We start from the raw sequence: 60,948 nt of genomic DNA, 5'->3' as shown, positions 1-60,948 counted from the left end.
TTACTCTCTCCTTCTATCAGTCTATATCAGTGTGCCTATGCTGGGCTCATTGTAGGGACACCTGTGCCTGCTCCTCTGAGGAGGCCACTCTGGCCTGCCTGCTGAGGGTCTGCAAGTGTCCAGCCTCTGGCTGTCACAAGGGGCCTGAGCTGTGTGGACCCTGTTTTGGGGCCTGGTTCTCAGACCCTTCCCTTTCTGCTTGCTCACCGCTTGGTCCTTCACTCTTTATGCTGGATTAAGTTTGGGGAAGAGACTTTGGAGGCAAAGTCCCTACCAATGAGTTTTTCCTTCCTTCCAGGACTGGTGCAGACTTGGGCCTGCCTGCCCTCTTCCTCCCTGACACCCAGTGCTGCCCATATCCCCCCCTGCCCCCTCGGTGCCTGCTGTCCCTGGGCTCCCGGTCTGTGCCTAAGTGCCCCTGCCCGTCCCCTGCCTGCCTCTCAGTGCCCACATTCCTGCAACCCCGTGACCACAACTGGGGACATTACACCACATTCCTGGCCTGGCAGCCAATGGTGTAAAAAAGAACAGAATGTCCTAGGGCCCCGCCTAGCCCCCAGCTTCACCTGGGCCCCTCCCTGACCTGGACAAGGTGGGGGGTTATGTTGACGTGTCAGAAAGGAAGAGGATGAAATCAGGAGGGAGAGACCGAAGGGTGCTTCGTGCTGAGTATCAGGAGGTACTCCCGCTAAAATCCTCTCCATGACCTGTGGGGTGAGGCTGACCTGTGGGTGCCCTTGCCCTGCCCTTCCACGGAGGGCACCTAGCTCCTCCTGGAAGCCCACGTGGGGCTCCCTCTGCTTGCTGTCCTGTAGGGGAGGGGACAGTCCCTTTGGGGCTGGCCCCCTCCTCTTCCCCTTCCCTTCATTCTCTCCTCTGTTCACCCTCCCAGGCCTTCATTCTGTCCTCCTCCAGCTATCTCCCTTTTTCTGCCTTTCCTGTTCTCCTGGTCTCCCCACCTTAGTCTCACTCATCCTGGCTTGTCCTTTTTCCTTGTTTTGCCCTCCTGGCTTTGTGTTCAGGATCCTTCTCCCTGCTCAAGCTCTCTGGCTCTCACCTGCCATTCTGTTTCCCAGGTTCCTTGCCTGTCAGCTTCCTGTCACTCCCCCAGCCCTGACTCTTCTTGGGGCTCTCCTGCCATCCTCTCCAGTCCCAGAACTCCCAGGTCACCTGTCCTCAGGAGCCCTCCTCCTTTCGGGGAACTTTCAGCTCAGACTCCTCCTCTGACCCTCCCCCTACCCTGCTCACCTTTAATTGAGATGCTAATGAGGCTTCTGTTGCTTCCACCCCTGGCTGGCGGGCGGGCTCCCCGGCCAGCCTCCGCACCTGTCAGGTGAGGGGGAGGAGGGGTTCAGCTGCCAGATTCAACTAGAAAGGAACCAGTCCCAGTCCAGCCACAACTTGGGAGTAGGGAGCAGGTGGCAGCCAGGACTTCTGGAGCCCTGTAGTCCCTGGGGCTGAGGGAGTCAAGACACAGCCCAGGACGAGGGCCTGAGAGTGGAGGAGACAGCCCAGACTGAGAAGAGAAAAGTGGGGAAGAAGAAGAAGAGAGGCAGGATCAGGCAGCCTGGCACACAGAGGGGCCAGGCAAGGAAGAAGAGTGTCCAGAAAGAGGCCCAAGAGAAAGAAGCAGAAGGCAGAGAGAGAGAGGGAGGAAGGGTGGAGGGAGAGGGAGAGCGCGCCAAGACACAGGGATACCAAGAACGAGACTGACTACTAAGCAGAGGCTGATGGCTGTGGAGGCAAAAAGGGAGGTGCTGGGACTGAAACCAAAAGGTGACCTTATCAGAGAAGCAGAGGAGAGGCCACTCCAGGGAAGCCCAGCCCCAGCTCTGGTCCTGACTCCAGCAGGTCAGCTGGCTCCTGGGCAGGTGGAGGGAGGGCGGCGTGGGAGAAAGTGAGCTCAGGGTGGGATGTGGGCATGGCCTGGAGCAGCCTCTCTCCGGGGTCAGACTGATGGGCGAGGGCACTTGCAGCCCAGAGCTCTGCCCTGACCCTGACCCTCACCCTCACCCTCCACAACCCACTCAAGGGCTCATGAAAGAAGACAAGTGTGAGGAGCCAGGGCCGGATTCCGAACCCGAGGGGCCCCAGCAGCCCACGGAGGAGGAGGAGGCCCTGATCGAGTTCCACCGCTCCTATCGAGACCTCTTCCAGTTCTTCTGCAACAACACCACCATCCACGGCGCCATCCGCCTGGTGTGCTCCCAGCACAACCGCATGAAGACGGCCTTCTGGGCCGTGCTCTGGCTCTGCACCTTCGTCATGATGTACTGGCAGTTCGCCCTGCTGTTCGAAGAGTATTTTAGCTACCCCGTCAGCCTCAACATCAACATCAACTCTGACAAGCTTGTCTTCCCTGCTGTGACCGTCTGCACCCTCAATCCCTACAGGTCAGTTGGGCCCTCCGCCACTTTCCGGTGCCTGGAAGGGTGGCACAGAGGGTGTGGAGGTGGAGGTGCCGCTGCGCAGGCAGAGCCTCAGACCTAGGGGTGGAAGGCAATGCTGTCCCAAGGCAGGCCTTCCTTCGGGCCACATTGGGAGTTCCCCACTCTGTGGGCTGGTAGCACAGTCCGGTGGAGCCCTCCCAGTGCCCATGGCTTACCCAGAGTGTGGTTGTTGGACCAACAGTGTCTTTCTCCTCCCTTCCTCCCACAAGTGGGAGCGGGTGCTGATGAGGTCAACTGGTCACTTCCTAAAGGGCAGGGTGGAGTTCATCCCCGCCTTTTCCCAGAGTGAGAGGAGAGCAAAGAACAGAGCCTTCTTCTCCAGAGAAGAACCTATCTCAGGTGCTGTGGTGGTGGGTGGTGGCAGCTGGTAGGCACTAGACCCTGCTATGTCAGCCTTGGGTTAGAAGGGTTTTTTTTTTTTTGGAGAAAGCAAAATGAGGGACGGTGGCAAAGCCATGGGGGGCCTTGAGGCTAGGGGTGGAGGGTTACAGGACCAGAAGGAGAATGGGAGGGGGTAGCTGTTCCCCTCTTCCCTTGTCCAGCCGGCCCCCCAAAGACCCGGGTAAAAATGGGGAGGTGATCCTTGCTGGGCTGCACAGTTCACCTGCCCAGGAGCCTCACTTCCAAGTGCTCGAGTGTGTCCTGAAGTTTTGGGTTTCACCAGTGCTCTGCCAACTTTTGGTCCTGAAGCCAGAGCGGGTGTTAAACTATAGAGAAGAAAGGAGGATGGGGCTAGGTGTTTGTCTCTCCCTTGTACTTGTGGTCACTCGGTCATGCGACACCATGAGAACCCCTAGCTGCAAGCAAGACACAGTGCTAGGCACCTGGCAGATGGGCGTATTAATAGTTCATACGGTCTTCACTGAAGGCCAGGTGATTTCCCAGGTACTAGGGGAGAAAAAGTAAGACAGAAGAGCTTGGCATGTAAACAAATGCCTGCAGCACACTGTGCTAATTACAATAAAATATTGTGTGACGTACAGCCTCTGTTTTCAAGAAGTGTAAGATTTATGAGTGTATGCATCCGCGATTGTGTGAGTGTGTGTGTGGGTGAGCAAACATGTCGGGTATGCGTGCAGTGGAGGATTGGGATTGGTCACATATTAGGGGTGTAGGTCCCCCTTATATTCTCTTGTGTCCAAAGATGTGTCTTGGGCTAGGAAGTGTCGGATGTCCTGTCCTGTAGAGAAAAAATGGCCAGGCCGTCGCACTGATAGCCTGCATATAATGTCCAGGGTAAGGGACCATTTACACGCCTACAGGCCTCTATTTTCATTCTTTCGACAGACCTCCCAAGTAGGTCTATTAATGTCCCATTTTGCATGTGAGCAAACTGAGGCAAAAGAGACAAGTCACAAGGTCACAGATCTAGAGGCTGAGCTGTGACTTACCCTCTGCTTGCCTGATTGTAAACCTCTGCCTCCTCTTAATACCAAAGACACGGGATGTGGAAAAAATGAAGTTTCCTACAAGGTGTTTCCGTCTCATTTCCTGGTTCTCTTTTATTCCTCCCTTCCGCCTCCCTTCTCTTCCCTGGGTGGTCCCTGGCTTTGCTCCTCTTCTCCCTGGACCCCTGTAGCTCTCCTGCCCTAATCTCTCCCCCACTTTCCCCACCCCTCCTCCTCTCTGGCCTTAGTGGAGAGGAGGGACACTGAGCCACCCTGAGCCAGCAGGGAGGGAAGGGCTGGCAGGCAGGAGGGACAACAGGCAGGGTAGTAGATGTTCAACACACGCTGCGGTTGAAAGGTGTGGGTGAGAAATGGAGAGGGCAGGCGTGAATCTGTCGAGGCCTGCGCCTTTTCAAAGGTTCCCTGGGTGCAGGCCCTGGACAGTCCAGGAAAAAGCCGCAGAGGGTGGAAACCAGAGTGCCTGCCTCCAGGTGCCCGAAGGCTAGGAGACCGGCATCCGCATAGGAAGAATCGCTCCTGCAGGACAGGCTGCGGGCGGCACTTAGTGGAGGGTGCCCAGGAAGGGAGGGGAGTCAGGGAAAGCGCCTTAGTGTAGGGGAAGGTTATCGAACACCTACTATGAGATCGACCCTGCTCTGAGTGCTTTATAAGCACTATCTCATTGAATCCTGACAAGTCCATGGAGGTGGGCTTTTTTATTTCCAAATTGCAGGTGAGGAAATGGAGGTGAAATAATTGAGTAAGGTCACACAGCAAATAAACCAACAGCAGCATCAATAGCTAAACTTAGATAGTCTTGTTATGTGCCAGACAAATTCTACATTAATGAGATTACCTAATCCTCACAACAGACCTCTGAAGTAGGTACCAGTTTACCCCCACTTTATAGATGAGGAAACTGAGGCTCAGAGAGGTTAAGTTACTTGCCCAAGTTCACACAGGTAGCAGGTGGTTACCTTGGGGTGAAAAAACAACCTCCCATCCCCGGAAGCCGGTGCCTCCCAGATCAAGCAGCTGAGTAACACGCCAAGTGTGTTTGATTTCAAAGCCCTTTCTCCCATTGTGCTTTAAGGTGGGGCCAGGCAGAGGTGCCAGTGTTGGGGGGAGGCTGGTGAGAGCTCCTGGGGAAGAGCAGCGGTAACAGGAGGGGATATTTGTCAGGAGTACAGGAGGGAGGGGTCCAGGGCTGTTGGTCTCTGTTCAGGGAGAGAGGCAGGGGTAGGTTGCAGGTTAGTGCAGCCTGGTGGGTAGTGACCCAGGTGTGAATCATGCTGGTGGCGGGTGCCGGAGGCAGAAGTGAGATGAATGACTCCTACAGGGGAAGCAGAGAGGAGGTGGACGTCAGTGGTCGAAATAACTGGAATGAGGCAAAGTCAGACCAGGGATGCCCATTACTGGCAGCTGGGCGGGGCCAGCCCAGGGGGAGGAAGGAGAAGGTGCAGGGTTCTGGGCTGGCTGCTCTGTAACTTCAGGGATAAAGGCTAAAGACCCACCACACTAAGCAAGGAAGTTCTAAGAATCCAGTATGAAGGGTCAGCCACTGTCCCTTTCTTTCTGGCCAACAGAGGGCTTTGTTCGCCCAAGAGAGACGGCCAGTCATATTCACAGCTACAGAAAACAGCCCAAGAACATAATTTTCATCCAGTTCTGGGAAGGATTTAGGATTGACCTATGGAAGGACTTGAGGTTCTTAACAACGACGGAGGCAATGGAATCTTCCTTCCCAGAGACGGCAGAGCAGGAGGCATGGCAGCAGGATGGGGTGAGGACAGGGGCAGCTTCCCCAAGTGAGAAGCGGCAGGGAGGGAGGGGAGGGATCTGAGCTAGTTCTTCTGGTCAGTAACCCTGGTGGGGCGACCCTGAGCTTTGTGCAGGATCTGGAAACCAGGCTTTGAGGTGGCAGGCCCAGCAGGGACAGGAAACCCAGACCCTTAGAGCTGACTCCTCCCACTGTCCCCGCAGCAATGAACTCCTTTTTGTGCCAGGAACCTCACTACCTCTGGGGAGACCGCCAGTAGAAAGTTCTTCCTTCGTTAAAGCTGCAGTTGACCTCATGATAGTGTCCACCCTCTGGTCCTGGTTCTGTCTCTTTGAAGCCACCCTAAAGACCTCTCCTCCTCCAGCTCATGGCTAGCCACGTGGTGTGCCCAGGAGGGCAGTAACTGTGTTGCACCTTGCGAGGTTCGCTATCGTATTCTGATCCTCATAACCAGCTTGTTAGATAAGGAGGGAAATATCACCCCAGAGTCAGATGAGAAAGTGGAGGCTGCGAGAGCCCAAAGGCTTTGCCAAGATCACCCAGCTGGTAAGTGGAGGGGTCAGAACTGGAATCTGGTCTTGGGCTCCACTTTTGTTAAGACCAGAGTCTCACGGTAGATGAGTGGCAGGCAGGGCTCCCGTGTTTCCAAGGCTTTTTCTCCTCCAGTCACAGTAATAATAACAGTAATGAAAATAAAAACAATAGCAGCAGCTGTACAGTACCTACCCTGCCAGGCAGGTGTTTTTTGCACTCGTTTCACCCTCTTGCCAACCCAATGCAGCAGGTACTATTAATACTCCCATTTTATAGATGACAAAACAGAGGCACAGAGGATAAGTCACTTCTCCAAGATTAACTGTCTAACAAGAGGCAAGACTATGAGCCTGAGATGATGATTAGAACTTAGTTCCTGTGTCTTTCCCTGGATAAAATGATGTCTATAGCTCTTACCACCCTGACCTTCTGTCTTTTGAATAGTCATTGGTTTATGAACATCTATTGCTCTTAAAATGTCACAGCCAGGGCTGACTTCCACATGTGATCTGAGAGATCGCAACCCACTCTAGAGGGGCCGCTGTGGAGGGAGCGTGTCTCCCAGTCTGGGAGACTGGTTATCGGTGCTGAGATGTGGAGGAGAATGGAGCTGGGGAAGGGGCCAAAGAAAGGGAAGTCAAGACTTCCAGGTGGTCCTTGGAGGAGGGAGGGAGTGGGTTAAGTCCCCAGATACACACTGGCAGGGGAGGAAGCTGGTGAGTTTCCAGCGGCCAGCTCTGTTGAGTATGTCCAGAATGCTGGCTGAGGACGCTCACCCAGGGGCCTTCTGGTGGGTGGGTGTGTGGGATGAGGGTTTGGGCAAATCCCAAGGCTGCCTGGTGGCATGGGCTCTCCTGTGCGAGGAGGCCACCCAGGGGAAAGAGGGAGAAAGGAGGAGGAGACACAGATGGAGAACAGGGTATCAGTCCCCGAGTTTCCCAGTGTCCCCAACCCTGCCAGTCTGTCCTTATCAGAGAAAATGGGCTGGAGGGGAGGTGGGCAGCAGCGGGAAAAGGTTTTGTTGCCCAATCTCATGTGTTTCTGAGCCCAGAGGCAGAATGGTGAAGAAAGTTGGGGCCGTGGAGTTGGAAAAGCCTGGGTTCACATCTTGTTTCTGGTACCTCCTCGCCGAGTGACCGTGGAGGAAATTGCCAAGTTGATGGGCCTGTTCCCTCAACAATAAAACGGAGATAGTACTGCCTGCCTGATCGAACTGTGCAAGTGTTCACTCCGCCCACCCCCAATACAGGGCTTCCTGCCACAGCAGATGAGAGTGAAGGTAGTGATCGTGACCTGGGTAGGAGGTCAAGGTTAGAAGGGCTGCACTGTCTTGCTGAAGCCCCCTTGTCAGCATTCTGCCCTCTCGGCCCTGACCTCCTGTTTGCCAGAGTCCTCCTGCTTGTGGGACATGATCTGATATAGTCAGTGGGTTTTACTCATGGGCAGTTTTTTAGCTCCAGGTGTCAGCTGAAAGGGCAGGAGAGGTTTCTTCATTGAAGGGGTGACATGGGAATACTTCTTTCTGCCTCAAGCCAAAACAGGGGAGAGAAGTAGACGTTGGGGGAGTGATGGCATTCTGTATGGAGCCTGGCCTCTTCTGGGGGCTTTGTCACAGGTGGGAGTCGAGGGGGTGATCACCAAAGGCCTCTCTGGAAGAAGCAGGGGGGAGCTGAATATGAGAAAGGCCACTGAAGGGAGAGCCTGGCATAGGGACAGCCTGGGGCTCAATGGGGAAGAGAGATGTGGCTAGAGAAGCCATAGACCCCTTGGAGCTGGTGAGGAGAGTGAGGGAGGTGTAGGAGGCAGAAGAGGGGCACAGAGGGACATGAGACAGCCCAGGATGGAGTGGGGGCAGGTGAAAAGGGAGGCCCGGCTGGAGATGTGGTAGCTCATGTTGTGGAGATAACTCCAGCCAAGTTGGGGCACCCAAATTCTTACAATGTGGTTATGAGAAAGATACTTCAGTTTCTTGGGCTTCAGGGTCCTGTCTGTGTCTTCCTGATATTTGGTGGCCTCTTCACTTTGTGTCACTATTTTCTCATTTAACCCTCTGAGAGCTTCATGCACAGGCAGATCTAGTGTTGGGCCCATTTTACAGATGAGAAAATAGGTTGGATTCAGAAAGTCTACCTACCAACATCACACAGCTAGAAAGTGTTCGACCAGAACACCAGGACCCAGATCCAGCCAACTAACTCTGGTGTTCTTTCTGGGGCACCTTGCCAACTTCCTAAAATAGCCAGAGCTAGCAGAGACATGGTGGGGGGTATTGTGGTGGTTTAGAGTGCTTTCTGACCTGCTTCCTGATTGCATGGCCTTGAACAAGTCACCTGCCTCCGGATTTTTACCTGTAAGAGGGAATAGCAATAGCGATGGCTATTAGTATGCTGAATTACACTGAAGGTTAAATTAAATAATGCACATTCTAATATCACAATGTCTGGCTATAGTAAGTGCTCAGTAAATACTAGCTATTCTAGCCATTCTTTTAATTACCAGTAACAAAGAAATCTCTCAGCATATCAAACACACACCTTCCACCTGAGCGACCTTTTCTGCTATGAGAGGATGAGGGGCAGCTGGAGCTGCTGCCTGAGGCCCAGCCAGCTAGACCTTTGTGAGGGAGGGAGAGGTGGAGCCAAGGGGAGGAGGCCTGTGAGGATGTGGACTAGACAGTGTTCATAGTGGTGCAGTAGGACCCCCTGGGGCTCTTGTAAAAAAACAAACAAACAAACAAAAAAACTTATTTGGATTCCACCCCTTCCCATTAAACCTGAAAACTGAACCTCTGGTGAGTGGAGTCCTGCCTTGGTGTTTGACTTCTTTGGGGCATAACTTACATATGATAAAATGCACAGCTCTTAGGTGGTCAGTGAGGTTTGATAATTTAGATATTGGACATTTCCATTACCTGGTGTCCCTTTGCAATCAATTCTTTTCCCTCTCCACATTCATTTTCTGACTTTCATCCCATTAGCTAGTTTGATCTGTTCTTAGACTTCATATACATGGTGTAACAATGTGAATTTTCTTGTTTGTGTGTCTGGCTTATTTTGCTCAACTTAATGTGTCTGAAGTTCTCCCATGTTTTTCGCCTTATCAGTTTCTCTCTCTTTTTTCTGCTGAGTGGTATTCATGGACATTAGTGGTATTTAAAGCATTTGGCTATTATACATAAAAATGTTATGAACACTCATGTACAAGTCCTTCTGTTTTCATTGCTCTTGGGTAAATAGCTATGAGTGGAAATTGGGTAAAATATCCAGAAGAGAAATTACTGGGTCATAAGGTAGATTCATGTGTAACTTTATAAGTAACCACCAAGGGGTCCTCCAATCAGTTGTACCATTTTAGACTCCCTCCAGCAGCAATTCCACTGCTCCACATTCTCATCAACATTTGATGTTGGCAGTCTTTTAGTTTTAGCCTTTCCAATGCCTGTTAAATTGTATCTCATTATGGTTTTAATTTGCATTTCCCTGAGGACTAATTATGTTGAGCAAGTTTTCACGTGGTATGACCATTTATTTATTTTGTGGGGTTCATTTTAAACATGATTTGTCTCTTTATTTGTAAGATGTCTTTATATATTCAGGAGGAGTTCTTCCTTAGATATTTATTCCAAAAAAGTTTTGCCTACCTGAAGGTCATGAAGCTATACTCTAGGTTTTCTTTTTGTGTCTTTATGGTTCTGAATTTTATGTTTAGGTCTATGATCCTTCTTGACTTAATTTTTGTGTATGGACTGAGGTGGAGGTTGAAGTTCATTTTTTTTTTCTGGTACAGTTTCCAAATTGTTCCAGTACCATCTGTTAAAAAATTATTTTGCTCATTGAATTGAATTGGTGCTTTGGTAAAAAATCAGTTGATCATATATGTGTGAGTTTATTTCTGGACTTAATTCTGTTCTATTGATCTATTGTCTATTCTTAAGTATGATACTGTTTTGATTACTGTGGTTTTATAGAAAGTCGTAAAGTCAGGTAGAGTAAGTACTCCAACTTTGCTCTTCTTTTCTAAAATTGTTTTGGGCATTCTAAATTCTTTCCATTTCTGTATAAATCTTAGAACCAACTTGTCAATTTCTTTAAAACAATGTTTGTTGAAGTTTTGATAGAAATTGTGTTGAATCTAAAGATCAATTTGGGAGACACCTTAGCACCACTGAGTTTTTGATCCATAACCATCTATAGCTCTCCATTTATTTTGGTCTTTGATCTCACTCAGCAAGATTTTCAGTTTAGCAGTCTTGCACATCTTTTGTAAGTTTATTCCTAGTTTTTGATGTTGTTTGTTATTTAATATAATGTTCTGTGATTTCATTTCCCAATTTTTGTTGCTAGTGTGTATAAATACAATTAATTTCTGTATATTGTGATTGCATCCTGTAACCTTGTTTATTAATTAGTTCTGGGTTGTGTGCCTGTGTGTACGTTTACGTGTGTGTGTGTTTTGTTTTGGTGGGTTCTATCCTCACGGCCCTGCTACTGTGGAATTTCATGATAGAGATTGTAAGTGGACCGGTATTGAGAAGTCGGAATGTGATGATACTAGACAGTGTTTAACTTAGAGAGTTTGGGCCCCACCCAGAACTCATTAAAATGGAATCCTGGTTGGGGGGAGGGTAGTGTGCTGTATTGGTATTTTTTTTTTTTTTTTAAGTTCCACGGTAGAAGTGCGGATGAGAACCCCTGCTTTAGAAGGTGTCGGTGGCAGACAGGCCCAAAGGCCACGCTCCCCTGAGGAGATCAGAGCGGGATGACTTGCGCACTGCGGGTCCACCGCAGGTCCGTGGGAGTGTATGGGCCCAGGTCAAGGCCACCCCTTCTCCGCCTTGGGAAAGGGCACACAAGTTCCGGGTTCCCGTCTAGGCAAGGGCGAGTGGGAGGGGAGCGCCTGACTGACAGACGCCTCCTGCCTCTCCCTTTCGACAAACAGGCCACAGCACGCAATAAATGCCGTCACCGCTGGGGCTCACTGTCGCCTCCACTAACCCCCAAGAGCACACCTGTCTCCCCCTACACACAGCCCCTCCTGCCTCACCAGTTTCCAACGGGAAAACTGAGGCCCACAGGGGCCAGGCATTCGCGCGGGGCTGCCCCCTAGTCTGACCCTTTCCCCATCCACCCTTCCAGGTACACGCAAATTAAAGGGGAGCTGGAGGAACTGGACCGCATCACCGAACAGACGCTCTACGACTTGTACAAATACAAGTTCAACACCACCGGGACCCACCCCCGCGGCCGTCGCGACCTCCGCGACCTCCGGGGGCCCCTGTTGCATCCTTTGCAACGCCTGCACGACCCGGCGTCGCCCCCTGCGGCCCGCAGAGCCCGCAGCAACGCCGCCTCGAGCATGCAGGACAACAACCCGCAAGTGAACTGGAAGGACTGGAAGATCGGCTTCAAGCTGGTAAGGCCCCGCCCACTGGCCCGAGGGGCGCAGCCCCGGCCTTTCCGGTTCCGCCCACGCCCTGGACCCCTCTCTCTTTCCTGAACCTGCTCCCCGCCCCCTACCCCGCTGCGCTGCCCACTTCTGAGGCGGGGCCTCATCCGCTTGCTGGCTTGATTAATTAATTAATTGCTACAGTTTGAAAAATAAAATGAAATAACAGCTCTCTGTGCGTCAGCTTGTGGGGGTCTCTCCCCTCTGGAGGCTTCTGGGGAAGTGGTTAAGTGGCCAGGAGTCAAATCTGCGGAGAAGGCACCTTTCTGAGTCGCAGTTCCTGCTGGTGGGACACAATTGGGAATCTGCAGTGTGATGGGGAACCTGGGTCCTGCAAGCCTAAGGCAGAGAGTAAGGAGACAGTGAAGAGGGAGACCTGGTTGTTATTTTAATTAAAAAAGGGAGTAAGTGGAAGTGGGAGAGCACCAGAGGGAAGAAGAGAAGCCCTGTTTGGTGAGAGTGGGCCGTACTCCCAGGAGACCAAGAGTTCTCGCTGCGGCTCTGTTGCTGGGACAGACCTCTTGGTCCCTCCTCAGTCTTCCCATCAGTGCAATGAGAAGAATCCTTGCTCCACCCTCCCGCAGAGACTGTAGAAATGAGAGCTGATGGTCTCCTCAGCCTCCCACTTCCTTAATCCCATGCCCTCCTGGTCCACTCTGCATCCGGCTTCTGCTTCTCTGTGTCTTCTGATCTGGTCAACTTCCGGCTCCCCACCCCTGCCTATGCATCCTCAGGACCTCAGACCACTCATTCCTTGATCTTGAACCCTGCCCTGCCGCCTGCCGTTGGCCCTCTGACGTTCTGGTCCCTGTGTGCAGTGCAACCAGAACAAATCCGACTGCTTCTATCAGACCTACTCATCCGGGGTGGATGCCGTGAGGGAGTGGTACCGCTTCCACTACATCAACATTCTGTCGCGACTGCCAAACACCTTCCCATCCCTGGAGGAGGACAATAAGCTGGGCAACTTCATCTTTAGCTGCCGCTTCAACCAGGCCACCTGCAGCCAGGCGTGAGTGTGTCCTGCCTGGGTTTGGGCTCCCCACGGGGTCTCCTTCTCAGAGCCAGCCTGAGGCCCAGCAGGAGAGGCACCCTGGAAATGCTTGTTGACTAAATAAATGCTTGCACAGAGAAGGGGACACATGGAGCTCAGGTCTAGACCTCTGCCCCATGGATGATTCTGCAGGACATCTGCTGCTCCCTGCAAGGCTAGGTCTGACTGAGATAGTCTCATATGGCTGCCCTGGGAAGGTTAGGGTTGAGGTCCAGCTTTGAGAAACCAAGGGCTGGAAGCATGGTTCCCTGTCTGTCTAAGGCCTGTTTCTCACTAGGATCAAACTCAAAAGTGCCTGGAAGGTCATCTGGTTCCATGCTCCACTTTCTCAGATGAGGCGGGCAGTAGTGGGGTGGAAATAGCATGGATTGAGTGAGGGATTAAATCTGAGTTCTTGCTCTGGCTCTGTTACCTCCTGGCTGGGTAATTCTGGGCATTTCAAATCACTCTTCAGAGACTTTTTCTTTCTTTGTAAATGGGCTGAAAATGAGATTTATTCAAGTTCATTCAACAAATGTTTTTGACTGTCTAGGCTATGTGCTAGTCACTGGTCTATGCATCTGGGATACATCAAAGAAAATATGCTCTGCCCTTGCTGGTGTGGCTCAGTGGACTGAGCACCAGCCTGTGAACGAAAGGGTTGCCAGTTCAATTCCCAGTCAGGGCTCATGCCTGGGTTGCAGGCCTGGTCCCCAGTAGGGGGAGCTCAAGAGGCAACCACACACTGATGTTTCTTTCCCTTTCTCCCTCCCTTCCCCACTCTAAAAATAAATAAATAAAACCTTTTTAAAAAATATATGACCTTTTGACACTTTTACTCCAGTGATGAAGATGGTGATAACATTCATCTCCTAGTTCATGAGATGACAAATTTGAGGGTATTTTGTAAACTGCGAAGATTGAAGGGTTTTATTACTCTGTATTCAAACAGGAGAAGTGACTTGTCCTAGGCCACCAGGTCAGTCCTAGCTTAAGGGTTCTTCCTGCCAGGTATTCTTTCTGTTACGATTCCTGTTACAATGTCCTTGCAAAGAGGTCATGGCAGCTGCCAGCTCTCTGAGGGCTGGGAGAGGCTAAGAGTAAGGGAGGTTTCCTTCTGTAGCCTCTGGCCCTTCCATCCCCTCCCTGATTCTGCTCCTTGATTTTCAGGTGCCATCTCCCTGCCTCTGCCTGGCTGAGGAAGGGAGTCGAGGCAGCCTGTCCACTCTACAGGGAGCCCTTCCCTCCCATGTTGATGCTTAATGGCAGCAGGGCCAAGTGTCACCTGCTTCTGCCTCCACCCTCCACCTGGCACACACACTCTGCCCGGCACACAATTTTGTTCCCTATTCTTTGTGTTTGTTTAAGGACAGGATCTACCAGCTGGGAAGTGAGACAGTAACAACACCTGAACCCGGGTCAGCTCACACTCGCCACCAAGTCTCTGTCACCTTCCCACTGATCCTTCCATTCTGCCTGCCCTGTGCTCCTACCTCCTATCAATGGACAGTCCGTGTTCATCTCAGTCTTGATGCTTAGGTCACTTCCTTATCTCAGAGCCTCATGATTTCTCACCTGGGTTATTACTTCATCCCCCCTCTCCCGCCACCCCAAGTTGTCTTTCTGCCTCAAAATCCTCTCTTCATTCTGTAATCACAGGAAGCTTCATACTTCACTGTTCTTACTTCATGTCACTGTACTTAACTGTTCCAATTAGTTGTGTTTAATACCCTTCAACATGTCTCATGGCCTTCAGAATCAAGTTGAAGCTCTTTATCATGTCTTTCCTACCCAACTCTTTTCCCTTATGTCCAACACCATTTCCTCTTCTCTCTATAATCTTTCCTTTAAAATCAAATGTATTGAGATATAATTTATATACTGTAAAACTCATCCTTTTAATATATACTATTCAATGTTTTTTTTTTTGTATATTTACAGAATTGTACATTCATTACCACTAATTTAAGGACATTTTCCTCACTCCAGAAAGAAACCCTGTATCCATCAGCAGTCGCTTCCTAGTCCCTCCCCTCCTCCAAGCCCTGGGAATCATTAGTCTACTTTCTGTCTCTATAGGTTTTCCTGCTGGGGACATTTCCTATACATGTAGCATATAGTATGTGTGCTTTTGCATCTGGCTGCTTTCACTTAGCGCAGTGTCTTCAAGGTGCATCCACGTTGCAGCGTGTGTCAGTACTTCATTCCTTTCTGTGGCCGAATAATATTCCATTATATGGATCTACCACGTTTTGTTTATCTGTTCCTCAGTTGATGGACTTTTAGGTCCTTCTCATTTTTTGGCTAGTGTCAATAATGCTGCTATGAATATTCCTGTACAAGTTTTTGTACAGATATGGTTTTATTTCTCCTAGGTATATACCTAGAAGTGGAATTGTTGGGTCACAAGGTAACTCTACATTTAACATGCTGAGGAACTGCCAGGCTGTTTCCAAGCGGCTGTGCCATTTTTCATTCCCACCTGCAGCGTATGAGGGTTCTGAATTCTTTACATTGTCCGTTTGTTATGGTCTGTCCTTTTTACTTTAGCCATCTTAGTGAATCCCTGTAATCTTAATAGTAAACGTACAGAGCTCTTACTATGTGCTAAGCACTGTTCTAAATGTCATTTGACCCTCACAGACCCCTGTGAGGCAAGTAGTATTAGTATTCCCATTTTGCAGAGAAGGAAATTGCAATACAGAGAGGTACAGTGACTTCTTTGGTCCCACAGCTAATGCTTGTTAGGAATCAAACCCAAGTATTTTAGTTCTGGAGTCTGCTCTTCACCATCACGTCATACTGCCTCTCATATATTCTTATACTGTCCTTAGTGTGTATCTCTTTGTATCTGTTTCTGCAAAACGTGTATGTAATATAGTGTTTGTTATATATTTCATTTTACCTCTTGTGGCTTTTTTGTTTTTACTAAGCTCTCTTTTTAAGATCTATCCATGTTGCTCCACCTGCCCTAGAGCTGCTTGCTGCATAGAGTCCCTGGTCTGCATCCATCACACAGTACCTGTCCCCTCTCCCACTGAGCAGGACTCCAGGCCCTTTGGGATGTCCTCTCCTTACTTTCATTGCTTCCTCTTCGGTCCCTGCCTGAATCCAGCCTTTGCTCTGGCAATGTTGTCTTTCTAGCACTTCCCAGAATGTGCACCAATATTTCCCACCTCTGCATCTTTGTTCTCCAAGGACAATGGAATATGCCAGATCATTTAGTTCCAGTCTCCTTACTTTACAGGTAAGGAGAATAAGCTTAGAAAAAATGACTTTCTCAGAGCCATGCAACCAGAACCTTACTCATTTCTGTCCTAGAATCTAATCTTCCTCCTCTCAGCACCATGCTCACCACACATCTTACTCTCGCCTCTAACCCTGTTCCCTTCCATTTCTTTCATTCATTCATTAACAACTATTTACTGTCTCCTGTGTGCCAAGAGCTATGCAGTTAACCCAGAGATGATACAGAGATGAATGGGATGTGGCTCCAACCCTCAAAGAGATCACAATCCACATGGCGAAATGTGAGAAACAAGGGGCACTGCACGAGTCCTCATAATGCAACACAGTGACCTAAGGGAGGTCACAAGGCCCGTTAGGTCAGGTGGCCTGCTGGGAGGAACCTGGACTGGAAGGTGGATGACTTGAGATTGAGCCCCGAGTTTGTCATTGCTGTGTGTGCTCTAGCTTCCTCTTTCGTGATGGAATGATGCCTTTGCAGGCTGTTGGTTAGCACATAGTAGGTGATCAAGGAACGAAGGGTGCTGAAACTCCCTGACCTCTTACACTTTCCCCTATGACCCTTTTCTCTCTCTTGCTCCCAAATAGGAATTACTCTCACTTCCACCACCCGATATATGGAAACTGCTACACTTTCAACAGCGAGAACAACTCTAACCTCTGGATGTCTTCTATGCCCGGGATCAACAATGGTGAGCAACTCCCCATACCCTCAGCCCCTGACCTCTGCCTTAGCCCTTCCTATTGCCCCACCTGCCCACATTTACCCACCTTGAGCTCGTATCCTAGAGATGCCCTGCACCTCTGAGCCCCAGCGTAGCGTGCCTATCAGTCCCGGAAGGAGTCCTCACTGTTCTTTCTCCACTATGGGAACCACATTGTCCACTCCAGGTGTGACAGGAATCCTGTCCCAGTCCTTCCAGCCTGCCCCCAGAATCCAGCTCAGGGGTTGTTGCCACATCCATTTGTCGGTCTTCCTGTTTTGCTCTACGTGGAGCATTAGGAACTGGGCAGGGAGGGAGGGTGGGTTTCCATCTCCTAATGCTTTTCCAAGATGTTCCTCCCACTCTGCTCCCTCTACGTGTTCCAGGTCTGTCCCTGACTCTGCGCACAGAGCAGAATGACTTCATCCCGCTGCTGTCCACAGTGACTGGGGCCAGGGTAATGGTGCATGGGCAGGGCGAGCCTGCCTTCATGGATGACGGTGGCTTTAACTTGCGGCCTGGGATAGAGACCTCCATCAGCATGAGGAAGGCAAGAATGCTGCTTGGGAGGCCTGGGAGGAGAGCACTAGATTGATGAGGGGCAAGGAAGAGGGTATGGGAGACGGACCGGACAGCCAGAAGGCTTAGGACGGGGATCATGCAGTCTGGCCCTTGAGCATGTGGGGGTCTACAGGAGCAGGAATTAGGGGGGGGCAGGGAGCTGGCAGAGTGGACATCAGAAGGTGGGGACCAGAGGAGTGGACCTTGGATGAGAGTACAGAGAAGGGGTTCAGGACATGCTTAGGATTCCAGGGGATGCTGTGAGCCCAGTGTCCTTGAAGGCAGCACTGAGATGGACACTGGGGGACACTGCGAGCATGTTTGGAAGTGGGGAGGCAGACAGGAGAGGCTGGCAGGGTAGGAGATGCAACCTGAGACCGAGGGAAGACAGAGAATTCAGGAAGAGACCTGGGCCACTTTCTCTGGCCTCTGACCTCTGCCGTCTTGGTATGTGTGCGTTCACAGGAAGCTCTGGACAGACTTGGGGGCGACTATGGCGACTGCACCAAAAATGGCAGTGACGTCCAAGTCAAGAACCTTTATAATTCCAAGTACACACAGCAGGTGAGGCCAGTGTGTTTCTATGGCAACCATTTCCTAGGCCTGCACTGTTGGTCAGTCAAAATCGGAGTGAGTGTGTTTGTGTGTGTGTGTGTGTGTGTGTGTGTGTGTGTGTGTGAGTGAAGGAGTGAGGGGACCAGTGGAAAGAGGGATGGAGGTACAGTGCAGAGAATTGTTTGTCCTTCCCTTCCCTGCCTCTTCTGGGCTGTCGTGGGGGAGATCAAGCCTGAACCCCCTTCCCCTCCCCTCTCCTTTCCTCCAGGTGTGCATTCACTCTTGCTTCCAGGAGAGCATGGTCAAGGAGTGTGGCTGTGCCTACATCTTCTATCCACGGCCTGACAATGTGGAGTACTGTGACTATAGGAAGCATGCTTCCTGGGGTGAGAGTCCAGGAGGGCACCCCTGGCCTGCCCCCGGGGACCCAGGACTCCCCCAGGGACCCAGGACTCCCCCGGGAGCCCTCTCCTCTCAGCGCCCTCTGTCTGTGGGGCCGCTTCCAGCTCCCATGGCCCTGATTCATTTTCTCTGTCTCTTGTTTTCCAGTCCTTGGACTCGCCTCGCTGCAATTTCCCCTCACTATCTCTGTTCTTGCCTCACAGTTTCTCTCTTTCTGTTTTGACTTCTGTATGTCTGTAAAGGAATGGCCCCATTTAAAAATAACCCGCAGCATAAGGAAGGAAGAGCACGTGAGGCAAACCTCCCTGTTCTGTACCAGGCCTGCTGAGGTTTCAGCGCACGCACTGCCTACAGCCTCCTGGTCTCACTCCTCAAGGCCCTGGGCCAGGTGTGGGATAACTCGCTGCCTGCAAGGAGAAAATACTAGAAGTTAAATGTGTCTCTGTCATTTCCTTACACCTTCCAGTCATGTCTGTTTTATAATGTATACAATGTATCAATTCAATAGTAGCCAGTATACACTTTATAAACCAAATACATATATTAGAGTTGCTTATTTAAGAAGTTTTTACCTTCGGGAGGACACAATCAAAAAACTCTGGAGAGCCCTGGAGTGTCCTCCTTATCCTTATCCTGGTCTAGGAGTAGACAAACCCCTTTTTCTTTCCACCCCAGCTGGGTTATTCAGCAGGGAAGCTGTGCGCCAGGAAGCTGGGAGAGAGAAAATCCTAAATAAGAAACTATGGAAAACAGAAGGGTGGCCTTCCTGGTGCACATGCCCTTAAGTGTCCCAGCTGACTAGTCCTGGGAGTCTCTTCCTCCTGGTTCCCCGGGACCAGCTCCCCCCGCCCCCAGGGGGTGGGTGGCTCCCATCGCTGGGGGACACAAGCCTTCACACCTCTCAGGGGACGAGCCTCTGTCTGGGCTCTGCCTGTGCTGATCTTTCCTCCTTCTTCCTTCCCTGGGTCTGCTCGACACAGCCCTCTCCCCTGCCTGTACTTTTGCAGTCTGTGGCCTCCCTTCCTGTTTCTCTGAACTTAGAAGATCATAGTGCATCAGAGCTGCAGGGAAACGCGGAGGCCCTCTGGCCTCACCTTCTCCTTTCTCCTGTCAGATAAACAAGCTGACACCCAAAGGCGAGGTGTGACGTCCCAGGAAGCCCGGGCGTGACTCCCTGACCACTGCTCCCTCTGCCCCCAAATGATGATTTCTAAGTGGTTGTCAGTTTGAGGAAGAACCCTGAGAGAAAAAAAAAATACTGATTGTTGAGAAGCTGTGGGGATGAGAGAGAGGAACTAGGCTGAAAACTCAGTGTGCTGTTTCCCAAGGACCGCTCACCCCTCCGAGAAGAGGGCCCCGCTGCGTCCCAGCCCTGCTCACTGGAGACCCCCAGACCTGGCTGGCTGAGGAGTTTGGGTCGGGAATGAAGGAGGACTCCCGGAGTGGGTGACGGAGGGTAGCAGGAGAACAGAATGACCTTACTTAGACCTTGGCAAATGGGGCAGAGAGTGAATCTATAGGCCTCTTGTTCTTTTTTTTTTTTTTAAACAGCCTTATTGAGATAATTCAACCCATTTCAAGTGTTCAGTTCAATCTCAGTATAGTTTAGGTTTTCGTATAGTCCTGGGGTTGTACCACAATGGCCTCATGGATTTTAGAACATTACATTTGGAACATTTTATCACTCCAAACAGAAACTTTGTACCCATTAGCACTTGTCAAGTTCCCCATTCCCTGGACCTACCATCCCCTTGTCCCTCTCCCATGCCCACCCCCTACCCCCTACCCCCCTCCCACCCTCAGCCAAGCACTAGTCTCCTTTCTGTCTCTATATTTGCCTGTTCCCCCCATTTCATACAAATGGGGTCATATGACATATGGTCCTTTGTGGTTTTCAGGGTTCATCCACCTTGTAGCGTGTGTAAGAACTTCATTCCTCTTTATGCCTGAATAATGTTCCACTGTATGGAAATATCACCTTCGTGTATCCCTTCATCAATTGAGGGGCATTTGGGTTTTCCACCACTCTTGACTGTTGTGTCTGTGAATATCTGTGTACAAGTTTTTGTGTGAATGTAGGTTTTGAAGTCTCCTGGGCATATACCTAGGAGTGGAATTTCTGGGTCAGACCATAGCTCTGTGTTTAAAATTTTGAGGAACTGCCAGACTGCTCTCCCGGGTGGCCACACCATCTTACATTCTCAGCTGCGATCTGGGAGGTTCCAGTTTCTCTACAGCCACGCTTGCTATTGTCTTTTTTTTCAATTGTTGCCATCCTAAGGGTATGAAGTGTTATCTCATGGTGGTTTAATCTCAATATTTTACAGTTATTCCTGTTTTTCTTTTTGACTTTTTAATTTTTGTCCAAATTTGACACATCTTTACATAGGTGTATCCTTTCCCCTCCCCACCCCTAGGTTGGCTTAATTTCTGAAAGTTTTTGGTGCAACCACACGGTAGACATCACCGTGATCTATTTAATACTCTGGTGAAGAGGGCCCCAGGGAGCTTGAGAGACCTCTCAGCTGTGGGGTGGGGAAGGTTGAGGTGCTCCAGGAAAATGATGCCTCTCTGTGCCCACAGGCTACTGCTACTACAAGCTCCAGGACGCCTTCTCCTCCGATCGCCTGGGCTGTTTCAGCAAGTGCCGGAAGCCGTGCAGGTGAGTGTCCCCTTCCCCTGGAGCCCTGGTTGGCGGGCAGCTGGCTGCTTGCCTGGGTAGAAGGCTTAGCTGAGCCTTTGCGTGGGAAAGCCCCGCCTCCATCACTGAGTGCCTTTCTCCGCTCCCAGCGTGACCAGCTACAAGCTCTCTGCGGGTTACTCGCGATGGCCCTCGGTGACATCCCAGGTAAAGTGGGGAAAGGGAACAAAAGGGGACGTGTGTGTGACACTGTGGTCTTCTCAGGGTGTATGTGTGTGGGTGTGTTTGAACAGCCCTACAGTCTGGAGAGTATAAAGTGATGCCCTTGACACCCCAATTCTTTCCCAGGACTGGGTCTTCCGGATGCTCTCCTTGCAGAACAACTACACTATCAAAAACAAAAGGTCAGTCCTGCCCTGGCCGCAGCCCCAGGGAAGGAATCCTTGGGCGGGAAAACAGATCTGGAAAGAAAACCGATACAGTTGATTGGTGGAGGGCGTTTGTGAGTGTCGGAGAAGTTAACACTCTGCCGTTTCTTCCCATCCTCTCCCCCATGCCAAAGAAATGGAGTTGCCAAACTCAATATCTTCTTCAAGGAGCTGAACTACAAAACCAATTCTGAGTCTCCTTCTGTCACTGTACGTGCTGCCTCAGTGAGCCTGTGATTTATCTGGGGGGTGGGGCTTAAGTGGGCAGCTGTCAGGGAAAACACGGTGGTGCCTCTGGGGGGCCAGAGTGTCTGGGCCTTGAAGGTAGGGCCCGGGGAAAGGGGCAAGGAGTGAGGGCGAGGGCGAGAGGGTTGGAAGAAGGGGCGCTTGGCTGGGGGACGAAGTCTCTTGGGGTAGAGGGAAGGAAGGGTGTGTGAGGTTGGGTATGACTTGGACAGAAGGGGTCCAGGGGGACCACTGAGAGGCTGAGCGGAGTGGCCAGAGGCCTCAGGTGAGGAGGGGTGGGGCTCCTGTACCCCGGTGGTCAGTGTGCCTTTCTCCTTCCCAGATGGTCACCCTCCTGTCCAACCTGGGCAGCCAGTGGAGCCTGTGGTTCGGCTCCTCGGTGCTGTCTGTGGTGGAGATGGCCGAGTTCATCTTCGACCTCATGGTCATTACATTCCTCATGCTGCTCCGGAGGTTCAGAAGCCGATACTGGTCTCCAGGCCGAGGGGCCAGAGGTGCCCAGGAGGTGGCCTCCACTCCAGCTTCCTCCCTCCCTTCCCGTTTTCGCCCCTGTCCCTGCTCCCCCAGCTCATCCCTGCCAAGCTCTGATGCTTCCGGAACCCTGAGCGCCCCTCCACCTGCCTATGCCTCCCTGGGCCCCTGCCCAGCTCCACCCAGCTTGGCAGGGGCCAGCAACTCTGCCTTCACTGTGGAGGAGCCCTGAGAGGGAAGGCGAGTGGCAGCCCCCAAGGCAGCTTCCCCTGGTGGGTGGGGACTAGCCTCGGCAGGATGAGAGAATATTTGGGGCTTGCTCTCAGAGCTGCCCCAACTGCCTTTGGCGTGGGGGAGGGAGGCAGGACGGGTTAGGGGCTGCAGAAATGGCTGGGGACAGGGGCCACGGAGGCTGGCCAGAATTGCCTTGGCTCCTGCCCAGTACCCCGGTCCTGCCTCTGGAACACTCTGGTTTCCTCACCCAAGTGCAGATAAATCTCCTCTTCCTTGGGATCAGCCAAGTCCGACTTGGAGCTTTGACAGAGAACTTCCCTAGGAAACAGCTGACGACCAGAAAAAACATAAACAAGAGCACACAAAGGCATGCCCAGGCTTCCTGCCCAAAGATGGCTGAAGCCAGCCCCCGACTGGCCAGGCCACACTGCTGTCCAGGGACACAGACGTTTGCTTCTCTTCTTGAACTTGGGTGGGGAAGCCCACCCAAAAGCCCCTGTAGTTAGTTCTTGGGCAAGTCCCCTTCCCTGACTCCCCAGAGCAGGGGCTGGAGCAGGCCAGAGTAGAAAAGGCGGACCATTCCCAGTTGGCCTTGGGACTCTTCCAGCCTCGTCGACGCCGTGCCCCACAGAGCCCTGTGTCCTTCATACCTCTCCTGGCGGGCTCACACTGTTCCATAAACCTGGAAGCTTTCCCCGCCGTTGACTGGAGAACTCCTATGCATCCCCTAGAACCCTATTCAGACTCCACCACTTCTACGAAGGCCCCTGCCCCACCTTGTCTTCCCCAGAACTGATCACTCCCCACTCGCCTGGACTCCCGTGGCACACCACCACGTCTGTGGGAGTGCTGACTTGCACTCCACTTTCCTGTTCATTTGTGTCTGCCTCCCCAACTAGACTGTGAGCTCCTTGTGGTCAGGGACTGTTGTTCATTTATGTAACCTCAGGGTCTAGCCCAGTGTCCCACTTGGAGCAAGCAGGCAGGCACTCAATAAATATTTGTTGTGTGAAGAATGCCTGGAGAACTGGACGGGGTGTCCTGAAGAGGGTAGGGGGTGGGCGTGAGTACCTGGGTCTCTGTTCACGCTCCCAGGAGGGCCCGGGGTGGCGGTGGGAGAGGCAGACTCCTACACCCCTTGGCTTCACTGTGGAAATGACCATTCTTCAGGGACCTTAGGAAGAGACAAACTGTCCTGCTGGTTCCTCCATGGACGTAGTGCTGTGCACCTGCGGTGCGTCCGCGACCATGTTAGGGTGGCAGGGCACAGACATGGGCGCTCCCCTCAGGAGACCTACTAGGCAGTGCTAGGGATAACCTGCCCCCTACCCCTGTGCATTGTCCAAACTTCCTTTTCCTTCCCAACTTGAGTGATCATCAGTAATCCTCCACTCCATTCACTGAGCACCACCCAGCTGCTACAGAACATCCTCATCTGCCCACCCTCCCCATCAGCTGCCTGGTGGTGGTGGAGGGGGATGAAACTCAGGCCACCTTTTTCTGGGCCCTCAAAGCCTTGTATCTGGCATCACCATGGAGAGAGCAGCAGTGGGAATCCTCCCAGCTTTTCTTTAAAAATTTATTTATTTATTTATTTATTTATTTTTAGAGAGAGAGAGGAAGGGAGGGAGAAGGAGAGGGAGAGAGACATTGATGTGTGAGGTACATTGATCAGTTGCCTGTCACACGCCCCCAACTGGGGACCTGGCCCACAACTCAGATATGTGGCCTGACTGGGAATTGAACCTGCAACCTTTTGGTTCACAGGCCAGCACTCAGTCCACTGAGCCACACCAGCCAGGGCTTCTGCCAGCTTTTCATAGAGGAGAAATTGAGGGATGTCTGAGTGGAATTCCAGTTTCTGGACCCCTGGTTCCTTCCCCTACTCCAGACCTGGCACCTAGAAGTTACCCTTTCTTGTCATCTTTGGGGACATTTCCCTTGCTGCCGTGATCTAACTTCCCTCAGTTACAGTCTCCCCGTCCTGAGGAGCCAAGGGAATCGGGGAAATAGGAGGAGATGGCGGACAGAGTAGAGATATAGAAAAGGTTGTGACCGGGAGCTGATGGGGTGCTTTCTCACTTCCCTTTCCTAGACTCGAGCTGATAAGGGGAAAAGGGTGGTGTCACAACACTCTCCCCCGTCAGAGCCCTCAGGTTCAGTCTGCCCTGTGTGCTCTCTGCCGTAGCCTCAGCCTTGTCCCACCTGCCCCAGCTCCCTGTCCTCTGGCTGGGGTGGGTAGGACCTGCTGGACAGCGCTGGGTCTGTCAAAGAGGACAGCAGCCAGCTCCCCCCACCTCCCCCACCGGGAGCTCTCTTGGCCTGCTGCACTTCCACCCTGTGGGGTTTCCTTCTCTCCATCCCCTGTCTCTCTATATGCTACCTCTGGACCTTCAGGTTAGGAGTTAGAATCAAGAGTGTTAGAGAAGAAACAGTTAAGTTGCCTTCTTTTCCTTATTGACATTAGCAGGTAAAGTGATTTATTCAAGTTCATGATTCTTACAGAACCCAGCTGGAAGCTGGGTCTCCTTCTGCAACTCATGGAGTCAGGATGGCAGGGCTGGGGTTGCAACCACGTCACCTTCGCTTGCAGTCCAGTGCCCTTTTGCTCATCACTCTGTACTGCTGTGGGGGGTGTGTGTATGTGTGTGTGGGTGGGGGGGAGAGAGAGAGAGGGAGAGGTGTATTGAGGGCGAGGGGGACTCTGCTAGCGGAAGCCCCTTTCTCTCCACCTTTTGCTCCCCAGACCCTGATGGCCAACTCTTTCACCCCGTAGTTCACCCCTTTCCTATTTCCCCATCTGTCCCAGTCTCTCCCTCACCATTCTTTCTTTTCCCCCTGGAAGAAATTTCTCCATAAAACTAGTTAGCTTTTCATATTCCTAGATCTGCCTACCTCTCACCATCTTTTAAAAAAAGAACAGTTTCATCAAACAATTTAATACCACATTTCACAAAACTTTAAACTTACTGATTAATTAAGCATTTAACATGAATGATGAGATTCTCTTTGTGGATCAGGCTATGTATAATGTCTTAAACAGTTGGTACAGGCTATTAAAAATGTCTTGTAACATTAAAAATAGGACATTGATGTTGTTAATTATTAATACAAACTATTAATATTGCTACCATATATCAAATGCTTAATATATGGCAAACCCTTGCTAAACCCTTTCCATGCGTGTAATCGTCGGGGCTTATGATGTGAGGGTGCGGGCATGTTTCCCAGTTTGTAGATGAGGAGCCAGTAGCCCTCCTTGCCTCTTCACACTGGGAACTGGGCATTCTGACCCTTGCACTTTATTCCAGTGACCCTGATTTTTCAAGAGCCCTGCTTTGGGTCCACTGGGCTGGGCTTGGAGGCTCCCTGTGTGCTGGTGGAGGTGAGCTCCTCTGTGAGCCTAGCTTCAATGTCTAGTTCTTCAGAAGCTGGAGGATGGGGTGGGGTAGTCAGCCCTAGGTGGGAACAGCCAAGCTCTTTTCTCATCTATAGATGCTTTGCCCTTAGGACCGGAGAGGGGAGATGAGCAAGAGCCAGGCAGGTGGACTCTGGGGTGTGGGTGGGGGGCAGTCAGCAGCTGGAGGACCTCAGGCCCGGGCTGGGTATAGGGAAGGTCATCATGCCCATTTGAAGGACATTTGAATGAACACTTGACCCTTGCCATGTCATTCATTTGGGAGTGGCATCGAGTGCCCAGAGTCAGGGAGTGGGGTCTGAATCAAGGGGACAGGTAGAAAGGTGGCAGTGTGTCTGTTGTAGCAAAATGGGCCCCTGGATTCAAGTCAGGAGTCAGGTTTCTGCTGGGTCTGCAGGGAACATGCTCTGCGTGTCTCTGGCCCTCAGTTTTCTCAGCTGTAAAACAAGAGGGTTTGCAGTAGGTTATCTCTGAGGTCAGTTTGGGTTGAAATACAGAGTAATATTGGAGGAAAGGGTGCTGGGAATGCACTAGTAATATCCAACTCGATGTCTGTAATTCCCAAAGCATCTTCATGGATAGGATCTCATGACCTCCCTTTCCCATATTGGTGGGATTGTTCCTCTGGTTTAATAATGAGGAGCTGAGATCTAGTGGAGACTCTGCCTGAGGTCCCACTGTTGTTGGTGGCAGGGCCAGGATCAGCAGCTGTGGGACCCAGCCAGGCATGGACCGGATAAGAACCACACTGAGGGAGTGTGTGAGGGCCCCAAGCCTGGGCAGAAAGAAGACTAGGGTTCGGATTTATTCTGAGCTTTGGGTTGGAGGGGTAAGTTCCTGAGAAAGTGGGAGATGAGGGTGTCAGTGGAGGACTCTGGGGGAAAGGGGAAGTGTTAACTAAGGAACACTGAGTACTTGTCTTGTACCACTTATCTGTCCTGTTTCGATTAACAGCAGCCACATGAAATAAGTTCCCACCATTTTGCAAGTCGGAAAGCAGGCTCCGAGAGTTTGGGTTGTTTGCCCAGGACCCCCCAGCTAAAAAGTAGAGGCTTCTGAACTGGAACCCAGCGAATTTCGTGCCAAAGTCCTAGGTTTCTCTTTTTTCAGTTATTGATTTTAGAGAGAGAAAGGACGTGAGAGGGAGACATCGATTTGTTGTTCCACTTATTTATGTATTCGTTGGTTGAGATCAATACTCGCATGTGCCCTGATCCAACCGCAGCCACAACCTTGGCGCATGGTGTTGGATGACGCTCTAACCAACTGAGACACCTAGCCAGGGCCCTGGGTCCTTCTATTGCTGTTTAGTTGGGAAAAGCCTGTTGATGGGGGTGAGGAGGGAGGGGGCTCACTGCACAGCGGTGTTTGGTTGGAAGTGGCCGGGTTGTTGGATCCAGGTCTCCAGCACCGCTGACTGCACTACAAAGAGTTAAAAGAAAAATTGCCCTCTCCTCCCGCCTCTTCCCGCCTCCTCCCGCCTCCTCCCCCAAGCTCTTCCTGTCTTGTCGTTGCAACACCCAACTGCTTTACTCCCTTCCCCTCCCACCTCTTCTTTAATTTTCTTCGCCGGGCTCAGGCCCCGGTTCTGGCCTTCGGGGTCTGAGACCCCATGGGACCAGGGTGTGGTCTTTATCTGAGTCTCAACCCTTAAGTCCCCTACCCAAGGCCTGGGCTCCTCTTGGGACCTCCTGACCCACTCGTCCCGGACTCTGTCGCTGCTACTCCACCTGCTGCCTCTGCCTGAGCCCTGATGGGGGAGTGAGAGGCCTCAGCTGGCCGGACATGGGCCACCCCACCGTGCCTGGCCTGCTGCTGCCACTGGTGAGACCAGGGACAAGGGTGGAGTGGAAAGTGGGTGAAGGGTGACGCCGGCAGGCTGGACTGGGCCCTCGCTGGGAGAGGGCTGTGGTCTGACCACAAACTCTGCCAGAAGCCCAGCTTTCCCTGTTTATCTGCTTGCCCTGACTCAGGGGCAAGGGAGAAGTCTGAAAGGTGGGGGGTTAAAAGCAGCTCTGGCCCCTGACAGCCAAGGAAGTTTGTTGGGGCTAGGGGCCGCCTGAAAACATGCGGGCAGCTGATAGCAGCGGCTGCGGGGCAGTGGGGGTGGACTGAGCGCCGATTTGGTAGGGAAAGGAAAGGAGTGGGAGAAGGAAGTCGGTCCTCTCAGATTCCAGATGATTCAGAACATTGTCCCTCTGGTCAGCTGGCTGGCCTCAGCATGTGTTGAGTTGTGGAGAGGTGGGGCTGCCCGTGGGCCCTGGCTGAGCAAACCCTGCTAGGGGGCAGGAGTAGGACGGTGACAAAGTGGAGAAATGGAACTGGGAGGGGAGATAGGTTGGCGGAGTGAGTTTGGGAGGCCATGTGGTGGGAGCCATTTGGGAATGGAGTGGGGACGGGATAGGGGCAGGGCAGCCCCGTGGAGGGCATCTGCAGTGCTCTCTCCGGGCCCGGGCCTCCCCCGTGGGGGCTTGCTTTCTTTCTTTTCGAGATGCCACATTTATGTTTGTACAGTAAGTCTAGTGTTAATGGGGCATTCTTCAACCTCTGCCTCAGTTTCTAGGCAGGTTGTCTCTGTTGGGTTGACCCTCTCTAGGTAGCCACCACCTCCTCCACCTGGACTCTGCCCCTCGGCCTGCCCGCCAGCCCCTCCCCACAGCCCTAGACAACAATTCCTTGGTTTCTTCTTCTACAGTGAGTTTGAGGAAGTTGGAAGAAAATTGCTTTCGTCACTGGAAAATGTCCCTTTATTTTGCTTCAGCCTTATGTCGAGGCATCCGCGATGACCCTCCAGGTCCTGGAGTCATCCTGTCTGATACCCTGAGTGCCGCACCCCCCAACCCCCCCCACCGCCCGCTCTCCCGGCTCGCCAATTTCTTCTGAGTCCGTGGCCCACCCGTGGCTCCACACCTCTCCTTCCTCAGGGTGTTATATTTTCTCTCCCAGACATTCCTTGCTTTTCTGTCAGTCTCGCTGAAAGTCTCCTCAGACTTCTCAAAGGGTTTTGAAACCCTTTCTCCCTAGTTTCCTCCCTCTCCCTCTTTTCTCCGCATTTCTAGACCTTACTTCCCTGTGCTACCTCTCTCTGTCCTGGTCTCACTAATCTTCTGGTTGTCCCACCTCCTGTCTCCCCAGCCCCATCTCTTCCCTTCTTTCAAGGCTACCCTCCCAGGACTCCCCATATCCTGCCCCCCCCCCCTGCCCCCTACAATCCACCTGCCCTGCTATCTTACTTCTCTCTTTGAAAGTAGATACCTGGATTCAGTTCTGGCTCCCTCACATCCTGGATGCCTGAACTTGAGCAGGTTATATAACCTTTCCATGCCATAGATTTTTTTAATCTCTAAAATGAACATAACAGTCACTACCTCATAATGTTGTTTTGAAGGTTAAATAGATTGATTCAATTTGTTAAGTGCTTGCATTATGCTAGACCCTGTTTTAGGTGCTGGGATTACAGTAGTATACAAAATCACTGTCCTCATGGACTCTACATTCTGGTAGAGGAATAGGGTATAGCAAATAGAAAGCCCTCAATAAATGTTAGCTTGCATATTGTTAGTGTTAGTAGTAATTACTTGGTGGCTACTCTGTTTGGAAAACAGGATACAGAGGCCCAAACAGACAATTGCCTTGAAGGCAGGGGCTGACCCAGCCCAGGTGAAGGTATGACTGTTGAGAGACACAAGCTCAGCCTGGTGCTAGAAGGAAAGCAGGAGGTATGCAAGGTCTAGATAAGTCTGTCCATGAACTTACCAATTGCTCACCATTCGATGGGCAATTCAGAGTACACTGTGTATGTGTGTGTGGGGGTAGTAGGGAAGAATACAGGAGAGCGTGACAAAACAAACAAGACTTGGCTACTCTCAAAGAGCTTCTAGTTTAGAAGCTAAGACAGCTTTCAGCAAAAATGATTTCAGAACAGCCTGGAGGAAAATCTTCACAAAAGTATTGCGATATGGTGCTCTGAACACCAAAGGGAGCCAGAGCCGGGAGGGGAAGGAGGTTCACTCAGCTGCCTTTTCTTGCTTAGTAGATGTCAATTCTAGTGTCCGTGCTCCCGGAGCACACCCTGCACAAATCGCAGAGCCTACCGTGGACTGCGACCCATGGAGAACTCTGGAGAGCATGAGCAGTACATTCCATCTTGCCTCCCTGGCCGTCTGGTGGGACCTGGCTCATAGATTGGTTGCTCCTTAGCTATTTCTTGAATGAATAAAGGAACTAAAGATTGGTCTGATGGGATGAGGGAGGGAAAGCCTTGCTGAAAAGTGGATTTGAAGTCACTGACTGGCAGGGTGGCTAGAAAAAAGGGAGACCGGTTGAGGAGAATTAGAGAAAGGGAGAGAGGGGGTTTTGTGTTGCAGGTGGTGGTGGCAGGAAACTGAACACTTTGGCTGGAGTGGAAAGACCATACTGAGGAACAAGAAATGGGGATGAGATAGTTGGAAGGAGTATAGGAAGGGATGAAGAGAGAATCTTGAGCCGTGGTTCCAGGTAGAGGAGCTCATTCATTCATTCATTCTGAAAGGGTTCCCTGAGGGCCCACTGTGTCCAGGAATGTGCTCAGAACAGCAGTGAGGTACCTCTGCAAGGTCTCATTCAGGATAACAGCGACCTGTGGAAACAATGTCCTGGAGAGTAAGATTTTCACATATGCAGGTACAAGTTGAAGCATGAATGTGGACAAGAAAGTCTGTAGGATGGGTTGGAGCAGGAAAGGGGCCCGGCAGTTGGCTGGGAGACAGTTGTAAGGATCCAGGTGTGAGACAACCCTGGACGCGGAAAAGACTGGGAGATCGGTCACAGAGGAGGGACTGGCAAGAGGAATGACGGCAGGGGTGGGGAGGGCCCTGAGCAGAAAAAAGTGGTGGAAGTCTCGGCATTGGTGCCGAGAACCTGGTGGTGTGACGATTCTGTGGGCCAGGAGATACCTGATGAGTTTAACTTGGGGCTTGTTAAGGGTCCAAGGAACAGCCAGGTGAAGTACATGTCTTAACAGGGCAGAGCGGAGGTTCTCGAACTCTTATCGGTCTTTGTATCATCATTCGTAGGTGCTGCTTTTACTCACCCGTGACTCTCAAAGGGAGAGGAAAGGAACACTTACCACAATCTCCAGTGAGGGTGTGCGTGTGTGGGGGACGGAGTGGGGCAATCTCCCCTGGAGATAAATACGGGGCCGGCACAAATAATGCCCCTTTTTATTACAAAATCATGAGTGTGTAATTGGGTATCATAACAATGTCACACTCAAGCACACCATATGCCGTTTTGGGTGAAACATTCAAATCAAAACTATAAATTACACCCATATTATTATCCTTTCAACCACACTCAAGCAGGCCTTACTTCTGCCGGACCCTGTACGTTCCTAAGGGGCTGGGGGGTGACTCTGACTCCCTTCTTCCCTCTTTGGAAATCACCGGCTTCGCCTGGAGTGGAAGACAGATCAGCCATTGGATCAACCATGTTTCTTTTGCTCCCCCAGTTCTGGGTGCTGAGACGATACGGAGGGAGATAGGACACTATCTCTGACCAAGATACTCTTTCTGGTCTCGTAGAGAGTTTATGGTCTACTGGGGAGATCCTATCTACTCACCCAAGATAATTATGATAGGAGCCAAGAATACATATAGTTAATGCATGTTATTAAAGTTCCCAGGGGGCTGCACATCTAATGAGCTTGGGTAGGGGAAGCGTCATCAATGGAGGGCCTCAGGGCAGGGAGGTGGGATTGCAACTGGACCTTTGGAGACTCGATCACGAGCTCTCCAGAGATTTTTGACATTAAATGAATTTTTTACTTTAGTGGACAACTTCTTACGGGGTTAAGGGAACAGCTGCTGATGAGGTGGCTGGGTCAGAGTAGACCACAGGGTCGCTTTCCACCCCACGCTGCAGCCCCGGTGCAGGAAGTCACACTTTAAAGCCTCCTCAGGCGGAAGTTGTGGGGGAGTTGGAGGGGTGCCGCCGGGCCACCCACTCAACTGTCTCTCCACAGGCACCCCCAGCTTCCTGCTCTTCTCCTGCTCCAGGTGACAGGCACTCAGGCTGGGGTCTGGCTGCTCCGAGCTCACCTGTTCCTGCTGTTTTGCTGCAAAGATGCAGCCTCTAAGGATGGTGCTCACGGGAGCCAACCAGCACTAACAAAGGATGCCGCTGTGGGGGCGGGGAGAGCAGGAAAGACCTGGGCAGTAGTGCCGATTGTCTGGCCTCTCTTTTTGTTTGCTCCCTCAGGCCTAGAAGTGGGTGTCCAGAGCTCTGGAGCTTTACCTGTGCTGCCAGCGGGTTTGGGGAGGGGCTGAGGAGAAAGAACTGGCCTTATTTCCTAAGGATTGTCTGGGATCCCAGAGAGGTCCCCAAACTCAACCTCACTGGCCAGAACCAGCCAGGCTGTGGGAATGCGGTGAACCCGGGTGGAGGAGGGCAGCCTTGGTTGGCCTCCTTCTGGACCCGAGGAGTGTCAGGGGTCTGGGGGAGAAGCCAGGGATGCCGGATCTGTGGAGGGGACTGGTTGGACCGGGAGGAGGAGCCAGGATGGGGCCTAGACTAAAGGAAGGATGCTGAGGAGCGGGAAGGAATTAAGTGGCCCTCAGGGAGGGGTGAGTATTGACTCACTGGGAGGAAGCCAAGGGTCGAGAGAGACTTCCCTTTGGGATGGAATGGGAGAGGGAGCCATTTCCTGAAATGTAGGAGCCCAGTGGGACAAGGGTCCATTGCCTAGCTCTTTTGTGAAGGAGGGGAGGAACAGAGGCTCTGAGGGGGGATTGGAGAGGGAGACTGGCCCACAGGAGGAAGGGATCAGATGGGACCGACTGCTGGCTGGTCTCTCAGTCTTTATGCTGACTCATGACCCCTGAGGAGCTGGAGGAGCTGCTGGTTCCCTCTCCCCTCCCCCAGATCCTCTCCCTCCCTCTGGCCTGAGTCACTGGGCGGAGCTTCTGGGAAAAGATTTCCCTTTCCCGGATCTCATTTAACCCCCAAAGTGCTGTAGAGGTGGGGACACGTGGCCTGAGAAAGCTTCCCTCTCTCCTGCCTTCCTGGGAAGTTTATTCCTCACAGGCCAGAGGTCCCTAAAAAGCTACCCCCCACCCCCACCACAGCTGTCCAGGAACTGGAGCCCCTCAGTTCTTCCTGACTCTATCTCTGCTCCTTGGCTTTGCTCTCAGCCTCCCTGGATGGAATGCCAAATGCCCATGACCTTAGATTCTGTGAGCTCTGCTTCGGGGAAAGCTCTTCTTTCAGGATCGGGAAGTTCTTCCCATTAACCACCCCACACTCTTCCTGTTGCCCTGGAAGCCCCAGTCCTGTTCTCAGGGGAGGTGGCACAGTGCTGGAGCGGGCCAGGGAAGGCTGCTTGCTGCCCTCTGAGTAGCGGGGTGTGCCCCTTTGGTGGCTGCTGTGATTTTGAGTTGGCTTCCTCTGCGCCTGAGGCCCGGGCTGCTGGGTTGCTGCAGCATCTCCCAATGGGTGACTCAGGGTGTGAGCTGCTTACCCGCCCGTTGAGATACAGAGCCACCAAAGCTGAGGGCTGTTAGGCCCTCCTGTCCTGGGCTGAGGTTTCTATGATCTGATTAGTGTGTTACTCTGCATTGTTTAATATACTTTGAGGACATCCTATTATCTTTGCATAAAGCCACTCTTACAGCAGAGAAGAAAAAAAAAATGAGGCCCAGGGAAAGCCAGCAAGAGGCTGAAAAAAGCAAAGCAAAGTCTGGGTTGGAGCTCAACACTGGCTCCTGGCTTTGCTGTCCAGGCACCTAAGCCAGAAATAGGCAGGTGATTCAGCTGCTGTGGGCTTGGCCTGAGGCTGTAAAGCATGCCTTCCAGAAGGACTTGGGAGCAAAGAGCTTCTAGATTCCCTGGCACACCCTTAGCTCTTGGCTGACTTGACGGTCACTCGAGCTGGATCACCAGCCTCCGGCCAGCTCTGGTTGCATGTAACCTACATGCCTTTGCCCACTCTTGCCCCCACCGAAACATCATCACCCACCTACCTATCCTTGACCATGAACTTTCCCTTTCACTCCCCTCTCCATTTGCCCTGGCCAACCTGGAGTATTTGTGCAGATTTAGTGGTGGAAGGGGATGCAGCATGGAGTCTGAGGGTGGGATCCTGAGTGAGGTTTTGATGCAGACTTATAAAGAAATTCTTCCTTTTACTTCTGCACACCGCCCACGAACGGTGCCCATAGGGGCATCACTGACCTCCTCCACTCCTGTTTGATTTTGAAAAGCACCTTCTTACTGGTATAGCCTAATACAGAAAAGTGCACAGTTGCCAACCGTTCACCTCCGTGCACGTTCACTTGGTGGGAACGCAGCACTCAGAGAAACACCACCTCAGTATTTGACACTGCTTCATGTGAAGCAAGGGCCAGAATTGAAGTAAGCTACCAGTTCCCAATAAAAAAACAAACAGTTCTTCAACATCTGCCCCCAGTCCAACACCATTAGCTGCTATGGGGAAATAAGGATAAAATAGAGCTGGGCTGGGGTCTCCCAGCCTTGAGTTGGGGGGGACACAGGACATTAGCACACAGGATGACTAGAGAACAATTCAACACTAGATTGCATGGTGCCAACTGTCTGTGCTTAGATCCTGATGGGATCTCCTCTATCGGTTCTTCCCTAGGTGCTCCTGATTCTGGTGGCAGAAATAAACTCCTCATGGGTTAGTGCACTGGTCCCTCACTCCAGGGACCGGGAGAAGAGAGAAAGCCAGTGTCCTCAGGGAAAATACCCCCACTCTCAAAATAATTCCATTTGCTGTACGAAGTGCCATAAAGGTAGGAGCAAGTGGTAACGGTGAATCTCCTCAGTTATGGGGCCCTGCTGCTTTCTTTGCTTTTTCCAGATGTTCTAGAACCTGGGGTCTCTGTTCTAGCAGCTTCTCTTGGGCTGGGATTTTCTTCCTCCTTTCTTCTCCTAAAGACCTTGGAGAGGTGGCCCAGGCTGTTCCCCACTAGCATGGGGCTTCTTTCTTGAGCTCTCTGCTGCAGCCTAATAGACATCTCAATCACAGGGACCTACCGGTACAATGACTGTCCAGGCCCAGGGCTGGACACGGACTGCAGGGAGTGTGAAAACGGCACCTATACTGCTTTGGAGAACCACCTCAGGCAATGCCTCAGCTGTACAATATGCCGAAAAGGTGAGTTTCAGGAGAGGGCAAGGGCTGTACATAGGATGGGCCTGTTGGGCATCGAGAGGGGTGTGCGTGCCTGTCCACCTGTGAGGGCGTGCAACTCTGTGCTCCTGGCTGTGGAAAGGGATTCCTGACAGAGTACATGGGTGTGAGTGTGTGCTACAGAGAGAGGTTCACACCCCGTCTCTTTCCCTCACCAGAAATGGACCAGGTGGAGATTTCTTCTTGCGCAGTGGACCGGGACACTGTGTGTGGCTGCAGGAAGGAACAGTACCGGAAATACTGGAGTGACACTCATTTCCAGTGCATAAACTGCAGCCCCTGCCTCAATGGCACGGTGCGAGTCTCCTGTGAGCGCACCCCGCTGACCCCACCCCTGTCCTCACCGCAAGGGTGGGCCCTGTCTCGGGGAGGGTCTCCACCTTTCTGAACCCTTGCTCCAAAAGGCAGCACTTTCTATCCTTCCTACTCCCGTGGTCTGTGGGAATATCTCTACTCTGGCCATCTACCCCAGCCCCTCCTGGCTCTCCCTCTGGTCCTCCAGGCGCAGGGCAGTCCTCCTTTATCTGTACTGCCCCTCTCCCCACAGGTAGTGAAAACCAGGATACCATATGCTCCTGCAACGCAGGGTTCTTTGTAAAAGACAACAAGTGCATATCCTGTGCTTAGTGAGTATCTCTGCCAGCTGCTGGGCACTGGGTGAGGGGACACTGGGTGGGATGGAGTGGCTGTGGCAAGAGCCACCAGCAGGACAAGGGAGACACCCCAGGGTGCTCTGGCTCTTACTAGCTGTTTGAGTGAGAGACACTTTATGTCAAGACGCCAGATAGTCCTCCTTTCCCCCAACTTTGGGGACAGAGGCTCACACACCAGGGACTTGCAGTTCTAACTTGGACATTCTTTTTTTTGACATTGAAATTCTTAGGCAACAGGGTCTACCATTGAGTCATATCTCTGCAATCAGACTGTGTCTTACAACAGTTGATGATGTATCATGGTTTAATTGGCAGCTCTGTGTGTGTTATGCAAATAATGGTGTCTCTTATTGATTGCATCTTAGGTTTGACACAGTGTGATATTTCCTCCCCAGTGCCTTTGACTAGGCCTCCTTACTCCTGGCTTCCCAGAGGCTATTCTTGCATACTCGCTGCAAAGTGGAAACTCTGAGGGCTCTGAAGTTGAACTGACCTGGGTTTAAATCTCAGCCTAGCCACTTATTGGCTGTGCAACTTTGGGCATGTGACTTAACATCTCCGAACCTTAGTTTTCTTACGTTTAAAGAAAGGGTAATGACATCCACTTGGCGAAGTTGTAAGAACCACCAAAAATAGCCCTGGCTGATGTGGTTCAGTGGATTGAGCACCAACCTGTGAATCAAGGGGTCACTGGTTTGATTCCCAGTCAGGGCACAGGCCTGGGTTGCCGGCCAGGTCCCCAGTGGGGGGCATGTGAGAGGTAAGCACACACTAATGTTTCTCTCCTTCTCTTTCTCCCTCCCTTCCCCTCTCTCTAAAAATAAATACAATCTTTAAAAAAAAAAAAGGGCCACCAAAAATAGCTACGAAGTGTCTGTCAAGAAACTATTATCTTTTCCCACTAAGCTTTGTCTCTTCTCCTTGAAAGAGCTTTTCTACCCATCCTGTGTTGTTCTCATCATGAGCTTGTAAGGTGGGCAGAAGTGCCTCTTCTTGGTTTCCGACTGTGGCTGAGAACCCACCTTCTCAAGGCCCTTCGGGGCCCCCCATGTAGGTCTCCTCACTCCTCTTCACTCCGCACTGCCCAGCCACAGCTTCCGACATGGGGAGACGTGCTTGTAATATTGCCCCCAGCAATATGCATTTTAAACTTTTTTTTAGATGTTTATTTATTTATTATTTTTAGAGAGGGGAAGGGAGGGGGAAAGAGAGAGAGAAATACCAACATGTGGTGGCCTCTCCCGTGGCCCCCACTGGGGACCGAGCTCGCAACCCAGCCATGTGCCCTGACTGGCAATCGAACTGGCAACCCTTTGGGCATTTTAAACTTTTTCACATGCATGTTTGACCCTTCTCTCAAAGTCAGGTATGGTCCGTGGCAGTGCCATCTCGAAAAAAAGCTCTTGTACCTCCCTTTGTCCCAGAATTCTCTTTAGCAGAACCACGATAAAATAACAACAATTCAGGGGGAGCTACCATTTGCCAAGCACTTACTGTGTGTCGAGCAGAATTCTCTCACTCAGTCCTTGGTCCTGACAGGCAGGTAGGGTCCCTGTGTCCCTGAGAAGGAAGCTGAAGCGTACAGGCTCCATGACTTGCTTAGAGTCACACTGCTAGCCAGGGACTGGGCTGGAAATTAAACCCTGAGCCTGCCTGCTTTTAATTTTTCTATACCGCCTCTTCCAGATCGATTCCAATTCTAAATCAAGTGATTTTGTGATCAAGTTGTTTCATTCCTTTGCATCAATTTCCAAGATAGTTTTAATTTCCACGATATAGTGAGATAGCTAAAATATTGTAAAGCAGAGAATTTCTAACACTGTTTTTTTTTTCTTAAACCCGTATTCCTCCTATGATACAGCCTCTGTTCACCTGTGCTCTCTCTTCTTTCAGCTGCAAGGAAGACACGGAGTGCACGAACTTGTGCCCCATGACTGGTGGACTCATTCAGGCGCCTCCGGACCCAGGTGAAGAGGACTAACCCGGTGCCCGCGCTCACCTGCCCTCTCCTAAGCTTGCCCCTGCACACAGCCGCCCAGCCCCGCTCCCTTCCGCTCCCTCCCGCAGCCCCTCTCCCCTGATCACAATGTGCTTTGTCTCCAGCCACCACAGTGCTGTTGTCCCTGGTGATCGTCTTTGGTGTTTGCCTTTTATTCGTCTTCTTCATGGCTTTAATATGCCGATCCCCACGCTGGAAGACCAAGCTCCACTCCATTCGTGAGTGGGGCCTTTGGGAGGCCAAAGGGTGCTGTGGGACGTGGGAGGAGGAAAACGAGCATCCCCTTAGTTCACTGTGAAGGGCTCCCTTGGCAGGAGATGGCCCTGGATGGCTGGTAAGGGGTCATACTGCACCAGCGGTTCTCTCGACCCTGGGAGCACAGAGGCGCTGAAGCCTGTCACCATAGGTCCCCAGGACCAGCCCCAGTATGGGCTCCAGGGTTGAGAGAGGAAGTGAAGTTAATGACATTTTCTTTCTTTCTTCTCAGTTTGCAGGAAAATCCCATCTGAAAAACGGGTAAGGTGAAACCAGGGATCTGCCCCCAATCTTCCCTGACTGTCCATGGTGATCGTGTAAGAACCGAATCGCGATCCCCTGACTCTCTCTAGTTCCATCCCCACCCGGAATAATCTAGAGGGCTGGGCTGTTTTTCCTCTCCTCCACTAATGCTTTGCCTTCTCTCTTTCAGGGGGATCCAGAACACCAGGCCTCGGGCTCAAATTTCAACCCCCTTCCAAACTTCAGTCCCTTCTCCATCTCACCACAATGTCTCACCTCCCTTCCGGACATACCTAGAGTTCCATCACCGCCGGAAGAGACGGGCCCAGGCCACCAGGAAACTGGCCACCTTCTCACAGCACTTCCAGCCAATTCCATCCCCATCTATACCCCGCGCCCAGATGGTGAGCACCCAGCCAAGATTCCCGGTTGGGGGTGCAGGTGGGCGGGGCTCCAAGAGGGCACATGAGTGAGCAGGGAACCCGCTCAGGGCGGCCAGGGCGGGCCTGGGAGCTGCAACTCCAGGCTCACCACGGGTTTCCCTGCAGCAGACCCAGCGATGCTGTATGCTGTGCTGAACTCCGTGCCCCCATTGCGCTGGAAGGAGTTCGTGCGGCGGCTGGGGCTGAGTGAGCACGAGATCGAGCGGCTGGAGCTGCAGAATGGACGCTGCCTGCGGGAGGCGCACTACAGCATGCTGATGGCCTGGCGCCAGCGCATGCCCAGGCGGGAGGACTCGCTGGCCCTGCTGGGCCAAGTGCTCCGTGACATGGAGCTGATCAGTTGCCTGGAGGAAATAGAGGACGCTCTGCGTGGCCGCGCCTCCCTCTCACCGCCTCCCTCTCACCGGAGCCCCACTTTCTCTCATGAGGCCACGCCCCCTGGGAGGGGCCTGCCTTGACAACCGCTGTTTCCTGCCCCACGGTCCCTGAAGGACCTTGCAAGATGTCCCCTGGACCTCTTTTTATTCTGGAAAGGAGGGTCTTGGAGGGGCTGGCATGAGCTGGCAGCCACTTACTTGGTGCTACTCCCTCAGTGTGCATAGTTTTCTCAGCTGTCTGAACACTGCCGGAGGGTCAGCTGTGCGTGTGCGTGTGCGTGTGCGTGTGCGAGAGAGACGAGAGAGAGAGAGAGAGAGAGATGGGAGGAGAAGGGATGTAGATATGTACAGATGTGGTGTGTGTGATAGTGAAAGAGGCTGTGTGTGCCAGGAGCCCAAGCTGGCGGTTGTAGGGATAAGAGGTGCCATGGTTCATTGCCTGTTTTAGGCCTGGAGGACCCAGCAAGGAGCTTTAGGGGCCCCTGAGCCTTTTTAACAATAGATAAGCAATCTTCGTATCACTTACGTTATACTAATAGAAACTTGGCTCTCCTTTCTTCCCTGCCTGGGCAAGCACAGTAAGCCGAACGGTCCCAAACAGGGACAAGCACAAAACACTGGGGCCTCCAGCTGGAGCTGTGGACTTTTGTAAATACACTAAAACTGGAGGATTAAAGCTGTGCTCCTGGAAGGAGTGGTCTCACTGTGTGGTGGGTGGGAGCCTGGGGCAGAGACCTGGGTCCATCAGCATGTGGGGGGATGGTGAAAAGTCCTGAGCTTGGGCCGGATTCCCGCCCCTCCCCCCCTGCCAGAGGAGCAGCCTGCGCTCACTCTGCCACTCACACCCCAGGTTCTTCCCACCCTCACCTGGCGCTGACTGGGCAGTCATGTTTATGCACAAGTTTATGTGGGGCTTGGGTGTCTTTGGGACACAAATGCACAGCTTTGATCCCCAGAGTTGTTAGAGCAGGAAGCACAGGGAACCCCGAACCAGGCTTCATGGGGAGAGTGGACCTTGAGGTGGAGTCCCAGGGTGGGGGTGGTGACCAGCACTCTTGGGGGATTTCCTCAGGGAGCAACGGCCAAAGTCCTGAGTGTTCCTCACACCTCCCTGAAAAGAAGGGAGGTGGGTGTTAGGAGAAGGCAGACTTGGGGTGAAGAGTGAGGCTGAGGGCCCTTCCCTGCCATGGCCCCTGCTCTGGCACTGCCCTCCTTCGGTACCGACCCCTCCCCACCAGCCTGACACCCCCTCCTACTCCACACTGGCCTTCCCCTCCGCTCCTTCCGCGCCACCTTCCTTTCAGCACTTACGATGTGGACAGCGGGGTGTCCAGCTGTATGATGTGGGGCCCGCGCATCCTCTGCAGTTGGACCCGAGTCAGCTTCCGAGGCCTGCTGTCCCTAATAGGTTCTGAGGCGCCCTCAATCCTTTGGCTGGCCAGCTCCTCCCGGATCTCCCTGAGCATGTCCTCAGCCCTGAGGGGGCGAGGGGAGGGCGTACGGCTGTGTCCTAGGAAGAGGGGCCCCTCTTCCTCGTCCTCTGAGGATGCCCAGGGGCTTTCCCCAGCAGAGTCAGTGTGGGTGGGGGAGCGTGGGAGCTGCCCCCGAAGTCGAGCCCTCTGCAAGGTCTCCACGACCACGTTCTCTCCCGCCGAGGGCCCGTCTTCTTCCTCAGACCAGGCTGGCGGTTCTCCCCGGGGAAGACTGCTTCCTCTTCGGACAGCTTCCCCTGGCAGGACGGGCGTGCTTCGGCGTTGGGGAGCTTGGGGGTCGGAAGGCTGGGGGCGCAAAGTAACATCCCGGAGGTCCAGGGCAGAGAAGGTGTGGAAAGGGTGCCGCCGAAGGGCCCACGGGCGTAGGCGGCTCAGCGGGGAGTGAGACCCCTTGGAAGAGACGGGAATCAGAGTGCTGTAGCCAGAGTCTGAGGCGTCATCTGGTACCGAGCGACTGTCGTCATCCGAGTCTTCTGTCACCACCAGATGGGGGATGACAGCAGAGAAGTCAAGAGTCCTACAAATTAATGAAGGGTCAGAGTCAGGTGCTAAGGGGTCAAGTTCAAGCCCAGGAAGTATCCCTTGATCACCCCATTCAGAAATAGCCCCTCCAAACTTAAGTTGATTTCACCTTTGCACTGTGCTGTTTTTATCATTTCTCTGGTTGGACTGTAAGCTCCTCTAAGACATTTTAGCCACCTGGTCCAGGCCCGTGTGTGATGTAAACACCCAGGTATTTTCTGTGGGGGTTCCTGACATCTGAGGTTCCTCCCACTGATGGATCTTTTTTCCCCCTACTTAAGCATGCTATTGGACAGCTCCCCCTGTTCAGGATGAACCGCTCACCCTCTGGGGATGTGGACTTAGCTGGTCCCTGCAGCTCCAAGATTCTGCAAATCCAGACTGGACTTCATTCTCCATTCCTAGCCTGGGGAGCCTGCCCCTCTCAGGGAGTTCGGGCCTTTCTTTCGGCCGGCACCGACTCTGGGAGGGCTGACTTTGACTGTGTCAGGAGGCTTTTAGCATGGCTGGTGCCACTCTGCTGTCCACCTGAGGCGTGGGTTCCTCAGGCTATTCCTAATCCCCCAAGCACTACCATACCGTTTTTCAGCCTTGTGGGTTCCTCTTCCCTCCCTCCCTGCCTACAGCCCACTTACTATGGGAGAGCTTATGGTGGGTCTTACCTCCCCTCCACACTGCTCTGAGAGCCCTCTGGGGAAGGTGTGGAGGGCCTCGTGCCCAGAGACTCCTGGTCCCTGTCCCTGTAGAGGGCCAGGAGCTCCCTCTTCTGTTGGACATATTCTTCCGCCTTCAGCTTTTGCAGGGTGGCCTGGGGTGGGAAGGTAAGATCCTCAGTTATTGTGCACTTGCTGAATGCCAGGTACTGGGCCAAGTGCTTCACATACACTATCTCATTTAACCCAATACTTATCCTTTCTCTGACTTTGCTACTGAGAAATGGAGACTGAGGTGAGTAACTGCCAAGATCATGACATAAGAAAGTGGGATAGAACCAGGATTTGAAGTCTTGAGCTGGTCCTGGGGGTGGGTGGGCTGAGCAGAAGGCCCCCCTTTCCTCCATGCACAGTTCTTCCTGCTTCTCGTGCCCCCCATTGGCAAGCCCTCTATCTAGCTGGCCTGCCCCCTCCTTCAGGAAGTCCTCCATGATTGGTGGTGATGGTGGTATAAGTCCTGGGTCCTCGGGTTACTCTTCTTCCTGCGACAAAAGTGGGTTGGGGCAGGCTTTGTCCTGTGCTGAACACTCTGCTGTCCTTCAGAGATGAAAGCAAGACTGTGTCTCAAAAGGTGTGGGGAGAGGATACATTTTATGTTCTGTCTTTCTCAACATTTCCATGGAGATGTCATCAGAATAAAATAGTGACATCCGAGAAGTGGTTTTCAGAGCACCTCCATGTGCACACAGTCCTTTGAGACACACTGTCACTCTGCAGGGTGAAGGCATGGATAGCAGCCCATTTTACAGATGAGCAAACAAGACTTGGAAAGCTGAAGGCACTTGCTCAAGGTCACACAGGTAGAGAGAAACAGGCCTGGGACTGGGCCTTTCCCTGGGAGTCCCAGAGCAGTAGCTGCACTGTTTTCAGGGCAGCCTGAAAGGGTGCGTAGGTAGTTATGAAAGGGCAGCGCTCGCTGGGGGAGCAAGGGGGAAGGCAGCAGGACCGCGGAGAGGCTGAAGGCAGAGGCTTGGCAAAGCAGGGAGTGGTGGCTGCTGCAGGCAGCACTGAGGTCAGTGCTCACTAGATGGACCTGTCATGAAAATACTAAAGTACTTCCATGCTGGTCAGCAAAGGGCTGCTGTCTGAGCCTCCCACCTCTCTTCCTTGGGACTACCCTGCCCCCTAGACCCGGCAGCTGGAGGGATAACATCAGGCACAGCAGGAGACCTCGAAAACCCCCCTTTCCAACACCCCACTCTGTCTGGCCGATGCCCATGCTAAGCATTTTGAGTGTCTTCCTGCTTCATGTATCTGAACCAGCAACTCTTGGGCACCTGGACCTTTCTCAAGCTCCTCCAGAAACACAGTGGGTAGCTGGGCCAGTAAAAGAGACATGTTGGAGAAATGGCGAACAGGGAGAGGAAAATGACATCAGTGTGACCTGGGCTTCTCTTTCCCATTCTCCTTGCCCAGGGTGCTCGCCAGTAGTCAGTCTCATGAGTGAGAAAACATTGCAAGGATTCTTAGCAGTCTCATAAGATTTGGTTTGTTGGCCAGAGCAAGGGGTGACGGTGCCTGGGGGCAGGAAACCAACACCAGGCCAAGGCCTGGGACCTCTCCCTGTCCCCAGACCGTATCTCCCAGCTGTGTGCAGTGTGGGAGGGGCCACTCTTGGAGCTTGGAAGGGGCCAGAGCAGCCTGTTTGTCCTGCTGAGATGCCAGGCCCTTTGGCCCCACAAGACCCAAGTTCAATTTTGTGTTTGGGATGTTCAGAATAGGGATGGTGTGTGGAAGAAAAGAGCTGGAGGGAGTGGGGGGGGGTGTAAGGAACACCCACTACCAGCATCTCCACTAAACGTGCCTCAGGCCCTGCCCCAGGAAGAAGCAGGGAGGCAGGGATCTCAGGTGCAGGGGGGCTAGGGCTGTTCGAAGGGTCCCCAGCCACCCCAACCCTCTCCAGCAACCCAGGGAGGGTTTGTTCAGCTTGGATGAGAGGAGAGTCATGTTGGGGGCAGGGTGGGAAAGGAAGACGAGACTGGTGCCAGAGCCAGAAGGTGACACCCCCACAAAGCGGGGGTGGGGTGGGGGGGAAGGAGGGAGGGCTCCCTAGATTCAGCTCTTCTTCCTTTCCTTTGCTTGGTTGGAAAACTGAAGCCTCGAGAGGAAATGCCTCCTCTCCTGCTGCCCCGGGGTCACCGGCATCCCTTTCAAAGTCCTTCAGACGCTGAGGCCCTTGCCCAGTCAGCATCCAGGCCCGGCACCGCTGACTACCCGACAATAACAAACATTTATGCAGCGCCCATTAAGTGCTGGGCCTGGGCCAAACAGTTTACATAATTCTCTAAACTATCTTGCAAGGCAGTTCTCTTTATCAGTGCAATTCCCCAGATGGGGACTGAGCTGAGGTAATCCTCCGAGAACAGATAACCGGAGCCGGGCCGGGAGTCCTCAGAGCCCGGCCCCTCCCCTCTCATTTCTTGGCCTTCGTCTCTGATAGCTCTTTCTGTTCCTGTCCCTGGTGCCTTTTCCTCTCCTCATTCCCTAAATATGGGCATTTCCCAAGATTCAGTCTCTCTTCCCTTGAGAAGCTCCTTTTCCCTAATAGCTTAAGCCATGGTGGGTAGACCCACTAGGGATAAATCATCTCTGTTTCTGTGAGGGGGAGAAAAAAATCATCTGACCCCTGGGGGTTGCTGTCTCAGGCCCAGCAGACACCCCACTGCCCTCTGCAGTTCACACAGACTGACGGTGATGGAGGCAGGGACTCTCCAAGAAGAATCTGGTGTGAGATACCAGCAGGGCAAACTAATCTCAAAGCTGCAGTTCTTTGTTCGCAAGGGGAGACCCTGTGCTTTACGCCTCAGAAGTGGCCTCCTTTTCTCTATGAGCTAGGAGTGAGACTTCTGGGGGCAAAATTATTTTGCATAATAAAGTACCACCAATTTTTAGCAGTCCCCTGGGGGATCAGAAAGAGGAAGGGGTCCGGCATCGCCCTGGGACCCAGAACCAAAGGGACAGGAGAGAGTTCTGATGGTGGGAGTGGTGAGGACAAGAGGCCACCTCCTGGTAAGCGCCCCCACCTCCTGCCCTGGAGAGGCTGGGGCCTGTGTCCGGTTTGTGCTCTGCCCTGTTCCTGCCCAGCCTGCAGTACACCTCAACAGACCGCCTGCGTGGTGTCAGTCGTCAGCCAGTGAGGCTGGCATGCGGACAGTGTTTGTGCTGGGGAGGGTGGCGTAGAGGGAAGGTCACATGGAGACAGGGCACTAGGAGTGGGCCTGGGCAGGCCAGGTGGAGACCACTCTCGCCGTGAAAACCACCCCCGCCTCCGCCCCTGTCCCTGCCTCTGCCTTCCTGGGAACCGGCACCTTCCTGTTTAGGTATTTAGGGAAGTGGCCGAGGACACGCTATCTTGAGGTTCTGCCTTTCATCCCTGATTCATTCTTTTTTTTTTTTTAACAGCAAAAACCTCATGTTTCTTTTTTTGCTTTCCTAATTCAAAATTTTTAATACTGTATTTATACGGAGACTAAGCTCTGGTTTTCCCTTTCTCAGATAGGCCGTCCACATTATGATATGATATCACAGAGAGGACAGTGAATGAACGCTTAAAAATTGTTTAAAGAACAGGCTCCTCACATATTCTCAAAGGTTTCAGAGGCCCTAATTGACTAATGTGCTAGTGACAAGTCACTGTTATCTACTCATTAAAGCAAGCCGTATGAGGAACACTAATTTGATTTAAAACACTTTAAAAATAATGAAGTTGCATTTTTTAGACTCTACAATAAGATTTCTTTTCTTGTTCAAAATGCCTCTTCTGTTTTTAAAATTGAAGTATAATTGACATATAACATCATGTTAGTTTCAGGTGTACAAGGTAAGCATTCAATATATATCTATGTATTATGAAATGATCACCACCATAAGTCTAGTTAACACCCCTCATCATACACTATTACATTTTTTCCTTTGTAATAAGAACTTTTAAGATTTATTTTCCTGGTAGCTCTCATAGTTTATCCTCATTTCTCACCTGAACTCCAGGTCTGTGTTTCCGTAATTCCACAAACCTCCAAGATATCTCCACTTGGCTGTCTCCCACTGACGCATTTCCAAAGTACTTCTGCTTAAAACTGAGTATGGCTACCCTAGGAAACAACACCTCCCAGGAAACAACAGCCAAACAAACAGGTAACCCTTTCTAAAGATTTCATTTCTGTCATGGGCATCATTGCCAAAGCAGTCTTTCCAGCAGGAGCCCCGGGAAGCAAACCGTCCTTTCTCTTTGTGGAAGTGTTCCGGAGCTTTTCCTTAGAGCTGGCACCGTGCTGTGTGCTTAATCTGAGTGATCTTTGAATCACCCCTACGAAGCAAGGACTGCTATTATTTATATCCACTTGCAGGTGAAGAAATGGAAGCCTAGGGAGGCCACATAACTCACCCAAGATCACTCGGCTAGTGAGAGGTGAACCTGGTACTTGAGCCTAGATTTTCATGCATTCGGTATAGCTTTTAACCAGTTTCCCTAATTTAAAGACTTTTATATATTTACTTCTTTTTTTTAGAGAGAGAGGGGAGGGGAAAGAGAAAGAGAGGGAGAGAAACATCACTGTGTGAGAGAGATGTAGATTGATGTGCACACCCCCAACTGGGGACTTGGCCTGCAACCCAGGCATTTGCCCTGACTGGGAATTGAACCAGCAACCTTTAGGTTTGCAGGCTGAGCCACACCAGCCAGGGCTGTCTCTCCTTTAGTTCCTGTTTTCCCCTTCCTTCCTTCCTTCCTTCCTTCCTTCCTTCCTTCCTTCCTTTCTTCCTTCCTCCCTTCCTCCCTCCCTTCCTTCCTTCCTCCCTTAAGGTGTCCCTAAGGCCGTGGCACTAACTCTCAATGTTTCACACCCGAAGTAGTGGAGTAAATCTCCTGCCACCAATCTTCCCCTCTCCCACCCACCTACCACTGCCATCTTACAATTCAAGACAGCACACACTGATTTCACCTTGGCCTTCCCTTGCTAAGAATCTATGGCAGCTTTCTCTTGTCAACCCAGTTCAGTCTAGTGTCGTCCAGTCCACACTGCAGCACTTGGGGTCCTGCAGAGCCTGGCCTCTCCATCACTGGCTCACATGAACGCTTTGCTCCAGACTCAGGCCGCCATGGTCACCTCCCCAAACAAACCCAGCCCGACTATTCCTTGATTCTTCTGCTCACAGTCTTCCCACCCTTAAAAGCCCAACTCAAATCCCCACCCTCCTCTGGTCATTCTGCTTCTGCAGTGGGTTGAACAGTGGCCCCAGAAAGATAAATCTGGGTCCTAACTCCCAGGACCTGTGACTGACCTTATTTGGAAAGAGGGTGCAAAGATCCTGAGTTAAGGATCTCAAGGTGACATCATCCTGGATTTAGGGTGGGCTCTAAATCTAATGACCAGTGTCTTTATAAAAGACAGGAGAGGGAAATTTGGACACAGCGATGGTGAAAAGACAGGGGCAGGGGTGCAGAAGCCAAGGAACACCTGGAAGCTGGAAGAGGCAAGGAAGGACTCCCCCTTAGAGCCTTGGAGAGGAAGCATGGCAGGCTGACACTTTGACTTCCAACTCTGGCCTCCAGAACTGGGAAAGAATGAGTTTCTGTTTCTTTAAGCCACCCAGTTTGTGGTGTCAATACAGCTCCAACTGGCTGTCTCTACTGAATTCCTCTAGCATTAATCACATAAATCTGCCCACGTCACTTCCCTGCTTAACACCTTTGCTGGTTCCCTGTCATCTGAAAGACAAAGTTCAAGTTCCTTACGATGGGCACGCTGGCGATGTTTACCTCCCAGCCTCTCTGACGCTGTGCCTGCCCTGTGCTTTATGTCCTAGTGATACCTGTGCGTCTCTCAACATACACACATACACACACATACACGTGTTTCATATCTTTGACCTTTGCACATTCCGCTTCTCCATTTGAAATACCTTTCCTTCCCTCCCTGCATCCCTGAGATACACCTACATGCCCCTAAACGGTGCTCTGAGAAGAGCTGCTTTGTGAAGGCTTCTTGGCACACCCTCTCTCTGGACTGTCCCTTTCCCATCAGGTACAGCGAATTGTTCCCTTCTGGTCCAAGTTCCTATGTATGCAGGTTTCTGCGTCCCTACACTAATTTGTCTAGCTAGGTTGCAGTGCACATTCTTTGAGGACAGGAATGTTTTACTCCTTTCTGATTCCCTAGCACCCAGCTAGTGCCTGCAGCCAGCAGGGGCCCCATTTACGTCTGTTGGAAGGAGGATGAAGTTCGGAGATGAATTGTTTCAGGGTATAGAAGCCTTCAGGGGGATGCTGTCTTGGGCTCTCTCGGGGCTGGCTGAGCCACTGAGCCACTGGCTCAAGGCACTCTTCCGTGCTCTTATGGATGGATGGTCCAGGCTGTGTCTCCCTCCTGAGGACAGCCTGAATCTGCATGCACTCCAGCCTCCCTTGCCTCCTCTTCCCCTCAGTGCTCCAGTTTCTGGGCTCCAGGGACCCAGCCACCCCTTCCCACTCTTGACTCTCACATACCTGGGCCTGCTGGGTCTTCTCTAGCCACCGGGCACAGTCTGAAGCGCTGGGGCAGTGCACGATGAGGGCACTGGAGACGCACTGGAAGTCAGTAAGGTGGATCGCCAGGAAGCTGTCTGGTGGAGGAGAAGGTGTGCTTCAGGGGCTGGACTGTTTTGGAACCCCATCCCGACTCCTCTTTCCCCTTGCCAAGAGGGAAGGAGAAGAACAAGGTCCTGGCAGGAGAGACATACTAGGGTCTCGGAGTGGTCGGCACACAAGCTTCTCCAGCATGAAGGGGGGGCGGATAACCTTGGCTTTGTCTGCCTTGCGTTGGGGCTTGGTCACCAGGAGCACGTCAGAGAAGAGGAACAGGTAGGCGTCCAGCTGGGGGCGTGCGCAGGAGAAAGAGGCAGGGTCAACTGGATCAGGGGGAAGGGTGGGACAGGGACTGGGGCTCATGCCTAAGTGCGCATGCGTGGGTGCGCGTGCACGGGGACAAGTGCACAGCTGTAGAATGCCGGAGCTGGAGCAGGTGTCAGCTTGGTCCCTTCCCTCCCTTTACAGGCAGGGAAAGCGTCTGACTCAGCCACAGAAACAGAGCTTTCGCCAGAACCATGTCCTCTTCCCCGTACACATAGAAGTGACACAGACACACACACACAAAATACGCAAATATGGACACACACACACACCTTTCTCCCATTTCCAGCTTATCTGACTCCTGTCCTACCTCCCATCATCTCTCCCTTCTCTTCAGTCCACCTCTCATTTCTCTGCTCCTGCCCACTGCTCCTCACCTTCCCTTCTCGCCCCTCCTTCACTCTCACGGGTCCCTCCAGCAGCAGCTGCCTGGTGTGCTCAGGAGCAACGCCCAGCATGGGGGACAGCAGGTCCAGGCTGGAGAATGGACGCAGGTTCTGGGGGACACAGAGAAGAGAGGGTCAGGGGCCTGGGTAGGGCTCGTGACTACCTCCCAGCCAAGGTGGTTCTTTGTTCTGTCCCCAGCACTGTCTCTTCCCGTCAGTCCTCTGCTTAGAGGGAGAGGAAGTGGTGCCAGTGCCTCCTTTCCGCTCTTTTGAACCCTGCTCCCGGGACCCTCACCACTGGGAAAGAATGGTGGGTACACCCCTCTCTGGCACCTCTGTCCCTTCCCTCCAGGCTTCCGATTCATCCATTTTCCTGGGGACCTTGCTTTCTCTGAGCCCATTCCCTCGCTCACCTTCTCCATCTCATCGCTGGACGGCTCCAGCACCTCGTAGGGCCCAATGCGCTGAGCTGCAGCCACCAAGCTCTCCTGCTCCTCGCCCTGGCGGACCTGCTTATTGATGTGTCTCAGGAACGACTCCACAGCTGCAATCTAGGTGAGGGTGGGGTGTGGAAGGAGGAGCAGCTCAGCTCCTCGCCCTGCTCATCCCGCCCAACCTGACAACCAGAGCATCTGAACTCAGGCTGGCCGGTCAGTGCCACGATGTCACGTACATGCAAGAAAAGAGACCCTCAAGAGTTCCTGGAGAGCAGTTCCCGCACACCAGCCTCCAACTCCAAAGGACGCCGGCCCTGCCAGCCCCCCTACCATAGCGTTCAGGGCCTCCCTGGCTCGTGTCTCAGGGCTCCTCTTGAGCACAGCCTGCAGCAGCAGGGGGTACTTGGTGATGCGCTGGTGGGGCTTGATGAGTAAGTCACCCAGCATCTGCCTCCCCGAGCGCTTGTGCTTCTCACACCACTGCCAGGGAAGGTGGGCAGGGGTCAGCAGTCTGCAAGCCCCCACCTGCCCCACCCCAGTGACGGACTCCCAATCCCTGGAGATTGGGAAGGGAGGGGGCCTAGTTGTCTAGGTCCGCCCATCTGCCTTCCTGGAACCCCCTCTCCCACCTGCACGAAGGTACGGAAGAGAGGGTTATTGTCTTGCTGCTCCCGGGCATAAGCCATGGTCTGCTTCACTCTCAGGCAGTACTGGACATAGGGCTGGAACCGCTGGCTGAACTGGAGGGACAGATGGGTGGGGCGGGGAGCAGGCAGGGGAAGAAGGTCATGAGATATAGGCTTTGGCTGCAGCACACGGGGAGCAGGGGTAGGGGGTGGGGTAGGTGATGGGGACAGCCTCCAATAGACCCCTTAGCTCCTGCCTATCCCTATCTCCCATGACTGCCAGCCCCCCTCTCTGGATTTCAAGGAGGAGTTAAAAGACTGGAGAGGTCGACCTACTGCTGCTCTCTGAGCTCCTGCCCACAGCCCCCGCTGTGCCCTGCCCCCTGAATGTACTCCTGCCATCAATAATTCAGCTGGAACGTTTCAGGACACTGCAGGTCCCATTTCACCGGGCAGAGGGCTGGGGAGCTGAGGCTTGCCCAGAAGCCCTGTCCTGCTGAAGGCGGCCACCTTAGGCTCCCAGGAGACTGTCTCCCCACCTTTTGACCCCATTCCATTCCAACTCTGCAAGGCCCACGTATTCCTGGCTAGAGAGAACTGAGGAAGAAAGTGTGGTCCTGGATTTCCTGCTTTCTCTTGTTACACTTCTCCACGCTCCCAGGACCTCCCTCTGTGGCCTTCTACATGCCCTCCCCAGCCCCCTAGGGGACACCTCCCCCAGGCCCTGTTCTCGCTCCCAGCTGTTTGTCAGTGGATGTCCAGCTAAGAAGTAAGAATTTATAGTTGGTAAGAGCTTAGTGTAACTCTTCCCTGAGACAGTTGCACTTTCATGTCATAAGGGTCTCCAGAAGCCCAAAGCCTCTAGGACAGAGGTCATACTTGTTGAGTGCAGGGCAGGAGGCAGGAGGTGAGGTGATATTTTGGGGTAGGGCCTGTGCCCTTGGACCCCCTCAAGCCACGGAAGGATCCCAGTTGCACAGACATGCCCTGCAGACAGGGGCCCCCGGGTTCTTGCAGGCCCGCCTCACCCAGCCCTTGGCCATGCCTCACCGCCAGGAAGCCATCTTGCATGCTGACAGGGTCCAGGGGCAGGCCCGAGGCCCGGGTCTTCTCCAGGGTGGGCTTCAGCACCTCTTCCCAAAAGCTCTGGTGGGCGCGAATCAGGCTGGGGACATTTCCGAACAGGGTCTCAACTGACACCTGGAGGAGGGAGCAGAATTTAGCAACGTGCTTTGGCAGGTCACCGTTAGGCAGCATTGGCCTTGGACAAGCAAGAATGGCTAAGCTTGGATGGTGGGGGTGGCTGGAGAAGCTGCGGCCTGCTCGGGGTCTAGAGCGAGAAGGCGAGTAAGGAGGGCGGGTGGCGTCCTAGAATAGGGAGCAGTAGGAAGTCAGACTGGGCAGCCTGGAGGGCTCTCTGAGACCCCACCCCCTACCTCCTTCCCCTCCCCCACTCCTGGGGCTCAGAGCTTGGGATGTACGGGGCTCCCCTCCTGAGCTCCTACTCACTTCTGTCAGCAGCCCTACTCGCTGCAAGTTCAGCAAACCGGCCGCTAGAAGCTAGAGCAGGGAGAGAGGAGGGTGTCAGCGCCTGACCTCTTCCTCTCAGCCCAGCCCTCTAACGTATCACCACCCCCAACCTCAGTGCTGCTCACCTCCCTCCCAAGATCCCGGGAAGGTCTCAGATCATGGGGATCTCCTGGGATCTCGCCCCTCCCTCCCCCAGCAACCCTGTCCCTCTGGTCTGGGAGGACTGGGGAAGATGAGTATATGGTTGAGGACGGTGCCCAAGGCTGGGACTGAGGGAGACTCACATCGGTCATGATCTTGAGCTTTTGTATGTAAATCAGCTCTGTGGTCAGCAACTCCCAGAGTGCTTCTTGTTGGTGGCAAAGCTCCCGGCTCATCTCCTGGGGTGGGGATGGGGCTGGTTCAGTTGGGGATCAACAACAAGAACAGCAGCTACCATTTGTGAAATGCGACTGGATCTACTTCATAGATGACTTTTCAATCCTCAGACCAACCCTCCAGTGTATAGGTGTTGTCCCTGTTTTGCAGGTAAGGCGACTGAGGCTCAGTGCGGTTTGCTGCCACGACCAAGGTCTCACTAGTAAGTGACAGAGCTGGGATTTGAACCTAGAGCAAAATGTTTCCAAATGCTTTCCCCACGTGACCTGAGGCCTTTCCCTTGGGAGGAGGCAGAGGTGAGATGCGTGTATTTGTGTCTGTGACCCCACGGGGACAGACGCTGTGTTGCAGGCCCACCTTGTGAGCAGGCACCAGCTCCTTCCAGGACTTCTCGACGGTCAGGCTGCTGTCGCTGCCCTTTCCGATCTCCCAGTGCTGCCGGTCCTCAGGGGGCAGGCGGGGCATCCCAAACATGCTGAATGTGTACAGCCTCATCTCCAGCTCCCGGGCCTTCGTGACTTCCTGGTGGAGTTGAGAAGGGGATCAGTCGTGGCCACGCCCGGGACGCCCAGCCCAACGGGGCCCAGGGAGGACTGCACGTGTGTGTGTGTGTGTGTGTGTGTGTGTGAGCACTGAGTGTGCATGAGGACGTGGAAGCCTGGGGGACAGGGATGGACCTCCAGCTGGGATTACAGGGGCAAGGGCATCACTGGAACGTGGATGGAGAGGCACTGCGGTCTGCAGAAAGGTCCTTGGACGGAGGGGTCTGCCCTGGGCTCCCTGGCCGGGAAGGTGCCTTCCAAGGGGTCTTCTGAGATAGAACCCTTCACAGAGACCTTCAGGACCAGAACAGGACTTACGAAACCAGGGGTCTCAGGTAGCATTTTGACATTGGCCCATAATGTGGACATTTTTATGAGGTAGCACGGCTTAGGGATGTTTTCCTGAGAAGGTCTCCAGACAGAGCCAGGCGGCTTATTGGAGGGGCTGCCTGAGCTCTCAGCTCGGACGTCTGTGGAGGACGTTGCAGCTCAGGCTGTGAGCCTGCTGGTGGGAGCAGGGGGACCCCTTACCTTGAGCTTGGGGGAGTGAGGTGGGCCAGCCCCAAAATGGCCTCCATGCCTCTTCTCAGGCTCCGATTCTCGAAGCCTCGCGGGAGACTGGGCTCGGGTCTGGCCGGAACCCTTGACAAAGGGGACGTAGTCGTGGAGGTGTGTGCGACTGGGATCCTGAGGGAAGAGCAGAGCGGTTCTGGGGGTGTTGCCTCCGTTCCCCCAGAAGGCCCAGGGAGGTAGCGGGGGCCACTCTTCGCTCCAGATGGCACCCCCCACCCCTGTAAGCTGCCTGTAAGCTGAGCTGGCTCACTTCTCCCCTCAAACCAGTTTGGTGTGAGCCGCTCCTGCCCTGAGTCACAGTGGCTGCTGCCAGAGAGGCCAACTGGGTTGGGCAGGGACATGCCAAGCTGGCTCCTCGAGTGGGCCCAGGGGCAGAAGGAGACACCTCCTGCAGAGCAGTGCACAGGTACGCACATGCCTGGGCTCTGGAGTGTGTCCCCCCATACCCGCCCACTCATGTGCGCTCCCTGTACCACAGGCTTGCACGCACGGGGCCCGCTGCATGCTCTGTCTGGGCCCCTCACAGCTTCCCTGGTTTGTGAACAAACCCCCTTGTCTGTGAGGATGCGGGCACACACTTGTGCGGCTCCCCCCGCCCCCCCCCCACGGGCAGGAAGCCTGTGTCCCATCCTGTGGGGAGCAGCTGCCCTTCCTTGTGAGAGGTCGAGGCCATGGCCACAAGTCTCCTCCTGGACAGGCCTGGTCACATTCCTTGATCAGCCTGTGGCCTGATTTACCCCCACAGACTTCCTATTCTCCCTTTCTGCCCTCAGCCTGGGAGAGTCCTCAGCTGTCCTCCCTGTGTCCTCAGACCAAATTTTCCTCCAGTAAGGCTGAGGACACCTCCAGCTGGATGCAGAATGGTTCTCAAGGTGGAGGGAAGCCTGGAGGCTGAGGGAAAGGCTGCTGGCCTCCACACCCCTTTCACTGGTCAGCACTGGAGGCAGGCCAGGAGGGTGGAGCGCAGGGAGCCCCCACACCCCTCCCCACTTTCAGTGTAGGGACAAGGTGAACCTTTGCTCTTCTTCCAGCCCTGACTCAGAGCCCACAGACTCCTCCCATAGGGAGGTGGGAGCCTGCGAGGGGCCATCCCCAAGGCTTGGCGGAGCTCCACGGCTCCCTGCCTCAGACCTGTCTAACAGCACCTCCTCTGAGGGCCTGGCTTCTCCTGGCTCTCTGCCTCCAGGGCCCCATCTGCCCGGGATGGGTGTGGAGTCCTGGGAGCGTGGCCCAGCACGGCCTCCCTCTGTCTCCCAACCCAGGAAAGAAGGTAGGGTGAGGGATAGGAATAGAGCAGCCCACGAACCTATAAAAGGCAGAGACTTGAAAGCTGGGGTGTCCTCCCTCCTGCCCCACCCAGGTCACCTTTGGGGCACAGCCTGGACTCACCAGCATGGGGCCGCCTCGGGGATAGAGACTGACAGCAGTGCTCTGGGCAGAGACCGGATGCTGGCCCCCATACGACTCAGCGTGGGAGTCCCAAAGTGTTCGGAGGAGACCCTCATATGGAGAACCAAAAGCCTGCATTGCTTCTCTCCTGGGTCACCTCCAAATGTTCATAGCTCCAAGGTCCAGGAGAAAGGGGGTCCCCTGAGGCTGCAAAGAGAAAAATGAAGGGATGATGGAAGGGCCAGCTTTGATAGGTGGGTGGCACCAGGCCCTAGACCAAGGTGGGAGGGGAGGGGAGGGGTGGGAGGGAGGAGGGGGAGGGTCACGGGCTTGGCCACTTGTCAGGAGAGCATGGCTGCCTCATCTGTCTGTGACTCGGTAGGGGTGGGAGAAGCACAGACCAGCACCTGTGTGAACAGGGGGCGGGTAAGGCCCTGCACTGGCCTCAGATGATGTTGTGGTCCTGAGAGTAGCTGGGAGCAAGGGCAATAGACAAGTCCCCAGGTTCCTGGATGCCCCCAGGTGGGGGATTCCCTCGGCGCCTAGTTCCAGCCTCCCTTTCTCCAAACACAGCCCAGGGAAAAGCTGTGGGGGGTGGGGGGGGAGAGGGGTCCTGGGGACAGCGCAGGAGGCTGCCTGGACCTGCCACCTGTTTCTGTACAGCCTGCAGACTGACAATGCTTTTTACATGTTTCAGTAGCTGAACACAATAAAAAGAAGAATACTATTTCATTACACAGAAAAATGATACAGAACTCACATTTCAGCGTCCATAAGGGAAGTTTACGGGCACACAGCCACATCTACGGGTTTGCTGGCGGTCTACTACTGCTTTTCAGGTATTCCGACGGAGACCGAGTGCATGCACTTCAACATCTAAAAGACTCCTATCTGGCCCTGTACTGAAAAGGTTGTCCACCCCTTCCCTGGGGACCCTCCTGACTACAGACGAGGACATGCGGGAGGGACAGCCATCAAGCCGATGGCCTTCGAGTTCAGCCAGGTGGAAGGAGGGTCTCAGTGGTCTTGGGCTACCTTTGGTCGTCCCCAGCCTCTGGGGCCAGCTCGGTGGAGCTGGGGGCCAGGCGTGGGGCTCCATCCCTTCCCCCTCCAGCTGGGTAGAGGGCCCACCCTCTGAGTGGGCAAGGCCTGAATGGAAGAGGCCTCTTTAGCAGCTACTGGTTCCCCTCCAGGTGGGCCTGCGACCCCTGATCCGCCCTCCCCTTACTTTGTCTCTGATTTTTGAGTAGGGGAGAATAGCAGTCACTGTCTCCCAGTACTTCTCCCTCCAGGGGCTCTGTCTTCCCTCGTTGTCTTCTCACCCGCGGTCTTTTTGATCTTTGACCCGGCTGCCCAGCGTCTCTCACCCCCGCGCCCCCCGTCCTCCCCGCCCCCTGTTCGCTTACCTGTGCTTACAGGTGTCCCGGCGCCAGCCCGCCACGCTGCTGCCCTCGACCACCGGGCTCACAGTTGCTGACGGCTGGCCCAGCGATGCCAGCCCCGCCGCCCGGCCTGGGTCTGGGACCGAGCGGCCCGCACGACCCGGGCAGCGCAGCGCAGCGCAGGGCCGGGCGGGAGGGACGGTGGCGAGGGAGGGGCGGGGACGCAGGGAGGCACCTCCCTCTCACCGTGGGCACCGGACCCGCCGCGCAGGGAGGACGCCCGTGGAGCCTTAGGGCCTGAGGAGTCCCTGCTCGAGACGCAGCCACCACCCTCCCGGGAAGGAGAGCTCGCTTCGCCCGGTTCCCGTTCCCCTCTTTCCTCTGCACCTGAGCTCACCACCCACCCAGCCAAAGCGGAAGGGCCGGGGCCGCGCGTGCACCTTCAGGTGCACCCCTCTCGGCCAGACCCCCGGGAGGCGCCAGAGTAATGAGGCATAAATCCCGGGGCGCTGGGGGCGCTGGGGGCCGCGGCGAGGGGAACGACCGAGTGCTGTTCCTCCTCCTCCCGCTGCCATGTCTTCCTCATTTAACCAGGTAGGGGAGCGGGGCAGCCAACAGAAGCGACTCGTGGCCCAGAGACCCTAGGGCCCCTGGTGAGGCTCTCTGGCTTGGAGTCCAAAGTGTGACCCTTATCTCTCACTGCCCTGGTCATCTGTGGAAGGCTGAACTTGGCCTTTGGTCTAGGGACTCCACCGGGGGCCGGGCTCCTGACCCAACACTTCTCCGCTTACCTGGGACGGGGGTGGGAGGACAGGAGCGTCAGATGGGGGCACCTCACACTACATGGCAAACGGGCACAGCCCAGGACTCACAGGGGCTGTCCCAGCACCCACAGCAGCTGCTGAAACAGACCTGTTCAAGGAAGGGCACTTGCTGGGCACAGCATGAAAAGGCTGCATTTTCACATCCCTAAATCTCGACAGAAGCGGTCGGTATTGGGAATCAGAAGCGCCCACAAACGTGTGATCATTGTAATCTCACCATCCTGAAGCCAAAGACCCTGGGATGGGGGCAGGTAGGTCTGAGTGCCCCCCCACCCCCTCCTGTGGTCTTCCTCCTGCGAACTGGCTAAGCCAAGACTGATACAACTTCTTACATGTGTAGAGTTTTCTGAAATTCACAAAACACTTTCAAAAGCATAATCTCATGTCACTAGGAGAAAGATCTCCACTCTCCTCTCCTGTCTGGTATTTTGGGGGGGTGTCCCACAAGGAGGAACTCCCCAAATAGGAATGATCTCCTGGAGGGTGAGCCCCTTGTAGTACAGGTTCCCCCCACTAGGTGAGTGCTCTGGGAACCCATCTGTATCAGTGTGCCAGCTGGTGTCATTGTGAGAGGCTGCATTCAGCCTCGGTGCATTTTTTTTTGGAAGACTCAAAGCATTTGCCCATTTCACTATGGGTGAGCTCACCTGCCCACACTGCCCAGAGTGTTTAGCAGTTTTTCACCAAAAAAAATGGCATGACCCCTGTGGCCCACCCTCCCCATTTACCCGATCTTTCCAGTGACTTTTTTTGTTTCTCTCCGGAAGAAAAAAATCCTCAAAGGGAAATGTTTTGCCGACAGGGAAGAGGTGAAACAAAAAATGGCAGAAGCGCTGAAAGGCATCAAAATCGAAGAGTTCAAAAACTGTTTTGAGCAGTGGGAAAACGTCTCTCTGGGTGTGTTGCATCAGACAGAGAGCACTTGGAAGGTGACCAAGTTTGAACATGTGAGAATAAATACACAACTTTTTAATAAATAAGTTCCAGTTATTTTTGGTCCCCTCCTTGTATTAAACACCTAAATAAACAGAAATGTTTTAGTCCTCACTCCGATAACTCTATTTTGTTTGGGAGAGGAGTCTTTCACATTTGTTGATTTCTAATTTTGCCTGCCTTCCTCATCGCCCTTCAATATTCTCTTTTTCTGAGCTTGTTGGTGTGTGATTGCTCTGTTGGTTCAGAAGAGTTCTCTGCACCTCTTGCCCCTGCATCCTACCTCCTGCTGCCTTCCTCCCAGGGGCTCGGAGGGTTTGGGGGCAGGAGCTACAGTGGAGAGAAGCCTTTTTCTCTTCCCATTCATGGTATGTGTGTCCTTTATCATTACCCTGTTTTCTGTGGTTGTTGAGAGAGCGAGAGAGAGAGAGAGAGCGAGAGAGCAAGCCTGCAATTGATCCCGGAATGACAAGGGTAGCAATGAAGGAAAAAGAGCTAATAATAAACCAGGAGGTGGTGATTACTGGTAGTATTAAATGATGCCCTGGAGAGAGCTGGTGCCAAGGATCCCTAGATTCTCCTCCCAATGTCTCCCTGAAGGAGATGGAAGGAGGAGTTAGAGGGAAATTGAAATTGAGAGAACACCAGAGACAAGCCTGGACTCACAGCACCCTAGGGTGAGCTGGCTAGATGGCAGGGTGGACTTGGGAAGAGTTAACCTTTCCACTTCCCTCCAGGCTGGGATCGAATCTCCACCTACTGCCCCAGGGCCTGTCTTCAGCCTCCCAGGCAGCAGCCTCCCTGGGAGGAGAGGTTCCCAGGAAAGCTGGAGTCTTAAAGCTGGAGGTGTGACTGGTATGTGTGTGGGCTGGGATAAGGGACTCCCAGTTGGTTCTGTTCTGGCCTCCTTGTCAGACTGTCACAGCCTCCATGTCCCCCAGCCCCTTCTGAGTCGTGGAGAGAAGACACACGTGATGGGCTGAGGGGAACACAGCTGAGGGAGATGAATGAAGGCTGAAGAATTGGGAGGTTGGTGGGTTGGCCCCTCTGAGTGCCCCTGGGGAGCACCTGGCCTTTGCCCTAGACAGGGGACCTGGATAATTCTCTTTCTGGCTGGTTCTAGACTTACCTCAAATCTTTTTTTAAAAATTTTATTTATTTATTTTTAGACAGAGGAGAAGGGAGAAAGAGAGGGAGAGAAACATCAATGTGTGGGTGCCTCTTGCTCACCCCCTAGTGGGGACCTGGCCTACAACCCAGGCATGTGCCCTGACTGGGAATCCAACTGGCAACCCTTTGGTTTGCAGGCCCGCACTCAATCCACCGAGCCACACCAGCCAGGGCTTTCCTAACATCTTTAGCTTGAGTCCTGTCCCTTCTCCACACCTCAGTTTTTCTCCCAGAGCAGATACCCCTCATCAGGCCCCCGGCTCAACCCCACAGCTGATGAGCAGGTGTCTGTCCGAGATCAGAGCTCTGAGGATTAAAAGCTTCTCTGATAGAGCAGGAGGGTAACTTTCCAGGGCTGGCATAGGGGGCTCCAAGTCTCTTCTGCCCTCCCTCACAGGAACCCTGAGCTCTGCCTGGCACCTCTCAGGGCAGGGCTGAGCCATTTGGGTTAATGAGGCGCTAACAGGCGCTTATGGGGCAGTTGAAAGGAGGAGAGTCTTCCTTGGCCCGGACTGGGGCAGAGGGGAAATTGAGGGCTCAGTCTGGGAGGCACCAGGGCATGCAAGGCAGATAAAACCAGGAGGCCAGGCCACTGGGCACAGTTGCCAGTACCTTAGATCAGAACTAGTGCTCTCTTTCTTTACTTTTTTCTTCCTCCCCCCTCCCTTCCTTCCACACTTACTGATTGGCAATGTTCATCTGTGCAATGTGTAGAGAATATGTATTCCTAGTATATAGAATATGCATTCCTAGTATGAGGGATTGTCCTATTCCTAGAATAAGAGACAGTCCCCGACCTCCAGGAGATTACAGACTAATATGGGGAGGCAGACAGACTAACGGTGAACAGAATGTCGGTATATGTTACATGCACAAAGAATGGACCAAGAGTGGTGGGAGCACTTTGGAGGGACTGATACCTATGTAAGGGAGTCAGGAACTCTTCAGAGAAGAGGTGAACTTTGTGCTGGGACTTTAAGGATCAGTAGGAGTTTGCTGGGCAGAGTAGGAGGGAATGGCATTTCTGGAGAAGGGAGCAGTATGAGTGAAGATACAGAAATGCAGAGAAGCAGGGTTAAAAAGATGGGGAGAGAGCAGGTTTCTCCAAGGCTTCCTGAGAGTCTTCTCTGGTGGATTCCCGGAGACATTCCATCTTCCAAGCAGCTGATCTCTGGGTCGTGACTCAGGAGGACAAACCCTCTTCCCGGCCTCCACAAAAATGACTCTGCCTTTTACCTGCCACTCCCCTGCGCCACCCCCGGACATACTCTTTGAATCGGTCTGGCTTCCCTGATTCCATGCCTTTGCTTAAGCACTTTCCCTCAGCTGGCACAATGTTCTCGGCCCCTTGTCTTCCCATCTCCTCTTCCTCCTCCTTCTAGGTCCTTCCTGTGGTCTGCTTCCTTCAGGCAACTTGCCCTGAGGATCCCCCAACCAGAGGGATCCCTTTCCTCCCTGTTTTTAACTGCCTTGGCCACGGTGTTTCTTTAAAAGGCATCACGCTTCCGTCAGTAGATGACTGGATAAAAATGCTGTGGTACATTTAGACAATGGAATAATACTTGGCCATAAAAAAGAAGAAAATCATACCTTTTGTGATAGTATGGTGGACCCGGGGAACATTATCCTAAGTGCAATAAGCCAGTCAGAGAAAGACAAATACTGTATGATTTCACACGTATATGGAATTTAATGAATAAACTGAACTAACAAGCAAAAAAGACACAGACTCATTGAGAGCAGGCTGAGACCTCTGGGGAGGGGGCAAGGGATCGAGTGAAAAACAGAGAGGACACATGGACACCGACAACAGTGCGCTGACTGAGGGCCAGGGGAAAGGGATGGGCAGAGGTGGAAGAGGGCTGAGTAGGAGGGATGAATGGTGATGGAAAAAATGCAATGAAAACAAACTATTCAAAAGAGATAAAAGGTATCACTCTTTCTCTGCTCATTGCTGTTGCATATATGCCTTGAGGGCAGAGACCAGCTCCTTCTGGGGTCTGGGCACCTCAGCCTGGGGTGACCAGGAGTCCACAGAATTAAGATGTTTAAGGCTCTGAGTCAGTATTGAGCTGCATCGACGTGCTAGAATCAGGTAGAATTGACATTTAGGTAGATGTGCCTACCCTGTCATCTGCCTTTGCTTTTTAAATACCTGGAATTCTTCCGTAACTTCATTTTGGCATTCCTGGTTCACTGCTGTGTCTTCAACATTTCTTTGGTGCTCCTTCTAAAAGTTTCTGTCCCTTTAGGACAAACACGCCGTGTAAGTTTTCCCTTGCCTGCATGCCAGTTCTGATGGATTAGTGGCAGTTTCCCTAGAATATTATGTTAAGAAAGCTTCTGTGGATTGTTGAAGTAGGGAGCTCGGAAGAAAGAGCTAATTAAAGAGGCTTAGCAATGCCTGCCTTTTCCTTTGAAATCCCAGACCTCTGTCCCCCTCCTCCTTTGTCCAGAATGGCATATAA

General features: G+C 53.0%; 3 protein-coding genes across 7 annotated transcripts; 2 read left to right on the top strand and 1 right to left on the bottom strand.

The window, feature by feature from the left end:
• Window positions 1-580: 580 nt before the first annotated feature.
• On the top strand, window positions 581-23,131 carry SCNN1A (sodium channel epithelial 1 subunit alpha). 4 transcript variants are annotated; one of them, XM_045826405.1, is made up of 14 exons: window positions 1,245-1,333; window positions 1,790-1,851; window positions 2,033-2,393; window positions 11,288-11,564; window positions 12,416-12,609; window positions 16,465-16,568; window positions 16,967-17,130; window positions 17,607-17,705; window positions 17,965-18,082; window positions 20,682-20,760; window positions 20,889-20,946; window positions 21,088-21,143; window positions 21,302-21,377; window positions 21,736-23,131. In XM_045826405.1, exons 1-14 carry the CDS (start codon window positions 1,260-1,262, stop codon window positions 22,114-22,116), a joined length of 2,103 nt encoding a protein of 700 aa, XP_045682361.1. In that variant the 5' UTR covers window positions 1,245-1,259; the 3' UTR covers window positions 22,117-23,131. The 4 variants fall into 4 exon arrangements, with proteins under 4 accessions (XP_045682359.1, XP_045682361.1, XP_045682360.1 ...); XM_045826403.1 differs by lacking the exons at window positions 1,245-1,333; window positions 1,790-1,851 and adding an exon at window positions 581-679; XM_045826404.1 differs by lacking the exon at window positions 1,790-1,851 and having other exon boundaries at window positions 1,271-1,333.
• A 3,903-nt stretch (window positions 23,132-27,034) lies between these two features.
• On the top strand, window positions 27,035-39,387 carry TNFRSF1A (TNF receptor superfamily member 1A). 2 transcript variants are annotated; one of them, XM_045826430.1, is made up of 10 exons: window positions 27,035-27,360; window positions 34,172-34,325; window positions 34,562-34,690; window positions 34,885-35,034; window positions 35,274-35,352; window positions 37,273-37,346; window positions 37,483-37,596; window positions 37,866-37,894; window positions 38,067-38,280; window positions 38,428-39,387. In XM_045826430.1, exons 1-10 carry the CDS (start codon window positions 27,322-27,324, stop codon window positions 38,775-38,777), a joined length of 1,332 nt encoding a protein of 443 aa, XP_045682386.1. In that variant the 5' UTR covers window positions 27,035-27,321; the 3' UTR covers window positions 38,778-39,387. The 2 variants fall into 2 exon arrangements, with proteins under 2 accessions (XP_045682386.1, XP_045682384.1); XM_045826428.1 differs by having other exon boundaries at window positions 38,425-39,387.
• A 199-nt stretch (window positions 39,388-39,586) lies between these two features.
• On the bottom strand, window positions 39,587-55,754 carry PLEKHG6 (pleckstrin homology and RhoGEF domain containing G6). The gene is made up of 16 exons (XM_045826427.1): window positions 55,578-55,754; window positions 54,172-54,378; window positions 52,741-52,896; window positions 52,025-52,189; window positions 51,574-51,669; window positions 51,269-51,319; window positions 50,810-50,959; window positions 49,763-49,873; window positions 49,464-49,613; window positions 49,110-49,247; window positions 48,688-48,807; window positions 48,142-48,274; window positions 47,909-48,024; window positions 41,374-41,519; window positions 40,008-40,706; window positions 39,587-39,807 (listed from the first exon to the last, which is right to left on the bottom strand). The coding sequence occupies exons 2-16, from the start codon at window positions 54,307-54,309 to the stop codon at window positions 39,798-39,800; spliced, it is 2,379 nt and encodes a 792-aa protein (XP_045682383.1). The 5' UTR covers window positions 54,310-54,378; window positions 55,578-55,754; the 3' UTR covers window positions 39,587-39,797.
• Window positions 55,755-60,948: the final 5,194 nt, after the last annotated feature.

The sequence above is a fragment of the Phyllostomus hastatus genome, unplaced genomic scaffold (genome assembly GCF_019186645.2).
Source record: "Phyllostomus hastatus isolate PE091 unplaced genomic scaffold, TTU_PhHast_1.1 phas_scaffold_755, whole genome shotgun sequence".
In the NCBI taxonomy this organism is placed as follows: Eukaryota; Metazoa; Chordata; class Mammalia; order Chiroptera; family Phyllostomidae; genus Phyllostomus; species Phyllostomus hastatus.
Note: the sequence above shows the minus strand (reverse complement) of the source record. Positions and strands in the feature narration are given on the sequence as shown.

Coding starts and splice junctions, on each gene's coding strand:
- TNFRSF1A (XM_045826428.1), top strand. CDS start 27,322: ATGGGCCACCCCACCGTGCCTGGCCTGCTGCTGCCACTG. Junction 37,347..37,482: donor TCAGGCGCCTCCGGACCCAG/GTGAAGAGGACT, acceptor CTTTGTCTCCAG/CCACCACAGTGCTGTTGTCC. Junction 37,895..38,066: donor AAATCCCATCTGAAAAACGG/GTAAGGTGAAAC, acceptor TCTCTCTTTCAG/GGGGATCCAGAACACCAGGC.
- PLEKHG6 (XM_045826427.1), bottom strand. CDS start 54,309: ATGCAGGCTTTTGGTTCTCCATATGAGGGTCTCCTCCGAACACTTTGG. Junction 52,190..52,740: donor CTCACTCCCCCAAGCTCAAG/GTAAGGGGTCCC, acceptor CAACTCCACCAG/GAAGTCACGAAGGCCCGGGA. Junction 48,808..49,109: donor CCAGCGATGAGATGGAGAAG/GTGAGCGAGGGA, acceptor TGTGTCCCCCAG/AACCTGCGTCCATTCTCCAG.
- SCNN1A (XM_045826405.1), top strand. CDS start 1,260: ATGCTAATGAGGCTTCTGTTGCTTCCACCCCTGGCTGGCGGGCGGGCT. Junction 11,565..12,415: donor GGAAGATCGGCTTCAAGCTG/GTAAGGCCCCGC, acceptor CCCTGTGTGCAG/TGCAACCAGAACAAATCCGA. Junction 21,144..21,301: donor TACACTATCAAAAACAAAAG/GTCAGTCCTGCC, acceptor CCCATGCCAAAG/AAATGGAGTTGCCAAACTCA.